A 72,089-nucleotide genomic window follows, 5' to 3' on the forward strand; every position below is an offset into this window, starting at 1 on the left:
ATGGGGTATTTTGTTAAAGCGTCAAAATTCTATGTTAGTACCTATTACGGTCCGTATGCTCACACCACCTGCGTATTATGTAAAAATAAAGGACACATTAAATTTGATTGTCCATTTAAAAGGAAAGTTGTGAAGCTCAAACAGGTTTGGCAAGTCAAACAAAAATGAGTAGCGAACAAACCCCAAACACTCCCCTTTAGACTTTAGGATTGTGAATTTAGTGAAGTCAGCCACATAAACAAAAAGGGGATGTGATAACTAATAGGCTTGGGAATAGTATATGCTTAATATGTAAATCTTAGTATGTGTATCTACTGCACTATTATTATACTAAGAATTCTACGAGAAAGTTAAGTCAATATGATTCTCTAAGCAAGATATCCAATCTAACTACCTAATGTTTTCATATTGTAACAATGGATAAAATGTTAAGATATTGAATAGCACGCAAATCTTGATGTACTCAAAAGTGAAGGTTGAGAGATTAACAGCTAAAATATTGGGAACTTTATATCTTAGCAATGAGTAACATAAATTATAACATTGAAGAATAAATCCACTTTCAAAATTGGATTAAAGCATTGATGTTCAACGAATAATTCTTAGTGCTTAACACATGCTTAAATATTAAAATCCTAAGTTAAGTAGATCATGCCCAATGCATAAGATTGAGCCTTCGGAATAAAACATAGATAAAAAATAATCTAATCCTAAACTCATTCTTAGAGCTTCAAATGGTTAAGTCAGTCATCTTCCTAGCCACGAGCACTGATAAATCATAAACTCTACATCTTTCAAGTGCTTATTAAAAGATATCATGTTATAATCAAATTAGTTGAATTCTCTAAGGGAATCAAATTGTTTATCATGGCATTTTTAATAAATATTCCCTTTGTGTTTAAAATGTAAAAATCCCTAAGTTTGATATGTGATTAAGCAACATCCTCCACAAGAAATCTTTACCATACCATGATCATATCCGGTAAAGATTCATCCATTATAGGGTCGTACCCTTGCTTAATATTGAAGACATACTTATAAGGTACCGTCCATAATTGGATAATCAGAAATACCTAAAGAGCAGTATTCCAAAATTAATATTATTCAAAATTGCTCTTTGGTCCATGTAGTTGGATATATTCACTCTCACGAAAATATTTTGAATATTGTCCACACACAATGAATAGTCTTATGAACTTAATGATAATTAAATTGTTAAGAGTATTTGCAAAATCTCACTTCACAAGCTCTCAAACTTCAAGTCAAATCTATTAGAAGAGTTTGAATGTGTCAAATGGCTAAGCTATATGCTATAGGTTTCAATCTATATGATAATGCAAATGACTATGATACCTATGCATTGAAATCCATAAGAAAAGAGGCAATATAGGCTTATGACCCTAAAGTAAAATTGTTTATGACTCTTTGGTTTTCTAAGCTAAAGCAGGTAAAGTCATGTATAAACCATTCAAAACCTTAGAACACTTGGCTATACTGGTGAAGAATGACTACAAGGAAAAGACATAAGAATGTGATAAGGGCATAATTGAAGGGGAGCAAATTAGCTTGAAATACTATGGCTCTGAAACCTAAGCATAATCACATTAAGTATTATACTTTGTGTTTACCTCTGGTATCAAATCATGAAAGGTGTGTGTAAATTCTTGTGTGCATATTTGATACAACATGTTAACCAAAATGTTTTTTTATACTAAACTAAATTGGTTGCATGCTTGAAAATACTTAGGGGAGCTGAGCTCTATTCCTAGAGAAAAAGCGTAAAGAACTCATGTGCATCATAGTATCACTCTAGTTGGTCTAAAAGATTTCACAACGATTGCTTATATGACTTTGAGCTAGTAGTGACATAAATCTATGATAAGTATAAGCATTTCATTTCATCTACGCAAGTATTAAAATTCATAGGGGGAGCATCTCGAAATGATTTCCTATCTCATTATGCTTGCCAATATGTATTGTGCTTAGATGTGTAGCGAACTTTCTGTTGCATGCACTCAATTTTGATGATTCTATTGAATATGCAAAATGAGAAATATATTACTTTGCTGAAAATTGCTTAAGTTAACCTCATGACCTAGTTTTGAAATGTATTGATATAATGAAGATCTGTATGATTAGTCTTTATGGTTACAATTCTTTTCAGAATGTACTTAAAGCAAATATCTATAGCAAAATTTGTTTTGAAGATTCGAAAAGGTGAGAGATATGTACCAGAGTAAATTTCTAATGAGAACTAAAGCGGGAGAGATTTTTTTAAATTGCATAATCCATAATGTGTTTGAGCTTAAGGAAGTAAAACATGGGATAACTTTTTTGAGGTAAAATAAGTGTGGTTGCCTAGAATTATATTAGATGACATAATTCAGGGGGAGCAACGTCACTTAAGATGTAATCACTTGGTATCAAATCAATCAACTTTTGGTATCGCATTAATCAACATTTTGTTCACATTTGATATAACATTAGTTCACATTTGATATCCCACCAATCAATAATTAGTATCCTCACATAATCGCTATAACTTATGCAAGGGGGATGGTTGATGTAGAAAGGGGAGAAGTAAAAGTTTTCCAAATCTGAAGGTTGAACAAGATTAAAACTTTAAAATTTCAAAGGGGAGAAGAACATAAGGGTATGTCCATTCATGTCTTATTATTATACACCTTTTTGTTGATGTCAAAAGGGGGAGAAAAATCGGGAGCAAAAATAATAACACACAAAAATCAGAAGCAAAGAAGAATGAGCAAAAAGTGTTATTGATGTTATGCAAAGGGTGAGATATACAAAGGGGGAGAAACTATTATTGATGTCATAGTTGAAACATCATGAGCATATTCATTATGAGCATATTTCATATTTCATTTGGATTCAGGCTAAACACTTTGTGTATGAACATAAGCATATTGTCATTCATTGAATATTTGATGCATTAATTGAGGGGGAGCCTTGTTAGGCGTAACCCATTATATATTTTTTCTCGTGCATTTGTCATCATCAAAAGGGGAAGATTGTTTATTCTAAGAGTCTAATCCGGTTTTGATAATGATAAATCACTTGGTATTTAATCTGTGCATTGAGTTTGTGAACATGACCTATATTAAGCATGCACAGAAAGATAACGAGTCATGGAAGCCATCAAGTAAAGCATACATATCTTGGTAAGATCTATGGAACTTAAAAAGTACGAGAATCAATATGCAAGCGGCAAAGTTTAAAAAACATCTTGGGAATGGGTACTTAGACCCCATGTATTTATATTTTCGTATGATTTAATTTGAGGTTCAACATAACTTAGAATGATTTTAGGATTCATGCATTTCATGTACATCATTAGGGGACTTTCATGGACTTACAAATATTCTTAAAACCTTGGAAAGTACCTTTATAAAAGAGCTAAGAAAGAAAGTAAAATAGATTTTTAAATTAAAAAAAAAAATTGAGAAAAAAGGGGATTTCAGTAGCCTGAACTCACCCTCAGTAGCCTGAAGAATTTCTTCAGGAGCTTGAAGATTAAGTTCGGTAGCCTAAAGAATTAATGGGAAAACACAGCAAGAAGGCCGAGGTACTTTGGTTGCCTGACCTTGGAACTTCAGTCGCTTGAAGTCACTTTAGGAGCCTGAACTTCAACATTAGTAGCCTAAAGTTGCGGGAAAATTTAAAAATCAGATTTTTATTAAACGAACTCGCGAGCTATTTCTTTGATCCAACGGTTGAGATCAATCCTAAAGGTAAGACACTATAAATACTAAATATCTAAACCCTAGAACCAAACTAAGACAAAAAAAAAAGAGAAGAATACATCTTATTGAAAGAATATTGAGAAACTTGCTCTTATTGCTATACAATTGCCGACACTTCAACTTCTACTCATCGAGCTTGGGCAAATCAATTTAGAATCTCAAAGGGATCTCTCTTATACATCTTGATTGTCAACTTGGTATTGAGGTTTGATAATTCAAGTTATTATTTTTAAGAACTTCACATCTCATTACTTGTTATTGAACATCATTAAAAGTTTGATCTTGAGTGTGCACATACATATAAAACTTGTTTTTGAAAAGATCATTACTTAAGAAAGTTGTTTAGCTTTTGGTTGATTGTTTTTTGATTCAAGAGTATGTATATATATATATATATATATTGTTTATAGAGCTTATTATTGAAAAATCTATTTTTGATTAAGTATTAAGAAGTTGATCTTGAGTGTGCATATATATATATATATATATATATTAAATCACTTTGATAAGATTACCACTTGAAAAGAGCTTTAGCTATTGATTAAATATTTTAGTTTCAAGTGATTTTTTCCATTCAAAGACTCGATACTTTTAATAGTACAAATCCACTTGATTAGATATCTTTGGAGTTCTTAAATATGTATATTGTTGAATGATATTTTTTGAAATAGATCACATTGATTTTTGACCTTTGGAATGCATATATATATATATATATATATATATATATATATATATATATTTGCATATTGCAAATGTCGTGTTGTGATTGAATATTTGAAAGAAAGCTTTGTGATTTTGATTGATTTAATATTCAAGACAAAGTTTTTATTAATAAGTTCGCATCAAATATATTTGTGCATTTTTACAAAGTGACCTAAGAACTCTAAAATTCTCCAAAACATTTTAAATATATCATTACTTGAGAGTTTTGGTTAAAGAGGGAAATTGTGTATTAAAGCATTTCATTCATAAAACGATGTTATCGTTTCATTCATACTAAGCTTCAAGTTTTGTCATATGATTATGTACTAGAACTTTGAATTGTATTCATCAGCTTTTATTAGAAGCAACATTGAGTGTTTGCATATTTGAGCCTAAATTGTAAACACAGTTCGGGTTGTGAACCGAGTGTGAGGAGAAAGTTGTACCTCCTGTAAGTAGTAGACTAGGAGGGAGTTGTACCTCTTGTAAGCAGCGAAATAGGATGGAGTTGTACCTCTTGTAAGCAGCGGATTGTAGGGGAACCTCCGTCCCAATTTAAGGAGTAGGGATTTTAGTGAAATTCTTGAGTGGGTTGCCCAAGGCGAGGATGTAGGCCGGGTTGGCTGAACCTCGTAAAACTGTGGTTGTATTCTCTCTTCCCTTATCCTTTTCATTTTCCACATCGTATTTCAATTTCCTGCTTACTTGTGTATATTGAATAACTTTACACGCATTTAATTGGGTAAAAGGGAATCATTGATTTAGTAATTCAAATCAACATCAAATTCCAGCCATTAATTAGTTAAACATAGAAATATGGATTGATTAGTAAATAAGTTTCAAAGAATTTTTTAAAATACCCAATTCGCTCTTGGGATTACACCTTAATTAACATCCCACTATTATGCTTTGTGTCTATATGGAACCTCTGCGAGCTCACGAGCTTCTTTGGGCTTCCTTAACGCTTTAACCTTCACACAATAGTGTTTGGAATGGAAGGAACAACTTAAAAAAGAGAGAGAGAGAGAGAGAGAGAGAGAGAGAGAGAGAGAGAGAGATCTTTGAACTGAATAGGCTTCTATTAATGGTTCTTAATATTCCCTCCCTGAACACAAGGGTCGGAGTTCCCTTATATAGGCTAGCAACTGCTAAAGGATAAGCACAACTTGCTTTCTCAAAAGCAGATGTCTGACATAAAGCAAAAGCTGTAAAGGATAAAAGAAGGGACAACATATGCTTTGCTGACTCACTTACTTTAAAAGAGAAAATAAAGAGGGGACAACACATGCTTTGCTGACTCACCTTTAAAATAAAAACAAACCACCGACAACTTTAATAAAGTAACTTTTGACTAAATAACAAAAGATATGACCCGACGAATTGTCCTTTTCGACCAAGCTTGGGATATGACAGGATTCTGGACAGCTGTCTGGATATGACCCTTCTGAGTAGTCCGCTCAGTATGGCCTGGATATGATGACACCTGGACTATCATTTGAACCATTCGATCTCATCTTCCTTTGGAGATCTTTCAAAACACTTATGATTTCTTCATCGTGCTACTTTCTCGCTAACTCTACAAGTACGATATAAAGATCACTCTTCATGGCCTGGGTTGAAGGAAGATGATACTCCCAATTTTTAATTTGATTAATTATCTTTTTTGCGCCAATTTCAAATTCTACTAAATTTGCTTCTTCGAACTTCTGGACATATTTTCCTTCAATTGCAATCAAAATTTCATGATCTGAGAAAAATATACAGTCTAAAGCTATCATAGCTTCGAGAAGATAAATTCCCCATAAATTCTGAACCAAATCATAAAATTTCCTATGCTTCTGGAAATCCTCCTTGTCAGGTTCTTTTCCATGAAAATCTGAAACTGTTCCGTCTTTCCAATCTTCTGGAAAAAGATTCCGAAACAAGACTTTTCCTGATTTCAACTCAATTGGTTCAATGTAGCTTGTCCACCATAACCGTCTCGGATTAGTGAAGTTTAGCACATGTATAGGGCCAATGAACTTTTCTTGGGAAAACCATTTATCGTTAGAACAGATAGTTCATATGTCAAGCACTTCATGGGAATTAAGTTAAAACGATACATTCAAGTAAGATTGGTTAGATGGAGAAACGAATTGCAATATTATTATTTTAATATAGAATATATTAAGGGAAATAATAATATTATTACTGATATTCTAACCAGATATTTGAACTCTTATAAATCTAATGGCAAGCAGTAACAGTAGTAGTAGCAATCATTCCAAATGTCCAATTTGTCAAGAAAGGCATAAGATGGCAGATTGCACAGTTGCTAGATTTGTTGACAAACAAAGGCAGATAACTTTCAACTCCATAAAAGGATAAGGAAGTAGTAAAAAAAAAGGAAAAAGTGTTTCTCAAAAGAGAGAACGACCAATTCCAGTTCTGGAACAGAACCAAATGAAGAAGGGAAGGTCGTTTAGAAAGGATGATAGGCCTAGTGACAAAAGTCACATTCAATGTTTTGTCTGCAATCGGTATGGACATTACAACACATAGTGTGTCTAGAACCCTAGATCCAGGAAGGTAAAAGGAGAAGGCAAGCAGAAAAATGACTTAGCTGCAATCAACAGAAATGTTTCAGATTCCAGGAAGGATGGAGAAACAATCGAAGTTGATTTTGTTATTAAAGATTTTCTGGGAAGGAATCCAGAAATCACAAAGGAAAAGAGAGATTTTCTAGAAGGGCTAATCAATAATCCAGCAATTCCAGCAAATACATCTTTTTCTGTTAATTTAAGAGAAGTGGTAGAAATATTGGAAGAATTTGAATCCATTATTTCTGAAAACTTCAGGATTGTTAACAGAGAGAGTACATCCGAACTCATTCATCAGCAGATTAAACTTAAAGTTGAAATGGATATTCAGTTGAAAAAATACAATTTTACTACTAGAACGATAGTAAGTATTTCAGAGTATCCAAAATTGAAGCAGTTTTAGATGAGGAGTGGTTTGTGTATCACAAAATTACACATGCCTAGGAATATAAACCCTGAACTTCTAATTGTAGTACAAAAGATCTTGAGAACAAGAGAAATCCAGTTTTTCAGATTCAGTAAGGCGGGACAAGCTTTTGATTTCTTGTCAGCAATGGTAAAACATGTGCTAAACTTCACTAATCCAGGACGGTTATGGCGGACAAGTTACATTGAACCAAATGAGTTGAACTCAGGAAAAGTCTTGTTCTTGAATCTTAAGCATGCCCATTGCACGTACATGTGTAACACATGCTTTAGAATAATATAAGTACCTATCTTTTTTAAATTATTACTATTATTTATTTATTTATTTATATATATATACACACACACACATACACGCACACACGTCAATTGCACGTACTAAACAGTGGTGTTATACACACATACACGCACACACGTCGATTGCACGTTCTAAACAGTGGTCTTTAATATATCTGCCTAGAATATTTTTAAAAGGCATTGCTTATCCGAAGGTGGGCCCGGCACGTGACCGTGATTCCTCCCAAAGCGGTAATGGTAAATCCCACGGTACATCCCTCGCCACCTCACTGGAAAGCCGGACCTCAATTACAATGTTTATCCTCCACTCCCTACCACTACCAACCCAACCCAACACGCACCAAATAAAATAAAAGGATTAAATGACCACTGACAACCCCATCACGTGCCGACCGAAGATGTGCGAATCATTGATCACGTGATTAACACGTGACCGTGGCACCGCGCACGATACCTGCAATGCACTTGCACGATGCAGGCGCATGGTGCATGATGTACATGCATATGCATGTTATGATGCATGTATGGGCGGACAGATGGATGGATGCGTGGATGCGGGGATGTGTTTGACCGCTGCCAGAGGAAGGGGGGGATGTGGTGCGGCTACTTTTCAAAGAGGAGAAAATGGGTTGGTTACGCAACCAGTGATGAGTGGACCGAGTGGGTCGCTTCCATTTCCCGCCAAAGACGTCGACGTGGGCCCATCCACCCACTCCTCTTTTCCCGCCAAGGCACCGGATTTCTGGATCGGTCCCCAAGGAGCCCTCGACACGTGTCATTCATCGGCATAGTTGGTGGCATATTAATGAGTCTGGGCCCACTCGACTGAATCTGTCTCCTGCTCGTGTAATTGCGCGGAAGATGCCAGCGCCTCCCTCGCCTTTTTTCTTTTTTCTTTTTTCTTTTTCAGGCGTTTGTTGTTTATTATTTGTGCTTATTTAATATTTCTGTTTTTTCAAAGAAATTACACGCAGCGATGACGTGTAGTTGTAATACCCTAACGGTTGACAGCTCAGCATCACCTGCGATGTGATGTGTTCGTTTTGTGGGGGAACAGATTCCCATAAAAACCAGCGTGAAGAGGATGCCACTTGTTATATCATAAATTTAAACTAGTTGCCGCAATGCGCCTATGCGGATGTTAAGGGATAAGATAATTTTCTTGAAAATGTTATATATTTAAATTTCTCGTTTTTATATTTAATTTTTTTTAAAATAAATATTTTGAAAATATTATATATCAAATCTGTAGAAGAGATGATAGAAACTTACCTCCTAAAAGCAATATATTTTTAACCTCCCAAAAAGATATTGAAATTGACATTTTCAAGAAAGGTGAGATGTTTATCCTCAAGATGAGATAATATATTCAACTTTCAGAAGAAATGGTAAATTATTATCCATTTTCATTTGTACAACACTCATTCGTCGATGAGAGCACTGTTTGAGACTTTTGAGCTCTTGGTATTTTCTCATCGTTCATCGCCGAGTGGTCTTCATGTGTTCATCAATAAGGCCATAGGATTCATCGACGAGCTGCCTATTATCCAGCCCAATTCAACCTAGGTTAATGCATATGAATATGTCAAGAAAAACATGCATCCTAAGGTCTATCTATATGTCATTTTGAGCTTCCAACTATATTATATGAGATATGTAAATACAATCAGATCTAAATATCCATTACAATTGAAACCTCGAAACTTCTTCATCATTTAGCTCTTTTAGCTCCATGGAGTGTGCCAAGTTGTATATGCTTTAATCCTTATAACTTCCATGACTTCCTCACCTTCCGTGCATGCTAAGTAATGATCTTGTTTACAATCTCAATGCACAGGTAAGATACCATGTGATTTGTCATTATCAAAATAGGATTAGACTCATACAATCAACATTCTGGATTCATCCCCTTGTGACTGGCTTTAGTCAGGTTGATATCTTCATTCCTTTTTTAAGGGAAAATTGACAAAGAACTCTGGATTCTTCCATAATGGCTTTGAGCATTTTTCCAAAAACTCACTATGACTGTTAGGACAGTTTTTTTTTTTTTTGAATTAATTGAGCCTTAATCTCCTCTAAGGGCTGAGTGGTTTGGAAGAGATTAGGAGTCCTGGTCCATTGTAACAAATATGATCTGAATTTTAAACCTTGTGCTGTCCACTGGACCTTGCTTAAGTGCTGAATGATATCAAATCCAATGAGAAGATCTTTATTTGGAAGGTTTGATCCAAAGAATATTGCCTTGATTAAGAATTCTAGATGAAGCTTAATATAAATACGACACATTTTAACTTGGCCAAGTGTTCTCCATTTGTTGCCTTGAATCCTTAGTTACAAGGCTTCCATTTGTCTTTCGGGAGAATACCCGGCTTAAGAAAGTTGCATGTTGTTCCTGTGTCGAAGAATGCGATGACTTTAATCAGCTTTGAGTATTTATCAGCTAATACCCAAACTGGAGCAGAGGGTGAAACATAGCTTCCCTTCTTAAATTGCGCCGATAATGATTCTTGGATGGAACAGAGATTGTGAACTAATTCCTCTGTTGAAGCTATCGGATAACACTTATTGTTAATGGGTTGGATATGGGAACATTCAAGTGGATCAGCCTAATAGCTCTCGAACTCTCCTTCTTCCTTTGAAGAGTCTAAAAGATATATTTATGTACATTGTTGGAAAGCAAGGATAGAAACCTCATTCTGTTGATCATCCATGGAGAATATAGATTCGATATTGTCATTTGAATCCCAACTTGAGACCGTGTGCAATATCTGGATTAGTTTAATTCTCCTTCGTTTTTGGGGACATCTTTTTGCATAGTACCCCTTTTGATTGCAGATGTAGCAATGAAGATCTTTTTAATTCTTTCTTATGCTTTCTCTTTTTCAAATATTTCCAATGCCTTTCCATGTGCTTTGACCTTCTATATTTTCTGCGAGGAGAAATGTCTTCTCGTTCTCCTGCTGGGTAGGATCATTGCTTGTTTGCTTTGCACTTGATGAGGAGATCCTTCCTTTTGCATTCCTTGGTGATTTTTATTCCTACTTTCTGGACTCTTCTGTACATGTCGTACTTTCTGCAAAGCGCATCCAAATTCATAAGGGCACTCTGATAGAGTTTACCAAGGGAGGTGCTTTCAAATCTTTTTCCACTCATTTGCAACTCACAAAAGACTTCTTATCCCAGTAGATCAAGCAAACTATTAAGATAAGCTTGCTTGAGGTTAATGTCATTTGGTCCATAGAGAGTGTAATACCTTTCAAAGATAAGATTATAATGCTTCTCCAGATCTTTTATTCTAAGTGATCAACATTTGATCTTCATGTACTCTTCTTTGGCCTGGGTGATATGGTCTTCACAGGAACCACAAAATTCTTCAATGATTGTGGAGATGAAGACATCAAGGTTTGGAACCTATGATATCTACAATTGTCTATGCTCTCCAAGGTTGATCCACTGTATTCTTAATCTTCCAATGAATTTGGAAACAACCCTTCCAATGACCTCTTTAAGGGTAATTCCCTCCTTTATTAGTTCTTGCGGTGCACCATGCATGGAGCTCAAGGATCTTAGTCCTTCATTGGCTTGGAGGTATTCCTTCCAATGAAATGGTTCGCCCATTTCCATTGTTGCTTGAACTATGCGTGGGAATGGCTGATGCAATATTCTTTAAGAGGTTGATGTTGTCGTATACTCCTTCATCATCCATAGGTCTATCGTATTCAGTTCTGTGGGTGGATGGCTAGGTCATCATTGTAGGCTTGGAAGTTGGATCTCATCGTCAGAAGAATCATCATCTGTCATGATGGCAAATGAAGATTTTGGTGCTTCTTCTAGATGTAATGGATTAGCCATCTTAGTAAGGAGTTTGGAGATAGGATTATCCTTTTTTAAGAAACCCAATTTGTGGTTCTCGATCTGGATCAGTTGATTCTCTAAATATCTCCTTGTCTTTATTCTTCTAAGTAGTGGAGATGACTGTTGATTCAACCCTCTGGGTTTGGGTATACTGCCTCTTCTTGAGATGGAGAAAAGAATCACTGCCTCTAAAATATGCTCGCATTGATACTAGGTGAAAAGTTGGCTAAGCAGAGCTGAACGCCAAAGTAGTTGGAGGGAAAAAAAGGGTCAATCTTTGCCTGTCTATATTATTGTTGCTGGCTTTGCTTGAGAGAATTAAGCTAGGCTTTGAGGTGCTGCATTTCTGTTTCTTTCTTTTTAAAAGCTGGAGAGAATGCTGACATATGCTTTTTTTTTTTGCATAAGATCTTCATGCAATCTTTGAATATGGTTTTGGCATTTTTCGATGAGGATTGATGTGATATCGAATTTTTTTTTGACATTATTGGCCAGCTATCTCTGGTTATCTATAACTTGTTGGATTGTTCTATTATGGGCTATGGCAGTTTTTGACTGCCAATCAAGAGTTGCTTCAGCTGGGGATACCTGCTTGGTGGATCTGTTTGGGTTGACAACAACTGGATCTTTGATCTTCCAGGAGTGGTTCGTACGGGATCGCACATCTTCGTACTCTAATGGTGGGAAGTCCCCATCATAGCTCGGAAGTTTGATCATGTTGATCTGGGGCAGCTTATCATTTTTTCCTTATCTCCTTTCCACCAATTTCAATAAAGATAAAGCTTATTGACAATAAAAACACTCATAAAGATAAAGCTAAAGATAAGGTTGAACATAATTGCTTCAGTAGTCCTTCGGTGGTCCATTCTTACCCAGTAATCCTCTTCTTCTCCAGTTGGGTAGACCGCCATTATTTCTATGTCTTCAATTGTCCCATTACTTTCTGTTTGTTTCGCATAATAAAGTGTCAATTTGATAATCAAGTAGGTACTATAGAAATGGGAAAACAACACTGAGTAATGAAAGCTTTTGACTCTTCCATTATCTTAAAAATGCACTGGGTTGAATAAATCTCGTGGTAATCTATTTGGGTTAACCTGATTTATGTGGCATAGATGTTTCCTTATGTCAATCCTTTTTTGTGCTGATAAGTGCGGATTCCCAAAGGGATTCTCTTTGAAGTTCCATATCCTTTCATAGTCTTGGACTTGAATCTCACCTTCGAGGTGTGAATGCCGACATATGCTCAATCATTTGCATAAGCTCCTCATGCAATCTTTGGATATAGTTTTGGCATTTGTCGATGAGGATTGATTTGATATCGAACTTGTTTTTGACATTGTTGGTCAACTCTCTCTAGTTATCCATAATCTCCTGGAGCATTTTCTTCTGAGCTATGGCATTTTCTGACTGCCAATTGAGAGTTGCTTCAACTGGGCATAACTGCTTGGTGGATCTATCTAGGTTGACAACAATTGGATTAAACACAACCAAATACTACTTATAATTTTCAACACTTTCCTAGCTTAATATTTATTAAATTTAACACTTTTTTTTTCCTGAAAAAATGCTTCTGCATTAGTGGTTTCTTACGATCTTTAAGTAGTTAAAATACTATACTACTATAAAGGGGATTCCTTTATTTGATGTCATATTTTAAAATCCAAAATTAACCTTATATAAAATATATTTTTATTTGTTAAAAAAATGAACACTTGGGGCAAAATCAGATGAGAGACAGAATCAAAAGAGAAAAGAGAAGGAAGAAGGAGAAAAGAGGAGGAGTAAGAAGAACAAAACCTGTGTGTGTGTGTGTGTGTGTGTGTGTGTGTGTGTGTGTGAGAGAGAGAGAGAGAGAGAGAGAGAGAGAGAGAGAGAAGATCAAACATGGCAGCTCTAGCAACTAGAGAGCCACTGGAACAAGCTGGGGGTGATGCCAAAATAGCATCGTTTTGCGCCCCCTCGGGTGTTTTATTTATTTATTTTTTTAAAAAACAAAGCCTAAAATGGTATTGTTTTTCTTACAACAGGTGTGTGTGTGTGTGTGTGCACGTGTGTGCCAAATTTTTTTTGATTTTTTTTTGACAAATTCAAAAATGGCGCCATTTTTAGGGGTACTCCAATCTCTGTTTTAGTCATTTGGTCAAAATGGCCATCGATAGTAGGCAAGCATATCAACACATATGTTATATCCCATGGTTTGAGATGTTATCAACTACATAATTCCTATGAAGGCTACATATTTGTATAATGTGATGTCTCATGTTCTAGCATATTTTAAGAAGTATAGTGGTATATATATGAGAAGAAGAATGCAACTTTTCTCCTTTTTAATGAGTAGAATTTTTTCCTTGTGGGACTTACATATCTTTGCATGAACTATGAAAAGCAAGGATTCACTTACCATGTTGTATTAATATGCAGTTTATTCTATATGTGTTTAGTGTGTTTGCCCTATATAGTGTTCATTTCTATTTATGTATATCTTAATTTATGCCATATATTTAACATAATGTTATCAAATTCCATAAGGAAATAAAATTATCAAGCAACTCATGACCCAATTATTATCAGAACTCAATCATAAAACATGAAGTACCAAAATCTAGTTAGAATGAAGCGTCTCCATTTGATAAAAGGATTGCGGCTTTAAAAAAATTGTAGCGGATATAGTCCATCTCATAAAAGGAAAAACATCATTAGTTAATGAAGCTCAACCATCAATTGCACCACCAATTTCTCAAGAACCAGTGTTCATTACCATAACTAGATAGGGAGCCAGTATTGAACCAACTAAATCCTCTAAATCAAAGGGATGAGGAAGGACAATTAGTTGAGGATAAGGATAACATGGCATACATTGAATAACAACTAAGGTTAATCTAATGAGTACAAGATGGGGGGAGTAGGGGACTTATAGATCTTTGTCTTTTTACAAATGTGGTTCTACTAAAAATATTTCAAGATTTTGATAAGTACAATGGTAAGGATTGTACCAAAATCCATATAAAAATATATGCAAGGAAGATGGCACCACATAGGAAGAATTAAAAGTTTCTTATGCATATGCTTCACGAAATCAAAAGTAGCCTAAGTTCGGGTTACATCTAAGAAGACTTTTGTTAATAAATAAAAGAAATAAACTAAAGTAAGCATTTTATTTTTAAAACAATGCATAAAATCAAACCACGACCTAAATTGTTTGTACTTGCACCACTTAACCCATCATCATCCCACAGACCAACATGCCAAGTTCATAAAACAAAAATACAATCTAGAAAAATCCTAATCTTAGACTACAAGAGAGAATGCCTTTGGTTGATTCATACCGTAAATTAGTATCTCAAAGAAAGATTGATCCCATACCTTTGAAACTGAGGCAAATTAAGGTTCCATAATCCTAATGTCTCGTGTGAATATCATATGAATGCTTCATGTCATGCCACCAATGCTTTCCTAGTTCTCATGACAGAGTTCAATACCTAATTGATGCAAACATTCTTAAATTCCAACCTATCAAAGATATTTCAAATCCAAATATCAAAACTAACCCTTTGCCAGATCATGGAAATACCTCAATTAAGGATCTTGAAGTTTGTGAAGTTGATAGCATAAATTGTTGGCCTAATAAGGCTTACAATTCTTATTTTGATGATAGCAAATCAATGATATGTTTAATATGTTTCAAGTAAAAGTTTTTCAGGAAAGTGACAAAGCTTACGTGCATAAGGAAGCTTATGGATTACAAAGAATTCTTGAAGAACACAAAGTAAAGTTTATGGATTACAAAGAGCATGAGGAATAAAGTTATACTATGAAAAGCTCAAAGAAAAGATTGAAACAATAAAGATGATGGAAGAACAAGATTGAAGATCAAAGAATTATATTCTTAAGGATGTTCTAGATGTAAGTACTTCAAAGTTATTTTCAAGTATAAATTGGTTTGAAGCTCCTAGAAATTCAAAAATATATTTATATATATATACTCTAAAGAATATTTTTATAATCAATGAAAAGAAAATTTTTTGAAAAAGGAAAAATTTTCAAATATTGAAGAGCCAGGCGACTGCCATATTAAGAAAGAGTTTTTTTAAAACTCAGCTAGACAGGCGACTGCCTAAACCTGTCAGGCGCCTGCGTGAACAAGCTAGGCGATTGCCCTAGTTCAAGCAGGTGACTGCCAGCATTCTGTGTTGAGAGATTGCTCTGTAATAGGCGACTGCCAAGTCGTGGTAGGCGACTGCCACTCGAACGTTGGCATTAAATCTCTCAACGGGAAGATCTTTTAAATGACGTTTTTGGACATATTTATTTCAAAATACTTGGAAATGATTTTTAGGAATCTTTGGGAGTAATGAATGGCTTCTAAAACATCTATAAATAGTCTAAATCTTCAAAGGTTTCAAATTGAAGCAATATTCAAAGGTTTTTGAAATTAAGCAATCTTTAAATGTTTTCAGATCCAGCAATCTTCAAAATTTTTTAGATCAAGCAACCTTCAAAGGTTTTTTAGATCAAGTGATATTCAAGCATTCAAAATTCTCAAAGGATCTAAAATTCTCTTGTGTTCAAACTACTGATTTGCTATTGATTTATACTTTGAAGCAAAACTTTCAAAAATCAGAATCTTTAATTTTCTTTGAAAATTATTTGGTAATTCATACAAAGTATTGAGTTTCAAATTTTTTATATTTGAATTGCCTTGAAGTATCATTGTGCTGATTATTGTACTAATCTACTCTATTGTGAGAGTTTTTCTTTTGTACACAAAATCTCTTTATCTTGATTCTTAGACGATTCAAAGTTGTTGAATCGTTAGACCAAACGAGGGATTGTTGTTTGGAGAGGCAGGCTCTAGCCTAACAAGAGGAGTGGTTGTAAACAGGTGTTGTTCCACCCGGTAACAGAACTGATATAGTGGTACCCTTTGGTATTTTACCAAGGGTGAGGACGTAGGCTGTGTTGAAGCTGAACCTCGTAAAAATTCTTGTCTCTTTCTCTCTGCTTTGCTTTATATTCTTTACTCGTTATCACTGTATGGTTTAAAAGTATAGGTTGCAAGTTTTTAAGTGAGAAAGAAACAAAAATACTTGAAATTTAAAACGTATGTTTTGATTAACCGTTTGTGGAAACTCAAAAGGGAGTACGTTGGTTAATCTGCAGAAATTTTAATCAAGAGAGTTGCATTCTAAAAGCTTACAAGGAAATTAACTAAAGCTCTAATATTCTTGGTTGAGTGATTGAATTACTTTGATTTCATTAATTGACTTGTGAATTTAAATTTAAATATTTTTAAGTGTGATTATCATTTATATATTCTGGGTGTTAAAATCAAAAGCTTAAAAATCGTTAAAATTCAAAAGAATCCAATTCACCCGCCCTCTTGGGAAGCTATTCCTTATTTCAATTGGTATCAGAGCCTAGTTATAGAAATTCTTAACAAGAAACTATAAAAAAGATCTAATGGCAAACATTGGAGTAGCACCCTTTGGCGAAGGACAATCCTCAACCCATCCACCAATCTTTTGTGGACACAATTATACTTTTTGGAAAAAGAGAATGGAAATATATCTCCAACACATGGATTGGAAAGCTTGCGAAGTTGTTATGGATGGAAATCTCATCCCCACTAAGTTAGTTGATGGAAAACATATTCCAAAAGAAAAGAAAGACATGACCGACTTAGATTATAAAATGCTCCAAATAAATGCAAGTGCTATAAATGCGTTATATTTTGCATTATATGCTAATGAGTTTAATCGAGTCATGGCCTACAAAATAGTTAAGGAGATTTGGGATAAACTAGAAGTAACTTATGAAGGAACCGTTGATGTTAGAGACAATAGGATAGACATGCTAACAAGTGAATACGAAGCATTCAAAATGAATTCTGATGAAACGATATCAAGCATGTACACCAGATTTACCCACATAATAAACTCTTTAAGTGCCTTAGGAAAAACCTATACTACATATGAAATGATCAGAAAATTCTAAGAGACCTACCCTCTATTTGGGAACCAAAGGCTACAGCCATCACGGAAGGTAGAAACCTTAAGACTACTTCTCTGGATGAACTTATAGGTTCACTTCTTACATATGAAATGACATTGAAAGAAGGGAATCCTGAACCAAAGCATAAAATATCCATAGCTCTAAAAGCATCTAGCCATAGCACTAGTGAAGAAGAAAACGAAACAAGTGACTTAGATCAAGATGAATTGACATTCATTACTAAGAGACTAGGAAAATTCTATAGAAGAAATAAAAGGTTTCCCAGAAAGTTTAATAAAAAGAAAACTGAAAAATGAGATACAAGTAGAAAAGAAAATAAAGGTAAGAATGAACTACCAATCTGTTATCATTGCAAAAAGTCAGGGCATATTAAACCGGAGTGTCCATTATTCAAGAAAGACAAGAAGAAAAAGAAGGAAGCAATGAAAGCTACTTGGGACGATTCAAGCTCCAGCGAAACTGAAACCGAATCAAGTAAACAAGAGATGGCAAATATATGCTTCATGGCAAACGATGGAGAGGTAAATTCTTAGTACTCTTCAACAGAATCTCAAAATGTGTCTTGTGATGAGTCATGTGATAGTTTGCCTTCTTATAAGGAATTACAAACTGAATTATTTTCACTACATAAAAGATTTATAAAAGTGTCTAAAAGAAATATAACTTTGAAAGATCAGAATCAAGAACTAGTAAAGCAACTAGAATCATTCAAAGGTATTGAAGAAGAAAGAAATACTTATATTAAGAAGCTGGAAGAAGAAATAAAACAAGAATTAGATAAAACTCATAAAAATGATTTGAATAAGAAAGATTTAGAAATAAATGAACTCAAAAAGATAGTTGAGGATAAAGAAAAGATTGTCTATAATTTTACTAAAGGTAAAGAAAACTTTGAAAAGATGATTGGACAACAAAGGCTTCATAGAAACAAAGAAGGAATAGGCTACAATGGTAAAACAAATAAAAGGAATAAAAAGCTATACATGGGGTATTTTGTTAAGGAAGCTAAGTTTTATGCTAGCACTTCATCAAATAACAAACATGAACAGACCACTTGCTATATGTGCAAGACAAAAGGTCATATGTGATGTTCAATTGCGCCCATTAAAGAAAAAATATGTTAAAGTCTAAGGAGAATGGAAAACAAATAGTGGAACCAACAATAAAACAATGAAAGTCAAAAGAATTTGGGTTCCAAAAACTAACACATAATGTCCCTCATTATAGGTTTGCCTTAAGACAACAACAACAACGAACAAATGGTACTTGGACAGCGGATGCTCAAGGCATATGACTGGTGACAAGATCAAGTTCTCTACCTTAAAACAAAAGGATGGGTAATACGTCACCTTCAACGAAAATGCCAAAGGCAAAATTATTGGTATCAAAAATATTGGTAAAGAATCTTCACTCATTATAGATAAATGTGCTATTAGTGGAAGGACTAAACATAATCTTTTAAGTATTAGTCAATTAAGTGATAAACGGTTCGAAGTAATTTTCATGAAAGAAAAATGTGTTATCCAAAATCCCAAAAATAAAGAAACTTTGTTTATGGCTCATAGAATAAATAATGTTTATTGTATAAATCTTGAGAAAATAGCCAATCAAAACATAACTTGTTTAACAGCTATGAATGAAGTAAGTTGGTTATGGCATAGGAAACTAGGACATGCTAGCATGGACCTACTATTTAAATTATCTAAGAAAAATCTTGTAAAAGGATTACCAAATATTAAGTACATAAAAGACAAGATGTGTGATGCATGTCAAAAGGGAAAACAAGTAAAAACAAGTTTTAAAAAGAAAAAATTCATATCCACCAAAAGACCCCTAAAACTCCTACACTTAGACTTATTTGGTCCAACTAGAACCTTAAGCTTAGGTGGAAAACAATATGCTTTTGTAATAGTAGATGATTTTTCAAGATTTACTTGGGTAATCTTTTTAGCAAACAAAGATGAAACTTGTAACCAATTAATAATCTCATGCAAGAAATTACAAAATGAGAAAGGCTATAATGTAACAAGCTTTAGAAGTGACAAAGGAAGAAAGTTTAAAAATAAGGAAGTTGATAAATTTTGTAATGAACATGGAATAACTCACAATTTTTCAGCACCTAGAACTCCACAACAAAATGAAGTTGTTGAAAGGAAAAATAGAACTTTGCAAGAAATGACAAGAATAATGCTAAATGAAAATAGTCTACCTAAATATATTTGGGCAGAAGCTGTAAATACAGCATGTTATATTGTAAATAGGGTATCAATAAGATCAAAAATAAATAAAACACCATATGAACTTTGGAAAGGTAGAAAACCAAATATATCCTACTTTCATGTATTCGGTTGTAAATGCTTTATATTAAATACTAAAGATGATCTAGGAAAATTTGATGCAAAATCGGATGAAGGTATTTTCTTAGGTTATTCTACAAATAGTAAAGCCTATAGGATTTAAAATAAAAGAACTTCCATAATTATGGAATCAATTCATATAACTTTTGATGAATCATATCATTATAACATCAAAGATATGAATGATGAAAAAGAAGTCACTTCACAAAAGGAAAAAGTTCTTGAAATAAAAGAAGAAAAGAATAATGATGCTCTAAATGAAAACTTTTTAGAGAATTTGAAACTTCCTAAAGAGTGGAAATATGACAAAAATCACCCAAAAGAACAAATTCTTGGTGAAACATCAAAAGGAATAACCACTAGAGCCTCACTAAAAAATATTTGCAATTATTATGCTTTTTTATCCCAAAATGAACCAAAAAATATTGAAGATGCTTTAAATGATGATTCTTGGATTATAGCTACGCAAGAGGAATTAAATCAATTCGAAAGAAGTCAAATATGGGAACTAATACCAAAACCTAAAGATAAATCAATTATAGGAACTAAATGGGTATTTAGAAATAAGAAGGATGAAAATGGAGTTGTTGTAAGAAACAAAGTTAGGCTAGTGGAACAAGGGTATAATCAAGAAGAAGGAATTGATTATGACGAAACTTTTGCACCTGTGGCAAGGATGGAAGCTAGGATGCTTTTAGCCTATGCAGCCCATAAGGATTTTAAGTTATATCAAATGGATGTGAAGAGTGAATTTTTAAATGGATATATAAATGAAGAAGTATATGTCAAACAACCTCTAGGGCTTGAAAATTATAAAAATCCAAACCATGTATTCAAATTGACAAAAGCCCTTTATGGTTTGAAACAAGCTCCAAGAGCTTGGTATGAGAGGTTAAGTAAATTTTTACTTAAAAATGAATTTACAAGAGGAAAGGTTGATAGTACCTTATTCATTAAAATTAAAAACAAAGATATGCTATTAGTTCAAATATATATGGATGATATTATATTTGGAGCTACAAACAAAGATCTATGTAAAGAATTTGCCACATGTATGCAAAAAGAGTTTGAGATGAGTATGCTGGGAGAATTAAATTACTTTCTTAGATTACAAATCAAACAAGCAAAAAATGGAACTTTCATAAATCAAACTAAATACATTAAAGATATGTTAAAAAAAGTTTGATATGGAAGAAAGTAAACCTATAGGAACTCTTATGACTACTTCAACTAGTCTTGACAAAGATGAAAAAGGGAAACAAGTTGATACTAAACACTATCGAGGAATGATAGAAGTTTACTTTATTTAACAGAAAGTAGGCCAGATATTATGTTTAGTGTATGTATGTGTGCAAGGTTTCAGTTAGTTCCTAAGGAATCACACCAAACAACAGTCAAAAGAATCCTTATCTATTAGGCACACTTGAACTAGGATTATGGTATCCAAAGGAATCTGAATTTGAAATGATTAGTTATTCAGATGCAGACTTTGCTAGATGTAAAATAGATAGAAAAAGCACAAGTGGAACGTGTCATTTTCTAGGACACTCTTTAGTTTCATGGTCTTCAAAGAAATAAAACTCTGTAGCATTATCCACAGCAGAAGCAGAATATATTGCTGCAGGAAGTTGTTGTGCTCAAACATTGTATATGAAACAACAACTAAAAGATTTTCAAATACAATATCAAACTATTCCTATCAAATGTGACAACACAAGTGCTATTAATATTTCAAAAAATCTAGTATCTCACTCAAGAACAAAACACATTGACATAAGACACCATTTCTTGAGAGACCATGTGCAAAATGAAGATATAATGCTAGAATTTGTAAATACACATGATCAATTAGTAGATATTTTCACAAAATCTTTGTCGGAAGAAAGATTCATATTTATAAGAAGAGAATTGGACATGCTTCATAGTCGTGAAGTAATTTAAACATTGTTCTGTTTGGCAGGTGACTGCCACCAAGGTGCATGGCGACTGCCAGGCTACTGTCTTTTAAAATTCCACATAGACAGGTGCCTGCCACATTCAAGTAGGCGATTGCCTTGTGACGGGTAGGGTTTAAAACCCTATATTAAGTCATTTTAAAACCCACCAGGCGCCTACTCATTCATCTTTCTCTCTAAAATCTTTCATCTCTATCATTTTCCATACACATATCCCATTCAAATCATCTTGAAACCAAGTGTAGACACCCCATTTTTACCCAGGCCCAATATTATTATTATTATTATTACTATTATTATTAATATAATTATTATTTTTAAATATTATTATTACTTTATTAGCATTATTATTTTTACTATTATTAGTATTATTAGTATCATTATTATTATTATTATTATTATTATTATTTTATTATTATTTTTAAAATATTATTATTATCACTTTATTATCTTGCTATTGATATTATTATTATATTAATATTAATATTATTTTATTTTTTATTATCTTTGTTATTTTTTAAATTTCATTTATTATTTTATTACCATTTTACTAATATCACATTTATTATTATTATTATTATTATTATTATTATTATTATTATTATTATTATTATTATTATTTATTTTCAAATATTATTGTTATTATTATTCTACCACTATTATCATTATTATAATTATAATTATAATTATTATTATATTTAATTTATTATTATTATTATTGCCCCATTATTTTTATTATCTATGATTATTATTATTTTTCATTGTTATTACCACTATTATTATTATTATTATTATTGTCATTATTATTATCATTATTACTGAATATATTGTTACCATAAAAGTATGAAGAAAATAAAAATAAAAAAGGAAAAGAAAAGAAGAATTTTTTAAGGTTGAAAATTTTATAAAAAGGGGGCGCTGCACATGCACAACAGCGTGCACAGACCTATACAAAAAAAGGGCCTCTCTTTCTCTCCATCAACAGTCGCCCCCTCTGATCTCTCCCTCTCCTCTTCTCGTCTACCCAGCAACCTAGGCAACCTCCGGCCAACTCCATCTTCTCCAGTCCCAGCCGACGAACTAGCCTCCCTCTGCTTTCTCTTGCCGCAGCATAGCCACCGTGAACCACCCTAGCCAACAACCCTTGCCACATAGCCTCTCCCTCACTCTCAGTTTCAACCTCACCCTCACTCGCAGTCCCTTATCCGAACGGCCCTCCAGTCCGTCGCTGCTTCATACTGAACCCAAACCTCCGGTGAGCCTCCCGCGTCGCACCAACAACAAACCAGTAGACCCGAGCACCAGCTTCGGCACCTGTTCCACCTTCCCAGACAGCCCACAGCAGTCTCCATGCACCAGTCCTCACGGCCCCCCTGCTCAACCTGCAGCAGACCACCACGAGCGCCAGCTCCTACTCGCAGCAACCCGAGGCTTCTCCAGCCTTCAAACAGCAACCCGAAGACTCCTCTGCTCTTGTTGCTCCTTACTCGTCGCCGGCGCAATCCCGCCACACGCAGCACTGCTGCTGCCTTCCCGAACACAGCCCCTCTGTAATCTCCCCTGTACACACTCACACACGCGCACCCACATACACACACACTCACAGGCACACACATACACATGCCATTGTTTGTTTTGTTTTTTTTATTATTTAATTTAGTTTATCTCATGGAACTGTGAAGATTTTCTTTTTTATGACCCTCTTATTTTGTTTTGTTTTGTCTTTTTATATATTATTAATTATTAATTCATTTGTTTTCTTTTTTTGTAGGATTTTTTTTGGGGGCTTATATCAATGTTCAAAGTTTGGATTTTGTTCTCTTGATTTTATGGTATATATGTATATATATGGTGTTGTTTTCGTTATGATTTTTTTTTTCTTTTTATTGTCAAGGTAAAATTTCATTTGTAATATTTTCTGTTGTCATATTTTATTTTATTTTTTTTAATGCACAATATTCAAGTTGTATGCGTAATATATATTCTTAGGTTTCGGGTTGTTATCTTGTTGTGGTTCTTATGTGTAAGATATTTTTTATTTTATTCATGCTTTTATTGTATGTTAACTTTATATTATATTATTAGTATTTTAGAATTTTGGTCATGTTATATATCATGTTAGGATTTTTAGTAGATTAGTTGTAGTACATGTGGTATTTTAGAACTATAGTTGTATGTGTATTTAGTATTCTAGAAAGTTAGTCATATTAGGTATTTAACAACTTAAGATTTATAATTAACATCATACATATAATTTAGTATTTTAGGTAACTTTTAATATAGCATCTTGTGTAATACTATATATTTATTATTATGATATTTTTAGTATATTAATATATAATGTATTATTTATTATCGTAAGTTTAATATTTTAGGTAATATAATATATTTGGTGTTTTGGTATCACGCTATTTTGGTATATATAGTTTTATAGTAATTTGTTACGTATTATAGTATTTGTGGATATTTATTATTATTATCGTGATCGTGTGTATTATGGTATGTTTGAGATTTTTTCTGTTTATAACGTACATGTAGTATTTTAATATTATGGTATTGTCATCATCTTAGTCTATATTATATATTTTATATTCTACTATCATTAGTATGTTGGACATTTTAACTCGTGTTATATATTTAGTCTTATAGTATGGTAGTATGTTTAGAATCTTAGCAAATACCATATATTTATATCTAGTATTTTGTATTGTGCTAGTTTTAGTATTTTAGCTTGTATTATATATGTTGATTAGTATGTATTGTGGTGTCCTAATATTCTAGTTTATTACTATTTTTTATCTTTATTATTATGTTTAACTTATTATATCTATTATCCAAAACCTCCCAAACTAGTATTTTCATACTTAGGAAAACCCATAAAATTTCTAAAATTTGGGAGCGTATTTTATAAAGTATTTTTGATTTTTAGTCCCTATGATTTTAATGCTAGGGTATGAGCTTTCGGGCTTCATGTACCTTAAGTTCTGAGGGAATATATATGTATATATTACATGTATTTATTTATTTATTTTTCATGTCTATTTATAAATTCATAAAAGGAGTAATTTAAAGACTTTTTAAATTAACTTAGGAATAATTCTAAATTAATTAGGTACCGTTCGTAAGAACGGGCGCGTAGGGGGTGCTCGTACCTTCCCCTCGCGTAACCGAATTCCCGACCCCAGCTCTGGTAACATAGACACATTCTACCCCTAACGGGGTAGTAATCATGTGTTCTAACCACACTAAAGGTTAGTGGCGACTCCGACACTTTCTTATTTTCCTTGAAAATTAAAATTAATTTTTATTTCGCAGCCCGGGGCACACGCGCTCCTGAGACGTCGCGACACCAAGTTTCTAATCCTTCCTACTCACCAAATAACGAACCTTACTTAGGGTTTCCTTGTTTTTTTTTTCTTCTCCATACAAATATTCCTCAATCCAAATCCGTTGGTGTCAAGGGATCCTCATCTTTAACAAGGATCAATAACGATGAGGTGGAGAAATGGTTAGTGACTCCACATGCTAAGCACCTTTACCGAAATTAGATTGCTTCAGCTGAACCTATTTTAGGTAAGGTTCTTGACGTAACGTTCTTCAATTCAAACTTTCCTGAAATCATAGAACTCTTTAAGAACATTGGATGAGATAAGTTTATTACCTACCAAGCTAAAGGATATTATCCCAATGTTATTCGAATTTTTTATGCAAACATGGAACAATGCGATAATGGGATCAAAACCAATCTGCTTGGGCAAAATATCCATCTAACTTCCATATCCTTGGGAAAGATTCTTCGAATCAAGCCAAAAGACTTTGAGGTTCATGTTGTTGAAAAGCAATGGATTATGACTTAAGATTTTACTCCACAAGATTTTTTGCCCCTAATCATGACTAAAACTCCTGTTAATTTTGGCCATCCTCCACTTTATAAGTAGCTTAATCTGAAAGCCCTAATTCTACACAAGCTCATTACAAACAACATCTTACCATGATCTGGTTCTCATGATCACATTTCATTTCTAGATTGTTTTGTAATGTGGTGTATTCTCAAAGGAAAGAAGATGGATCTTCCAAGTTTAATTATCTAGTGGATTATCATGAAAGTCGATGCTCCTTGTATTGTTCTACCATATGCTGGGATGTTGAATATGGTTTTTTCTCATTTTAATGTTTTAACACCATCATTCAACTTCACTAGCAAGAATTATTACGATATCTTTTCTGATACCGTTCTTAAACGGATGGGTTATAAGAATTCTCCTCAAGGGTGGTTTCATAAAGGACATAGAAATGTCTCATCTGCTCCACCACCTCCTTCATCTTCCATCACAACACCTTCAATTCAACTTGATTCAGAAACTCCTTCATGGTTTGTTCTATTTTTAAATCATTATATGACGTTCAGTGATAGTATGAAATTTGACCTTGGTACTCTGTAAGAGAAGGTTACCTCCATAGAAACTCATTGTTCACATATTGATAAGTGAGTTGATAAAATTGAGCAACAATTGGCCAGTTCTTCTAAAGGAAAATCACCTATGAATATCAGCTCTGCTACATCTAGTGAGGATGAATCTAGTGACCAAGAGGAAGGAGATAATGAATCTGATGAACAAGAGGAAGGAGATAATGAATCTGATGAACAAGAGGAAGGAGATGATGAAAGTGAATCTATGGAATCCTTTGATTGATATGTTTTCATCTATAAGATATTTATCACTTTTATGTGCTTTTATGTATTTAAGCTTTATCGGATAGGCTGTTCTTGATGTTCTAAAACTAGTACTTCGTCTTGCAGCATTTCTCTATTTTTGTATTTCTTTCTCTTTTTTGATTGATGTCCAAAGGGGGAGAAATGTTTAAAGAGAAGTGAGTGCAAAAATATGATATATCATGATTTGTAACACTTTAAATGGATGGATGGATCTTTTATGAAGATTATCTTTATACTTGTATGTATGGTTTATTCATGGATTCATGGATTATCTTTTGGACTTATATACATGAATTACATCATGCTTATTGATAGGGGGAGCCATGAGTATTAAAATCTTATTATTTTTGCTCTCGATTGGTCATCATAAAAAGTGGGGAGACTGTTGGAATAATAAGTCTTACAATTCTTATTTTGATGATAACAAATCAATGATATGTTTAATATGTTTCAAGTAAAAGTTTTTCAAGAAAGTGACAAAGCTCACGTGCATAAAGAAACTTATGGATTACAAAGAATTCTTAAAGAACACAAAGTAAAGTTTATAGATTACAAAGAGCATGAGGAATAAAGTTATACTGGTGAAAAGCTCAAAGAAAAGATTGAAACAACAAAGATGATGGAAGAATAAGATTGAAGATCAAAGAATTATATTCTTAAGGATGTTCTAGATGTAAGTACTTCAAAGTTATTTTCAAGTATAAATTGGTTTGAAGCTCCTAGAAATTCAAAAATATATTTTATATATATATACTCTAAAGAATATTTTTATAATCAATGAAAAGAAAAGTTTTTGAAAAAGGAAAAATTTTCAAATATTGAAGGGCCAGGCGACTGCCATATTAAGAAAGAGTTTTTTTAAAAGTCAGTAGCTAGACAGGCGATTGCCTAAACCTGTTAGGCGCCTGCGTGAACAAGCTAGGTGACTGCCCTGGTTCTGGCAGGCGATTGCTAGCATTCTGTGTTGAGAGATTGCTCTGTGACAAGCTATTGCCACTTAAACATTGGCATTAAATCTCTCAACGGGAAGATCTTTTAAACGATGTTTTTGGACATATTTATTTCAAAATACTTGGAAATGATTTTTAGGAATCTTTCGGAGTAATGAATGGCTTCTAAAACATCTATAAATAGTATAAATCTTCAAAGGTTTCAAATTGAGGCAATATTCAAAGGTTTTTGAAATTAAGCAATCTTCAAAGGTTTTCTGATCCAGCAATCTTCAAAAGTTTTTAGATCAAGCAACCTTCAAAGGTTTTTTAGATCAAGTGATCTTCAAGCATTCAAAATTCTCAAAGAATCTATAATTCTCTTGTGTTCAAACTACTGATTTGCTATTGCTTTATACTTTGAAGCAAAGCTTTCAAAAATCAGAATCTTTAATTTTCTTTGAAAATTATTTGGTAATTCATACTAAGTATTGAGTTTCAAATTTTTTATATTTGAATTACCTTGAAGTATCATTGTGCTGATTATTGTACTAATCTACTCTATTGTGAGAGTTTTTCTTTTGTACACAAAATCTCTTTATCTTGATTCTTAGACGAATAAAAATTGTTGAATCGTTGGACCAAACGAGGGATTGTTGTTTGGAGAGGAAGGCTCTAGCCTAACAGAAGGAGTGGTTGTAAACAGGGGTTGTTCCACCCGGTAACGGAATTGATATAGTGGTACCCTTTGGTATTTTGCCAAGGGCGAGGACGTAGGCTGTGTTAAAGCCAAACCTCGTAAAAATTCTTGTCTCTTTCTCTCTGCTTTGCTTTATATTCTTTACTCGTTATCATTGTATGGTTTAAAAGTGCAGGTTGTAGGTTTTTAAGTGAAAAAGAAACAAAGATACTTGAAATTTAGAAAGTACGTTTTGATTAACCGTTTGTGGAAACTCAAAAGGGAGTACGTTGGTTAATCTGCGGAAATCTTGATCAAGAGAGTTGCATTCTAAAAGCTTACAGGGAAATTAACTAAAGCTCTAATATTCTTAGTTGAGTGATTGAATTACTTTGATTTCATTAATTGACTTGTGAATTTAAATTTCAGTATTTTTAAGTGTGATTATCATTTATATAGTCTGGGTGTTAAAAATCAAAAGCTTAAAAATCGTTAAAATTCAAAAGAATCCAATTCACCCCCCCTCTTGGGAAGCTATTCCTTATTTCATAAATCAACCCACATCATCCATCACCACAAACACCAATATATAATTAAGACCATACAGCACTACAATCAAATATTGAGCCCATAACCATCAAACCACCTATATCATTTCTATATTCTTCCAATCAAGTTGTGCCTGGAAAATATAAATCAAAAGTAATGAACTCAAATGATGAAGCTAATGTAACTAATTTATCCAATGTTGGTTGAATGACAAGGAGTGGACATTACTACTTTCCAGAAGAGTTGGAAAGAAAAAGGAAAAGTAAAAGAAAGGTTGGTGAGGAGACAAAGAAAAAGCCTGATAGAGAGAAAAAAAGAGGTGGTGAAGTTCTTACAACAACTCAAGATAAGTGACTACAATAGTGTGGAACAACTGAATAAGACTTCATCTACTATTTCTATACTCAATTTTCTTATAGCTTCCAAAAATTATAGGAATGCATTATTAATAGTTTTGAATGAAGTTCATGTGCCATAAAATGCACCAATTTAACAATTTAAGGACTTAATCAATTCTATATTGACAATCAATAGTATATCAAACACCAATGATGAAATTTCATATAAGGGAAAAGGCCGTGTGTGTAACGACCCAAAAATTCATGTCATTTTTTTAGACTGTATAAAAATATAACACTGATACTTTTGATAATATCTATTATAACGTCTCAGTCCAAAAGTGGACACCAAAGAATTCCTGCTCTTAAGATAACACTCCTATGTGGCGGAGAATATAAAATTATATAACCATAATTACAATACCAGAATTCAATATTTTCCCCAAAGCATTTATACATACACATCTTCCCAAAAATCCTTCACCTGAACTCCTAGAAACAATTAACAAATACATCCCCAAAAACACTTACCCTTCAGATAGGGCAGTACAAAAGTCCCTTCTATCTCCGAGCCTGATATGCTCGTCTAGCTGGATTACCTGAAATATGTTAAATTATTGGGATGAGACAACTCTTAATAAGATGAAATATTCTATTACCAGTGTGTGGCAACTGAGTTTACATGAAAAATATGCTGATAAATAACTGAAACTGAGATAGCATGTAAAATAATATACAATATAATTCACACTTATGTGGCTTAAAATACAATCGTTTCTGAACTTTCTATTTGATCATACTTTTAGTAATTATAAATATATCTGTTGTTCTTCTGTAACTCTATATATATACATAACTGTGAAAACTTCCCTAGATGACTGCATGTTATGATTTAACCCCTCATGATAGGGTTGTGCAGTCCACAGGCAGAACTAAACACTGGCTGGCCTACTAGTGCTAGTCTAACTGTATTTTTGTATACGTTTGTAGCACGAAAGACTTGCTCCACCTGGTTCAAACACCAGGGAGGCCTCTACCCTACCTATGGCACAATCGGCTTCTAATACCATACTCTATCTAAGATGTATGGTTGCATTATATATATTGAATGACTACTGTACCGTGCTCTGTAAACTGCTCTGTTCCATTAGGGTATGCTACTATATAATACTTTTTCTATATAATATCTATTTGTTTTACCATGATTCTGTATCAACTGTATTAACCATGAAGCTAAAATAATTGCATATCTATATCATCTATAATTCTATATGTCATGGTTCTATGCTCTGTATATCATGGTTCTGTAAAACTCTGTATAATCATGGTTCTGTAAAACAATGTATATTCATAATTTTGTAAAATACTGTACATTCATATTCTGTAATTTGAATTTCATGGTACTGTGCAAATTGTATATCATAATTCTGTATAAACGTGTAAACTATAATTCTGTAAAACATTGTATAGCTTTAGCTCTGTAAATAAAATTGTATAATCTATATATCATAATTCTATAAAATACCTTTCTGTGTATATACATATATACTGAAAATCATGATACTCTGAAAATTGTATATATTCTGTACTGAACTGACATTAACTCAAACCACATAATTAAATAAATAAAAGTCATGTGCTATAATTTGTAAAATTGTAAATTCTTACTATGAAAATCCCTATACATAATGTCGTGACCTCCCAGACCCACCAGAAAACCACTCTGGAAAATGGGTGCGGCTACAAACTGGGAAAAATATATATGAATTTTGGAAAAAGTACTTTTCGTGAAAAAATAATGTGTGACGGAGTCGCTACTAACCTTTTGGAGTGCGATTAGAACACTTGATTGCTACCCTATTAGGGGTAGAGTTAGTCAACGTTACTAGTAGGGGTGAGCAAACGGTCGGTTCGGCCAAATTCGGTTAATTAACCGAATTAACCGAAATTTTTGATTAATGATTTTTGATAACCGAACCGACCGAACAAAGGAAGCTCACCGAACCGAACCCGACCGAATTACCTTTTCTGGTAATTCGGTTAACCGAATTTAACCGAAATAATTTGAAATTAATTATTAAAAACAGAATATAATTATAACTTTTTTACTAATTCGAGCTTAATTAAGCATCTCATCTATTAATTTTATTAATAAAAAAGATATTTGAGTATTAAACTATAAGAGTAGAATCACTAGAATCATTAATTATCAATTCGGTTAATTCGGTTAACCGAATTGATAATTCATATTAACCGAACCGATAACCGATTAACCGAAAATTGGTAAAATCGTAACCGAACCGAACCGATCGAAATTGGTCAGTTAATTCGGGTTTCCCCGAATTATGCTCACCCCTAGTTACCAGAGTCGGGCTCAGGAGTACGGTTACGCGAGGGAAAGGTATTAACACCCCCTACGCGTCCGTTCTTACGAATGGTACCAAATTAATTGAAAATTATCCAAAAAAAAAAAAAAATCTAATAAGCCTTTGAAAATTACTCCCTTTCAAAGATCAAAGAAAATGCAAAAAATAAAATACTATATAAGTATTCCCTCAGAACTAGGGCAATCCAATACTCTGAAGAGTCCATGCCCTTTGTTGCAATCATTGGGATGGAAAATCAAGAAAATAGTTTGCGAAAATACACTCCTGGGGTTTTAAAAATCTTTATAGAAGTTTCTAAGTGAAAAGTAATATTCCGCGAGGCTTTTGAAATTTGTTCGGAATGAAAACGATTTTCTGGGCCTAAAAATATTTTTTGTGATTTTTTCTAAGTGTGAAAACATTTTTTTTTTGGGTGATTTTTGGTGATTTTTTCAATATTTTTCTTGAACCTCAAAATAATACAAATAAAATTAAGACAAAAACCGTGGAAGTCAAAGTTGGAAAATATTTTTTGGATTTTCTAAAAATTTTGAGATTTTTTGTGAACTTTTCAAACATTGAAATAATACTAAATAAAATGAAGAAGAAAACTGGTGCCAACCAATTCGGGAGGGGTGGACCAATCAAACATTGACCGATCCGAGGGAAAACTAGTTTAAGGTCTTCGTACAAATGGGTTCAGAGTATGTCTATGGACATGAGCATGAATGTTGGGCACATGTATGTGTGTGCATGTGAATGAGATGTGGGCATGTGCATAAGTTGTGCACATGGATGTGAATGTGGGTGCGTGTATGGATAAGCACATGCATGGATGTGTGTGCATGCACGAATGGGTGGGTGTGTGAATGTATGTGCATGCATGAATGCCTACGTGCATGTGGGTGGTGTGAGTATAGTGTACGTACATGCACGAATGCATGACCATGAGTATATGTAGACATAGGTGCATGTATGAACGTATGCATGCATATGCATGAGTATGTGAATGTGTTGTGTACGGATGAATGTATGTATACATGTAACATGAGTATGAATGTGTGAGTTTTGCATTAATGTATGCATGCATGTATCATGAGCATGTGTGTGAGTTTGTATGAATGGGCACATGTGCATGTAACTAGAGTATGTGTGTTTAAAAGTGAATGCATGCATGCATGTACGTGCATGCCTAAGTGAATGTGTGCATATGAAGGTGTTGAGTGCATGCATGTACATGCGTGTGAGTATGAGAGTGTTACGTATATAAATGTATGTATGTGAATGTCTAACTATGTGAGTGTGTGGATGTGTACATGTATGCATGTGTGTATATGAGTGTGAGAGTATAAGTATGGAATTATTTTCAAAGATGACTTATAATATTTTTGAGAATTTTTTCTTACTTTTCTAGATTTTTGGCTAATTTTTCTGAATTTTTAATATTTTTTATAAATATTACTTAAAATATATATATTTAAAATTAAAAGAAAATGTGGAGAACCAGTGTGACCCAGTTCAGGGAGACGGACTGGTCAAACTTTGACCAATCTAAAGAGAACTGGTTTAAGGCCTGGTCAGGGCCAAGTGGACACGTGGCAGCATTCGAACAGGGGATGCATGTGGGTGGAGGATTGGTTGTGTGACTCCATCTCGGTCGTTCGGGGAGAAAGGCGATCCAGCGACTGACAGCGAGTAGTCATGATCATTAATGCATGGGGATAGAAATGGCCACCTGTCGCGTGGCGTGCAGGGGTGCAACTTCCTCGGGAGATGATTACTGCTAGCATTAAACGCTAGGGGAAGGGCTTGCCATGTGTCACCATACGCGCGAGAGCGTGCAGGGATATAGAGGAGATCAACGATTGCGAGGAACGCGCAATGTTTCAATTAATGCCAGGTGTCACTGAGCGAGCATTGCGGCCAATCTTAACCATTGATGAAGGTTAGTGATCTAATAACGAGGATTAAGCACATTAGAGGGGCTGATGCTGGTGGAATCGTAGTCGTCCACGTTGACCTTCATCGAATGGTGAGTCAGGGGTGCCGATGTTAATGAAATTGTGGCTGTCCGTGGTTTTTGTGAGGTGTGAAGATCCAATGGTCCTGCCACCAGCATTGATGGCGAGGGGACATACTTTGCCATGTGTCATTAGGCGTGCAAAGGGTCTATTTTGCTCACATTGAACGTCCCGACACCCGCCATCTCACTTGTGATGATGGCCAGAGATCCGACGGCCTATAGAGGGGTCTCATAGGTTTCAATCGGATGAATTGAAACCGGCCACATGTTTCAATCTTGTGAACCTGAGGCATCTCATATTTAAACCACAATTTTTTGTTTGTTTCATTTTTCACTCTTCCTCGAAAGCTTCCTCTCTCTTTTTCTCTATTCCTTCTCTCCAGCTTCACTATTCTACCAGTATGAGCCCAAAGGCCCTCTCGAGATGCTTCCAAATGGCAGCAGGCTCCTCACTGACCGAGCGCATCACCTCTCCGCTGCAGCTTCAACCGAAGTTTCCAATGGCGGTCTCCCTCTTTTGATCCTTTTTGAGTTTATTTTACGGTTCTCTGCGCACCTCTCCCTCTTCCATATTCCACAAGCCTTGGCCTCAGAAAGCCCTTGAACAAGATGACACTTCCGGCGAAGATAACCCATAGAGCTGCGCTCCACATTGTGGAGAGACTGAGGAAATGAGCATGCTTTGGGTCGACAAATGGCTTCGATGACCAATGACCTCCTGATTGCAGCAACCGTTCTCTGGCAACTGAGGATTCAATACTCCATCGACATTCGACCTCTCATCGCCAGAAAATTGATTCGAGTCTAAAGCTTTAACAACGTTAGATCCTCGAACACCCAAATCCTAAGATGATACATGCCTTAGATTAGAACCTCCAAACTCCAGCAAGTCGGAATCCAAATCCCCGTTAAAACCCTTATCATTTAAACCGGGGTTAAGAAGGAAGTCCTCAATGTTAGAAGGCGGGCATATATCGTCGAAGGAGAAGTTAGAGTCAAAATCGCCGGTGTCGTCGAGGCCGAGATTGGCAAGGAAGTTTTCCGAGAGACCAGGGTCCTCGGAAAAGAGGTCAAAGTCGTAGGGAGGGAGAGGTAGAGACCAAATTCGTATGACAAGTTGGGATACGGAGGGTGAAGGAGATGGGGAATCGCAAATGGTGTCAAGCTTCGGATGATTGAAGATGTTGAGGATGGTGGCCACGGCTATAAAGAGGGTAGCCAAAAGTATGTTGACTGCCGAAGACACCGAGAATAGAGACAGCAAATGAAAATTTCAAAGAATCAGATGAGTTTATTTTTTTATTGTTTTTATTTTTATGTTTTATTATTATTATTATTATTATTATTATTATTTATTGATTTTTTTTTTTGAGTTTATGGTTGTTGATACTTGCTATGCACTGATCGGTTTTAGGTGTCTGGTTGTGAGCTTATGGGTATTACAGAGGTTGGAGACGATTCCACTTGTCTCCAATTCAGTGAGTTAGAGTTGAGACTAACTCACTTGAGTCAACTGGGAGCCTGGGTTGAGTCAAGTTATCATGAGTGAGCCTATGCGGGCTTGAGTGGGGTTGGCTACACGGGCTTTGGGTATTTTCAAAAGTGAGGTGAAACTCTAAGATGGGCTCTGGTTATTTACAAAAACAAAGGGTCTTGTGTGAAATTTTTCAATGGGCTTCATGGGTTTTACAAAAATGGGCCGAGTGCTTTAAAAATGTTAATGGGCTTCAGGAGGGTGAGTTTTCAAATAGGCTTAGCCCAGTTACATATTTAAAACAAAACGGCTCGGGGGTCTTTTTTAAAATGAAATGGGCTTCAGTTTGTTTTGGGTTTGATGGGATTTTGGCATCATGTAAAAATGGGCTTAAAGGGCTCGGTTTTAAAAAATGTATAATGGGCTTGTTTTGAAAATTGGACATGGGTTGGGTTTGATTAGGCTTTTGGTTTAGGCTAGTTGACTCAAACGAGCTTGGTTTAATAGCCTGAGTATAGGCTTGTTTAAAACTAGGCTCAGAGTTGGGTTAAGTTAAACTAGTTGGGCTTTGGGTCAATATTTTAAAATTGGGTTTAGCTTAGAACAAATGGGGAAAGAGGGCTTGATTCTTGAGTGTGGTTTGGAGCGGGCTCGAATCCGAATGTAGGTCTGGGATTGGATACCAGTTCCAGGTTCGAACATTAATCTGGAACTTGAGGGTGTAAAATTCCTGCATTCTCAATTGCCACTCATATATCATAATCACATGCTTAGAATGAAAACCTTGTTTACCTCAACCTTCCAACTCCTCTAGTCTTCTTCCTCTTCCTCTGGTTGTCTATTCGGGGTGTCTGGTTGAGGCTCTGAGTGCGTGAGGAGCTCTTCTTTGATGGATTGTGCTTTTTTCTTTCCAACTGCTTTCAGGATTTTCTCCCTACATTCCTTTTCTCTTGATCTCATAATTTCTACAAAACCTCTAGCTCTAAATTCCCCCCCCCCCCCAAAATTCTCAAATTCCCAAAGTTTCTCTATTGCTCTCTCTGTTTTTCTTTTCTCTTACAGAGTATTTCTATGCTCTCCAATCCTTGGATTTTTTTTTCACTTCTCTCAATTTCACCAGGGTTTCTTGTCTATCTCTGGGGGTGTCCTTTTCCTTCCTCCCTCCAAAAGAATTCTTGAGCTGGCAAAGGAATGATTCCTTCTAACCAATTTCACCTTTCTATGCAAATGTGATTCAATATTTACCTTTTTATTTTATTTCTTTTTTGGATTTTCTACTAACAGACAAATTTGGTGGTTCTTCTGTGCTCAAGTGATGAGGGGGAGAATGTTCTCAGTGGCAGCATATGAAAGGAGGGCATGGCATCTTCCTTTTTTGTTTTCTTTTTGAATTTTTTGTATTTATCATTTTTGCATGTACCCCGAGTTGCTACTCCTGCAACCACTATTTGTACTTCCTTTACTTGGTGCCCTTTATTTTGGTATATATGTCTTGTATGCACTTCATTTTGTAGCCTACTCTGCATGTGTGCCTAGTACTGCAATTGTACAAGTGCCCCCCTCCCCTTTCAATAAAATGTGACCTCACCTTTCTAATATTCCAATTGCAATTCCATGTCACATTTAGACAATTTTGTCCCTAAAAAACCTAATAATTAAAAAAAACTTTAAGACCAAAGCATCCAGCTCTTAAAGGACCCACTCAATGAAAAATTTTCAAATCCCTATATCTAAAACTCAAATTTTAAATCAAACATGGCTTAATTTTGAAATTCATCATGGAAACTAGACTTTAAAGACACCATCCAATCCAATGAGGGGGTTATTTGTAAGACCTCTAATTTTGCAACTAGCATGATTTCCAACTCAAAAATGAAAGAAATAAAAGACTCAACTTGAGGACCTTGACTAAAAGTGAAAATTTAAAATTCATTCGGATTAGCGGGACTTATTTTGAAAAGATGCAATTGACTTTTAAAACCGAAAGGGTTTATTTTAAGAATGCATACTTTTGGTTTATTTTGCGACCCTTGAATAAGGAAAGAGATTAATCTTGCAACTCAAGAGATTTCTGTAAAATCTCAGTACAGAGAGGACTCAAAAACTTTCCTAGAATACTGGGACTCGGCCTGAAATAGTAGGACTATTTTGAAATGATCTTGATTTCGAGAATGAGACTCTAATTTTGAAAAGGACTTAAGATTGAAACAACCAGAGCTCTAATCAATTTTAAAGTCAATTTTACTACACCAGTTCTTTTCAAAAAGGCTTGGTAAAAATTAGGGTCTCTACAGTTGCTCCTCTTTATAGGCACTGCTACTTAAGAATAACAGTGGAGACTTCTCCTCTGTTATTTTTAGAGTAACATGGCTACAAAGATAAAAGTCACCAATTTTTACTAGGTCAGAGCACATTGATCATCATGGGGGGTTTTTTTTATTTATTTTTTAATTCATTATTATTATTATTATTATTATTATTATTATTATTATTATTATTATTATTAAGACAAGGCTATTTCGCTGGGGATGATTAATCATGTGAATTTTATGATGTGCTACATTTGAAAATATGACGATTTTTATTGGGATAACCCAAATACCATAGTAAATGATTCGTACCAGGATTAACCTGAGTACTATAGCAGATGACAAATCGTACCAGGATGAACGTTAGTACTATAGCAAAAGACAACTCGTACTGGGATAAAATCGAGTACTATAGCAAATGACAATTCGTACCAAGACGAACCTGAGTAGTAGCAAATGATGACTCGCAACAGGATGAGCCCGAATACTATAGCAAAAGACAACTCATACTGGGATGATCCCAAGTACTATAGCAAATGAAAAACTTGTACAGGGACGAACCCGAATACCATAGCAAATGACAACTCGTACAAGGATGAACCCGAGTACTATAGAAAATGACAACTCGTACTAGGGCAAACCTGAGTACTATAGCAAATGACAAACTTGTACTCGGACGAACCCGAATACTATAGCACATGACAACTTGTACCAGAATGAACCTGAGTACTATATCAAATGAGAACTCGTACCAGGATGAACCCGAGTACTATAGAAAGTGGCAACTCGTGCCAAGACGAACCTGAGCACTATAGCAAACGAAAAACTCGTACCGGGACAAACCCGAATACTATAGCAAATGGCAACTTGTACCAGGATGAACCTGAGTACTATAGAAAATGACAAAATCGTACCGGGATGAACCCGAATACTATAACAAATGACAAACTCGTACTGAGAAGAACCTGAATACTATAGCAAATGAAAAACTTGCATTGGGATGAGCCCAAGTGCTATAGCAAATGACAACTTGTGCCGAGATGAGCCCGAGTACTATAGAAAGTGAGGAAAATTCAAGAAAAAGATCATTTGAATGTTGAAGAAATATTTTTGGGATTTGAAGTCTCAAAGTGGTGTTTCAAAGCACGTCATTTTGTGCTTGGGGTCAATTGCCCCAATTTCAAGTATTCTCAAGACAAGGATGACTTAAACGAGGATGCAAAAGATTTGTTTTAAAGAGCCTATTCAATAGGATAAATATGAATGCATGGTGTTCTATTACTATATGTATGCATGTTGCCAATGGTGATCTAGAATGTGAGGATGTATGCATGTTGAACGATACCATGTGTATGTAGTGTATATTTACTTTATGCAATGCATGAAATGTATGTTGAAGCATGAACTTTATCATTCCAATGCGCCGATAATTGACAGTTTCAACTCTTACTTTGGCCACTTTAAATTCCAATCCAGTATAAGGGTCCCTGAATTGGTTTGTCAAAGATTTGGCCCGTCATTTACCCCAGTTACATTCTTTCAACTTCCACCTCGATGTGAAGATACCGGGACTCACTATAGTAAGGCTCAACTAAAAATTTGCCCCAGTTGCCACTAATCGTGGCCAAGCTTTCATCCTTTGACTCCTATTATGACGCAAAGGCACCGGAACTGACTATGATGAAGCTCCTCATGGAATATGCCCCAGTTACATGCATCCGTAATGGCTCCTGGACTTCTCCTCAAATCCTGCTTGAGCAAATCTCTGAATTGGTTCCTAGTAAATCAGCGAGCTTTGCGGGATACTTCTTTGGCTGTTTGATCATCTTTTGGAGCTTTTGAACGATGAAAGGGATTTTTGTGGATGAGAAATCATGCATTTTGGACATCAATTTGCAAATTCAAAAGGGCATATGCAAAAGATAGATGTTTTACTATGTTTACGCCTGAGAGGAAAATTTTATACTAGTATTCAAAAGCCATGTGATATTGATGCTGGTCTTTCAACCTGGATGACTAGCTTTGTCCCTTTGTTGATTGCCCTAGTCTTTTTGAAGGAAATATTCCCCTTTTGTCTTTTGATGGGGAACCATTGTTACTTCCTTTTTCTGGTTGTTGTCCATAGCTTAATGAAGCCTTTACCTCTATTTTGATCTCGAGATGGACTTTAGGACTCGGGATGAAGCGTAGGCCTCAAGATACGAGTTCTCAAAAAAAAAAAGGAAACTAAGACTCAAAATTCCCATCCCCAAATGATATCTTTTGCCCCAGTTTGTGGTAGGGTACTTGCAAAGTATTGACCAAAATTGTCCTTTTGAACAAGCTGCCTACGTACCTTTTCAGGATCAGGTCATTATGTAGTTCAGACTCAACATTGAGTATGACAAATCATTTGAGACGACAATGTATGTACCAATCTGGTCAAGACTTTTGTTTGGGCTGTAATGTAGGCTTGGGGATAAAGGTTATTGAAGAAAAAGGTATGATAAGACTCAAATTTTGTTGATATTATCAAAGGTAATCATTGGTCAAGGATCACATGTGATGTATGTCCCCTAATTTCGTTATTTCTCTTTTCCTTGCATCTTCTTCTTTTTTCTTTCCCTTTTACGGAGGAGTTTTAACTTTATTTTTATTCGATCTCCATTTGGGACTAAATTTTTCAAAATTGCTCTAGTGTGGGGTGTGACCGTTTGACGGGTTAAATAAAGAATTGAATATTTTGAGCTCAACGGGGTTAGCAAAGGGGTTTTTCGTTTCTCAATCATCTTTCTAAGTAGCAGAAAAATGGCCTGCCATCATTTTAGGTAGTCAATTATTGTCTTATGTAATTTGTTAGACTCCCGAAATCCTAGTTTAATTTTTAGGAAAATGACTTTTTAGAAGGAAGGCTTTGTCATTCAGGCTCAAGTGGTGTAAACAAGCGATAAATCAGTGCTTGGTTCTTTTTTTGGGAATACTAGATGGCCAATAATGGCCATCTGTCATTTGATCAAAATAGGAGTGGTGAGCATCATAAACTTGTGGTACTATTTCATGTTTCCTGACGCATGAATTTATAAGGTGAGGGAAATTGTTTCATCTTTTCATCCTCCCTTTTTAAGTTTTCATTATTTTCCTAGCTCATGAATACTAGTATTTTTGTTTTCCTAATCTTAGCACAAAACACAAGCAAACAAAATCTTGGCACTTGAACTCATAATGAGAATGCATAATTTCATTGAATTGTCAAAGGATTACAAAAGAAAAATAAAGATAACAAAAGCATCACATGAACTAAGTTGAATATCCAAAGGTTCTCCAATCTGGCGGTCGAAAAGCAAATTAATTTTTTCAGGTTGTGGAGGGATATTTGTCATCGGCAAGCTTCTCTACCCCTTCTCGACTCCCAGACCCTTACTTGCTGCTGCCTTCCCCATGGTCAGGTAAAGGATCGCTCTGAATTATAGACCGCTTATCATTAAAATCTAACCACCCTACGTCCCACAGCATCTGCACCATGTTTTTGAATGCCTAGCAGCACTCAATGGAGTGCCCAGGACTATAGGTATGAAAAATGCATCGAACATTTGGGTCGTACCAACGTGGAAAAGGGGGTAAGAAAGGAGTCCCCATAATGGTCGTAACCATGTTTCATTTCTTTAGTTGAGTGAATAAGTCTGAATATGCTAGCGGAATGAGGTCAATCTTCTTGACATTTCTTTGGATGCCCCTTTCTTGTGCTTTGTTAATTGGCTGGGCAAGCATCGGCTCAGGAGAAACCTTTTGAAGCCTCATGCTTGTTTGCGCAATATGATTAACGGTGGGTCTGAAAGAGAAATTCTTCTTAGGCCACCAATTTCCACCTCCTTGATAAAAAAACCCTTGAACCATATGAGCTTCCTCACCCTTTCCCACCTATCCATTTCTTGCCCAGATTAGCCTCATTTCCAACATCCCTTACTAGGCCCGCCTTGATGTCAGCTTCAATTCTCCCTCATGTAGCCACAATATCCATGAAATCATGGGGAGTTGCTCCTCGAAGATGCATGCGGTAGGGGTCTTTTAGTGTGCTCACGAACAAAGATATGGCTTCTCAGTCACTTATCAGGGGATCCGCTTAGATCACCATATCCCTCCACCTATAAGCATACACTCTGAACGTTTCAGTGGCTTTCTTTTCCATTTTTTGCAAAGTCATTCGGTTAGGTGCCATCTCCGTCACGTGGTGGTAGTGAGTGACAAAGGCATTGGCCAAGTCTTTCCAAGTGCGGACCTGGGCCTTATTTTGCTAAATGTACCAACGAATAGCAAACCCGGTCAAATTGCTTTGAAAGCAGTGCATCATTAGCTTTTCATCATTTGAGTACATTGTCATCGCTTGACAGTACATCAGTAAGTGGGCTTAAGGACACCGGGTTCCGTCGTACTTTTCAAAGTTTGACATCTTGAATTTTGGAAGCATAGTGATCTTCGACACCAAGTAGAGGTCTGTCTGATCAATGGGACCGAATGAATTGGACCCTTCGATGGACCTTAACCATTCTTCAAGTATGTCACAGTGATGTTCAGTTGTGATTTTATTTGCCCCCGCATATGTCAACATTATCGGGGGTACTCCGACTTCTGGGACTCCTAGTGTCGGTGCGGTAGGAATGAATGAAATACTGTTTGATGGGGGGTTTTCTGCAGCGACTGAGGTTATGTTGAGGTTTGCCTGTGTATTGGGGTGAATCCCAGAGGATAAGCGGGGTCTGAATCCTCCTCATCATTTTGTGGTCGCATAGTCTTACCCTTACTCATCATTAGGTCCAAAAGCTTATTCATCTTACTATTTAGCTCTTCTTGCCACTGTTCTATTCCCAGGACTCTGCCTTCCAATTGTTCCGCTATGATCTTTGCTTTACTTCTGGTGTTGTAATGGTGAGTAGAGGTAGGCTCAATGTTGGAATTCTAAATTTTAATTTGGCCTGGAAGGAAGTCGGAAAGTGATTACCGGGCCATTGGAGAAGAACATGCATGCATGTAATGCAACCTAAACAATCATTTGACTAGAGTTATGGGAAAAAACTTAATGATCCCATGAATGATCCGTTTTCCCATGGGTAGGGTACTTTAAGAGATAAAATTTTACTTTTAAATGAATTAAGCTTTTCTCGAAACATTGGCCAAGTGATATGAATGCCTGACATGGATGCAGGATGTACAACACAAAACATTTCAAAACATATATACAACAGATATGGATAACGACTTGTGGAGAAGGATGTGGCTATTGTCCCAACCCAAGTACATAGGGTTCTTTGAGGCTCTACCCTAGGCAAGGGATTATGGACAACTATGTGTGGTTAGGCTCTAATCCCTATAGACAAAAGGTCCCTAGATTGAAACTCCATCCTTCCTCACAGAGGTCCAGACGAAGCTCGCACTAAGTAGAGTGGTTTGCGGGTCCCCATAGGCCCTACCACATGGGAACTAGCACTATTACACTCCTATCTAATCCTAAAAGGGAAAGCTTGGGTATAGAGCTGTGAAGGTGTGTGAGTTTAACAATTTCAGCCTACACCCTCTACCCCACTTTCAGCCATTCATTATAATAACATTTAAGCACATGCTTTATTTAGATAGTCATGGAAATAATCAATCTCATGCTTATTCAATCATGGAAGTGATCTCATGCTTATTCGATCATGGAAGTGATCTCATGCTTATTCGATCATGGAAGTATTCACATGCTTGTTCACAGCACTCATAAGTAAAGTCATGCTTATTTAGTTAATCATGGAAGCAAAATATTCCCAAGCAAAGACATGTTTGAAAAAAGTATTCACAATTAATGGCATGCTTATTTAGGTCATCCAACAGTCATGATTAAAGTCAGGTATTCACTTATTTAATCATGCTAACCATAATATTCACAAAGTACCTGCAATCAAACAATCATATAAATAACATGTACAAAAAGGGAGGGAGTAATCAAGAAGGCTTATTAGATTTGAGATCAGGATAATTCTCAATTAATTATTGGCTCGACTCTCAAGCATCTCCAGCAGAGTCGCCAAGCTGTCGTGATGTTCCAGACCTGCCAAAAGACCACTATGACAAATGGGGGCGGCTGTGAACTGGGAAAAATGTATGTAAATTTTGAAAAAAAGTATTTTTCGTGAAAAAATAATGTGTGATGGAGTCACCACTAACCTTTTGGAGTGTGGTTAGAACACTTGATTGCTACCCCATTAGGGGTAGAATTGTTTTGCATTACCAGAGTCGGGCTTAGGAGTACGGTTACGCGAGGGGAAGGTATTAGCACACTGTTAGAATTGGTGTATTCCCAAGAGGGGGGGGGGTGAATTGAAATTTAAAACTTTTTCACCTAGGTTAATTTATCCAACAACAGTATATACACAACCTAGGGTCGGTTTATACAATTTCCAAATGCGTAGATAAGTATAATGTGGAAATTAAGTCATACACATCATTCACCCATAACATACATGTGCGGTAAGTATAAACTACAGAAATATAAACAAACACACGATATGTTATCGGGATTCGGCCAACTGTGCCTACGTCCCCGCCTCTAGCTCGCAAGTTGGAGGATTCCACTAATAGCTCACTTAAGGGTGGAGCGACACCATTTACAACCAAGTCAAATTAACACAAGGCTGATCTCAACCTTAACCAAGTCAATTAGCAGGGCTGACCTCAACCTACACACCTTAACAAGACGACGCACCTAGCTTTCCTAACCGGGTCTAAGCCAATCCGAGACTATTCCAGGGCTAGTCTCCCTCTTCAGGCCCGTTCCTAGATATACAACTAATGTATATATAATCAGATGGTATAGTGATTGTGCTTTCGTGTAAAGTAGATATGTACCCAAATGCGCACAATAACATACACCACAATATGATTCAATATGTAAGCTCAATGTGGTCTAAGATGTCAACTCTCAAATAGATTTACTATCGTTGTAATGAGTGCGTGAGAGTGCAAACCTAGATGATCTTTGTATCATAGGATATTCAATCTAAGTGCTCAAACAAAGATATTATCCAAACTTCATATATTTCAATCAACAAGTTTTCTCAGTACATATATGTATATGAAGCTCTAGCAATGTATAAGTTTGGTTTGCAAAAAGAGTTTGATCTTTATATTCAACTATAGATATAAATCAATGAATATTGCAACAAAGATTTTTCTCACACAAACAAATATCTCTTTAAAGATTTATCAAGACAAAGCACACTAGATATTTGAAAGTATTTTGAAATGGTTTTTGCAATCCACACCAAATATAAAACTTCACAAGGTATTGCAATGAATGTGCAATACTTGGAAGTTTAATATAAGTCTTCTTAGGAGAGACTTATTAACAAAGTCCCCTAAGAATACTTGGGTTAGCTCTCAATCAAAATCATCAAAAACAATTCCTGCACTTGGGAGAGCAACCCTAGAAAACAACAACACTTAAATCACACTTACAAAAATATTTGAGTGGAAGATCTGGTAAGAATAATTGTTGGAGGCTCAAAGATGAGTATTATGGGTTTTATGATTTTCAGAGAATTTCACCCTAATCCAATCTACTAATCTATATGTTAATTTTCTCAAATGAGAGAAAATATGACTGTTGGGGACCTATTGGGTATTATTAGAAAAGTTTAATGATGTTTAAAACATTTTAACCCTGTTTAAAAATTATTCATAGCGGTAAAAAATCAAGGCAACCCCAGAGGTCCGATCGACCAGAAATGTTTCAGTCTACCAGGACTAATATGGTTCTGTCGACCAGGGGGTTTTTGAACTGAGGGCTCGGTCGACCGGAAGTGGGCAATTTTCCAAATTTCCGAGGTTCGGTCGATTGGGCCATTTTGAACTGCCTGGTTCGGTTGACCAAATCGCTGGGATTTCTCCCAAGAACCCTATGGTCGACCAAGTAGTTGGAGAACAAAAGTGCTCGATCGACCAGATGGTTAAAATGCTGACCTCGGGGTTTTCGGTCGACCAGGAGTTTTGAACTATACTGGTTCGGTCAACCAAGTGGTCAAACTTTGACCTCAGGGAGGTTTCGGTCGACCGAGGCCTTTTGAACTACCTAAGGTCGGTTGATCGGGACCTTGGTCAACGGTTGACCCAGGTTCGGTTCGGTTGACCAGGCCAAAATGAACTAAGTTAGCTGGTTGACCGAAAGTGCACCAAGTGTGCATTTCGGTCCCGTCTTGCAACATATAAACCCTATTCAAGTGCCTATCAAACATAGGTGCAAGTGCATGTGTCCTAGGGTCATTTGGGGTCCAAAATTAAGACACCGAAAAGTCCAATGTTGGTCGACCGAAACCTTAAGGTCTTTCTAAGGTCACATTAAGTTTACGGTTTGTTTGAGCTTACGTAATAAATCAAGCAGGTGATGCATGCAATTATTACAAGCCATAAGCCCTAATTATTATTACAGACCCTTTACATCAAAGAAATACAACAATTATATTATAACTAGGGTCTTCAAGGTCTTTATTTTCCTTTGAGGGTCTCCAAGTGCCATCATATGATACCGCCAAGATAAACCTGCACATCAACTCGGCAGACATTAAATACATAAGTATTTGTCATAATCAAAATAGGGATATGGCCTATAAGGTCAACACACACCCTATGCGTCTGTTCTTAAGAAAGGTACCAAATTAATTGAAAATTATCCCAAAATAAATCTAATAACCCTTTGAAAATTACTCCCTTTCAAAAATCAAAGAAAATGCACAAAATAAAATACTATATAAGTATTCCCTCAGAACCGAGGTATTCCAATACTATGAAGAGTCCATGCCCTTTGTTGCAATCATCAGGATGGAAAATCGAGAAAATAGTTTACGAAAATACACTCCTGGGGTTTTAAAAATCTTTATAGAAGTTTCTAAGTGAAAAGTAACATTCTGGGAGGTTTTTGAAATTTGTTCAGGATGAAACGATTTTCTGAGCCTAAAAATATATTTTTGTGATTTTTTCTAAGTGTGAAAACATTTTTGTGGGTTTTCATGATATTTTCAATATTTTTCCTAAACCTCAAAATAACACAAATAAAATTAAGACAAAAACCATGGAAGTCAAAGTTGGAAAATATTTTTGGGATTTTCTAAAAATTTTGAGATTTTTTGTGGATTTTGTGAACTTTTCTAACATTGAAATAATACTAAATAAAAGCATGAAGAAAATCAGTGCCAACCGGTTCGGGAGGGGTGAACCAGTTATACATTGACCGGTCTGAGGAAAAACCAGTTTAAGGTCTTGGTCGAGGCCAATGGGTTCAGAGTATGTCTATGGACACGAGCATGGATGTTGAGTGCATGTATGTGTGTGCATATGCATGAGATGTGGGCATGTGTGTGAGTTGTGCGCATGGATGTGAATATGGGTGCATGCATGGATGAACACATGCATTGATGTGTGTGCATGCACGAATGGGTGGGTGCGTGTGTGAATGTATGTGCATGCATGAATGCGTATGTGTATGTGGGTGGTGTGAGTATAGTGTACGTACATGCACGAATGCACAACCATGAGTATGTGTAGACATAGGTGCATGTATGAATGTATGCATGCATGTGCATGCGTATATGAATGTGTTGTGTACGGATGAATGTATGTATGCATGTAACATAAGTGTGAATGTGTGAGTTTTGCATTAATGTATGCATGCATGTATCGTGAGCATTTGTGTGAGTTTGTTTGAATGGGCACATGTGCATGTAACCAGAGTATGTGTGTTTAAGAGTGAATGCATGCATGCATGTATGTGCATGACTAAGTGAATGTGTGCGTATGAAGGTGTTGAGTGCATGCATGTACATGCATGTGTGTATAAGAGTTTTACATATATGCATGTATGTATGCGAATGTGTAACTATTTGAGTGTGTGGATGTGTGTATGTGTACATGTATGCATGTGTGTGCATGAGTGTGAGGGTATGAGTAGTGAATTATTTTCAAAGATGACTTAAAATATTTTTGAGAATTTTTTCTTATTTTTCTACATTTTTGAGTAATTTTTTTTGAATTTTTATGATTTTTTATGAATATTATTCGAAATATATATATATATTTAAAATTAAAAGAAAATGGGGAGAACCAGTGTGACCCAGTTCAGGGAGACGGATCAGTCAAACTTTGACTAGTCCATAGAGAACCAGTTTAAGGCCCGATTGGGGCCAAGTGGACACATGGCAGCATCCGAGCAGGGGATGCATGCGGGTGGAGGATGGGTTGCGTGGCTCTATCTCGGGCGTTTGGGGAGAAAGGCAATCCAACGGCTGACAACGAGCAGTCACGATCATTAATGCATGGGGAGAGAAATGGCCACGTGTTGTGTGGCGTGTAGGGGTGCGTCTGCCTTGGGAGATGATTACTGCCAGCATTAAACATCAGGGGAAGGGCTTGCCATGCGTCACCATATGCGCTAGAGCGTGCAAGGATACGGAGGAGATCAACGGTTGCGATGAACGCGCAACATTTCAATTAATGTTAGGTGTCATTAAGCAAGCATTGTGGCCAATCTTAACCGTTGATGAAGGTTAGGGATCTAACGGTGAGGATTGAGCACGTTAGAGGGACTGACGCTGGTGGAATCGTGGTCGTCCACGTTGACCTCCGTTGAGGGGTGAGTCAGTGGTTTTTATGAGGTGTGAAGATCCAAATGTCCTACCGCTAGCATTGATGGCAAGGGGACAGACTCCGCCACGTGTCATTGGGCATGAGAAGGGTCCGGTCTACTCACATTGAATGTCCTAACACCCGCCATCTCAACCGTTGATGATGGTCAGAGATCAAATGGACTAAAGGGGGGGGGTCTCATAGGTTTCAATCGGATGGAATGAAACTTGCCACATGCTTCAATCTTGCGAACCCGAGGCATCTTATATTTAAACCAAAATTTTTCGTTTGTTTCATTTTTCACTCTTCCTTGAAAGCTTCCTCTCTCTTTCTCTTTGTTCTTTCACTCCAGCTTCACTGTTCTACCAGTCCAAGCTTGAAAGTTGTGTTGGCCTTATAGGTCACGCCCGGTTTTGATTATGACAAATACTCATTGTATCTAATAAGTGTTTGAGGTTTTGTGTAGGAACTAAGATTGTTATGATCAAGATGGGCACAAAGCAAGTTAATCCTGAAGACCAATTTATATTCAGTGTTGTATTATGTATTTCATTTACATAATTGGTCTGTAATAGTAATTAGGGCTCTAGTTTGTAATAAGCTCACACACATCACATACATGATAATACGTAAGCTCAAACAAACCATAAATGAAAAATGACCTTAGAAAGACCTTAGGGTTTTGGTCGACCGACACCGGATCCTTTTGGTGTCTTGATTTTGGACATAAATGACCATAGGACACTCACCTTTGCACTTGCATGCATTAGGCACTTGAATAGGGTGAGTATGTATTGAAACGGGACCGAAATGCACACTTGGTGCACTTTCGGTCGACCGGCCAAGGCAATTCATTCTACTTTAGTCGACCGAAAGAGGCCTGGGTCAACAGTTGACCAAGGCCCTGGTCGATCAAACCAAGTAGTTCAAAAAGACCTGGTCGACTGAAACCTCCCTGGGTTAACAATTTGACCATCTGGTCGATCGAGCCATTTTTGTACTCCAACTACCTCGTCGACTGAGGGTTGTCGAGAAAAATCCTAGCGGTCTGGTCGATTGAACCAGCCAGTTCAAAATGGCCTGGTCGACCGAACCTCGGAGAAATGGGAAATCGCCCACTTTCGGTCGAGCGATCATTCAGTTCAAAAATGCCCTGGTTGACCGAACCATATGAGACCTGGTCGACGAAAACTGTTCTAGTCGACCGGGCCTCTCGGGTTACCCTAATTTTTTTACCGCAATTAATATTTTTAAACATGGTTAAAATGTTTAAAATGTCATTAAACTTTTCTTACAATTCCTAATAGGTCCCTAACAGTCATATTTCTACCCATGTCTATATATATGTGATCATTTGTGAAAATTAGTAGAGGAATGAGCTACCTTGATTAGGGAGAATTCTATGATTATCCAAATACATATACTACTCATTTTTTAGCCTCATTCACTCATGTTTACCTTCTATTAGTGCCTACATCATTCGTAAGTGGATTGAGTGTTTGTTTCCATAGGTTTGCTCTCCTTGCCTTGATTGATTGACTTGTTTTTCTTGAGAGCTAAACCCAAGTATTCTTAGGGGACTTTGTTAATAAGTCTCTCCTAAGAAGACTTTTATTTGATCTTCCGAGGTTGTATATTCATTGCAATATCTTGAGAAGATCGTATAGTATTTTGGATTGCAAAAACTTCCCAAACATTTTCCAATATCTATTGTGCTTTTATCTTGAAAAATATTTGAAGAGATATTTGTTTGTGTGATAGTGATCTTTGTCGCAATGTTCACTCACTCATATATATTATTTGTTGAACACAAAGATTACACATCTTTTGCAAGCCAAGCATATACTTCATTTGATCCTTACATGCTTGAGACATCCTGCTGATTGAAATACTTGAGACTTGACATCTTTGTGTGAACTTATTGACTGAATATCTTGTGATACAAAGATTGCTTATTTGACACTCTCACGTACGCATTACACTGATAGAAAATACCTTTGAGAGTTGAACTGTTTAGACCACACTGAGCTTACATATTGAATCATATTGTGATATATGTTATTGCGTGTATTTGGGTACATGTTTGCTTTACACGAAAGCACAATCACTGTATCATTTGATTGTAATACACATCTATTGTATTTCTAGGCACCAGCCTGAAGAGGGAGACTAGCCCTGGAATAGTCCCGAATTGGCTTAGACCTAGTTAGGAAAGTTAGGTGCGCCATCCTGTTAAGGCGTGTAGGTTGAGGTCAACCCCGCTAATTTACCTAGTTAAGGTTGAGGTCAGCCCTGTGCTAATTGACTTGGTTGTAATCGGTGTTGCTCCACCCTTAAGTGAGCTATTAGTGGAATCCTCGGGCTTGCGAGGTAGAGGCGAGGACATAGGCACAGTTGGCCGAACCCCGATAACAAATCGTGTGTTTGTTTATATTTTTGCACTTTATATTTGCTGCACGTGTATGTTATTATGTGGATGATGTGCTTGATTTAAATTTCCCTATATTATATTATTAGCGTATTTGGAACTACATAGAAAGACCCTAGGTTGTAATATTTTGCCAACATCTAGTTCAACCTAGGAGAAAACTTTAAAATTCTAATTCATCCCCCCTCTTGGAAATACACCAATTCTAACAGGCAGCCTCCAGATGCTTTCGAATGGCTGCGGCCTCCTCACCGGCCGAACGCATCACCTCTCCGCTACAGCTCCACCCGGAGTTTCCCATGGCGTTCTCCCTCTCTTGATCCTTTTTTAGTTTGTTTTACGGTTCTCTGCACACCTCTCCCTCTTCCATATTCCACAAGCCCCAGGCTCGGACAGCCCTTGAACACAATGACACTGCTGGAAAAGATAACCTAGAGAGCTACGCTCCATATCGTGGAGAGACTAAGGAAATAAGCACGCTTCGGACTGACGAATGGCTTTGGCAACCAATGACCTCCTGATTGCAGCAACCAGACTCTGGAGACTGAGGATTCAATACTCCACCAACATTCGAACTCTCATCGCCAGAAAACTGATTCGAGTCTGAAGCTCTAACAATGTCAGATCCTCGAACACCCATATCCTAAGATGATACATGCCTTAGATTAGGATTAACATGAGTACTATAGCAGATGACAATTCGTACCAGGACGAACCTTAGTACTATAGCAAAAGACAACTCGTACTAGGATGAACCTGAGTACTACAGCAAATGATAATTCATACCAGGACGAACTTGAGTACTAGCAAATGATGAGTCGCATCGGGATAAACCTGAGTACTATAGCAAAAGACAACTCGCATTGGGATGATCCCAAGTACTATAGAAAATGACAAACTTGTATCGGGACAAACTCGAATGCTATAGATAATGACAACTCGTACTATGATGAACCCGAGTTCTATAGCAAATGACAACTCGTACCAGGGTGAACTTGAGTACTATAGCAAATGGCAAACTTGTACAGGGATGAACCCGAATACTATGGCACATGATAACTCGTACTAGGATGAACCTGAGTACTAAAGCAAATGAGAACTCATACCAGGATGACCCTGAGTACTATAGCAAATGGAAACTTGTATTAGGACGAACCTGAATACTATAGCAAAGGACAAACTCGTATCGGGAAGAACCCGAATACTATTGCAAATGGCAACTCGTACCAGGACAAACCTAAGTATTATAGCAAATGGAAAACTCATACTGGGACGAACCTGAATACCGTAGCGAATGACAAACTCGTATCGGGACGAACCCGAATACTATAGCAAATGACAAACTTACACTAGGATGAGCCCAAGTGCTGTAGGAAATGACAACTCGTACCAGGACGAGCTTGAGTAATATAGAAAATGAGGAAAATTCTAGAAAAGATCATTTAAATGTTGAAGAAATATTTTTGGGATTCGAAGACTTGTGCCCCTGTCTCAAAGTGGTGTTTCAAAGAATGACATTCTGTGCCTAGGGTCAATTGCCCTAGTTTCAAGACATGTCATTCTGTACCTAGGGTCAATTGCCCCAGTTTCAAGTATTATCAAGACAAGGATGACTCAAACAAAGATGAAAAAGATTTGTTTTAAAGAGCCTATTCATTCTGTGCATGGGGTCAATTGCCCCAGTTTCAAGACATGTCATTCTGTGCTTGGGGTCAATTGCCCCAGTTTCAAGTATTATCAAGACAACGATGACTCAAACGAGGACGAAAAATATTTGTTTTAAAGAGCCTATTCAATAGGATAAATATGAATGCATGATATTCTATTACTATATGTATGCATGTTGCCAACGGTGATCTAGAATGCGAGGACGTATGCATGTTGAACGATACCATGTGTATGCAGTGTATACTTACTTTATGCAATGCATAAAATGCATGTTGAAGCATGAACTTTATTCTTCCAATGTGCTGATAATCAACAGTCTCAACTCTTACTTTGGCCACTTTAAATTCCAATCCATTATGAGGGTCCCTGAATTGGTTCGAAGATTCGACATGTCATTTGCCCCAGTTACATTCTTTCAACTTCCACTTCGATGTGAAGATACTGGGACTGACTATAGTAAGGCTCAACTCAAAATTTTCCCCAGTTGCCACCAATCGTGTCCAAGCTTATTTGCCCCAGTTACATGCATCTGTAACTACCCCTGGCCTTCTCTTCAAATCCGACTTGAGAAAATCTCTGAATTGGCTCCTAGTATATCAGCAAGCTTTGCAGGATACTTCTTTGGTTGTATAATCATCTTTTTGGGATTTTGGTGGATGAGAAATCATGCATTTTGGACATCAATTTGTAAAGTCAAAAGGGCATATGCACAAGATAGATGTTTTACTGTGTTTGTGCCTCAGAGGAAAATTTTATACCAGTATTTGAAAGCCATGTGATATTGATGCTGGTCTTTTAGCCTTGATGACTGGCTTTATCCCTTTGTTGATTGCCCTAGTTTTGTTGGAGGAAATATTCCCCTTTTGTTTTTTGATGGGGAACCATTGTCACTTCCCTCTTCCGATCGTTGTCCATAGCTTAATGAAGCCTTTACCTCTATTTTGATCTCAAGATAGACTTTAGGACTCGGGAAGAAATGTAGGCCTAAGGATATGTGTTCTTAGAAAAATAAGGAAACTAAGGCTCAAAATTCCCTTCTTCAAATAATATCTTTTGCCCTAGTTTGTGGCGGGCTACTTGCAAAGTATTGACCGAACTTGTTCTTTTGAACAAGATGCCTATATACCCTTTAGGGATCAGGTCATTTCGTAGTTAAGACTCAACATTTAGTCTGACAAATCATTTGACACAACAATGTATGTACCAATCTGGTCAGGACTTTTGTTTAGGTTGTAATGTAGGCTTGGGGATAAAGGTTATTGAAGAAAAAGGTATGATAAGACTCAATTCTTTTTTTATATTACCAAAGGTAATCATTGGTCAAGGATCACATGTGATGTATGTCCCCTAATTTCTTTCTTTCTCTTTTCCTTGCATCTTATTCTTTTTGCTTTCCCTTTTAAGGAGGAGTTTTAACTTTATTTTCATTCAATCTCCATTTGGGACTAAACTTTTCAAAATTGCCCCAGTGTGGGGTGTGACCCTTTGATAGGTTAAATCAAGAATTGAATATTTGGAGCTCAACAGGGTTGGCAAAGGGGTTTTTCATTTTTTAATCTTCTTTCTAGGTAGCAGAAAAATGGCCTGCCATCATTTTGGGTAGTCAATTATTGTCTCATGTAATTTGTCAGACTCATGAAATCGTGGTTTAATTTTTAGGAGAATGACTTTTTACATGGAAAGTTTTGTCATTCAGGCTCAAGTGGTGCAAACAAGTAATAAATCAGTGTTTGGTTCTTTTTGTGGGAATACTGGTCGGCCAATAATGGTCATCTGTCATTTGATCAAAATAGGAGTGGTGAGCATCATAAACTTGTGGAATTATTTCATGTTTCTTGACACATGAATCCATGAGGTGAGGGAAATTGTTTCATTTTTTCATCCTACCTTTTTGAGTTTTCATCATTTTCATGACTCATGAATACTAGTATTTTTGTTTTCCTAATCTTAGCGTGAAACACAAGCAAACAAAATCTTAGTACTTGAACTCATAATGAGAATGCATAATTTCATTAAATTGTCAAAGGATTACAAAAGAAAAAAAAAGAAAGATAACAAACGCATCACATGAACTAAGTTGAATAGCCAAAGTTTCTCCAATCTGGTGGTCGAAAAGCAAATTAATTTGTTTAGGTTGTGGAGGGATCTCTATCATCGGCAAGCTTCTCTAACCATTCTCGACTCCTAGACCCTTACTTGCTGCCGCCTTCCCTGTGGTCAGGAAAGGGATCGCTCTGAATTCTAGACTATTTATCATTAAAATCTAACCACCTTGCATCCTTCAGCGTTTGCACCTTGTTTTTGAATGCCCAGCAGCGGTCAATGGAGTGCCTAGGAGTATTGGCATGATAAATGGATCAGACATTTGGGTTGTAGCAACACGGAAAAGGGGGTAAGACAGTGGTCCCCGAAATGGTTGTAACCATGTTTCGTTCCTTCAATTGAGCGAATAAGTCTGAATATGCCATCAGAATGGGGCCTATCTTCCTGAAATTTCTTAAGATGCCCCTTTCCCATGCTTGGTTAATTGCCTGGGCAGCCATTGGCTTGGGAGGAGCCTTTTAAAGCCTCATACCTTTTTGCGCAATCTGATTAACGGTGGGTATGAAAGCAAAATTTTTCTAAGGCCACTGATTTCAACCTTCCTGATAATAATGCCCCTGAACCATATGAGCTTCCTCATCCTTCTTCCTAGCTATCCAACTAGCATCTTTTCCAACATCTTTGACTAGGCTTGCCTTGATGTCTACTTCAATTCTCCCTCCTATAGTCACAATATCCATGAAATCATAGGGAGTTGCTCCCAGAAGATGTGGGTGGTAGGGGTCTTTTAGCGTGCTTAAGAACAAAGAAATGGCTTCTCGGTTACTTACTAAGAGATCCACCTAGATCCCTCCACCTATAAGCATACTCTTTGAACATTTTAATGGCTTTCTTCTCCATTTCTTACAAATTTATTTGGTCAGGTGTCATCTCCGTCACGTGGCAGTAATGAGTGACAAAAACATTGGCCAAGTCCTTCCAAGTGCAGATCCGGGCCTTATCTTGCTGAATGTACCAACAGATAGTAGACTCGATCAAACTGCTTTGAATGTAGTGCATCATTAGCTTTTCTTCATCTGAGTACACTGCTATCGCTTGGCAGTACATCATTAAGTGGGCTGGAGGACATCGGGTTTCGTTATACTTTTCAAAGTCCGACATCTTGAATTTTGGCGGCGGAGTGATCTTCAGCACCAAGCAAAGGTCTGTTTGATCAATGGGACCGAATGAATTGGACCCTTCAATGTCCCTTAACCATTCTTCAAGTACGTCACATCGACGCTCAGTTGTGATTCCATTTGCCCCCGCATCTATTGAGGTTTTCTGCGGCGATCAAAGGTTGTGTCGAGGTTCACCCATGTACCGAGGTGAATCCTGAAGGATAAGCGGGGTCTGAATCCTCCTCATCATTTTGTGGTTACATAATTTTACCCTTACTCATCATTAAGTCCAAAAGCTTATTCATTTTACTATTCAGCTCTTCTTGCCACTGTTCTATTCCCAGGACTCTGCCTTCCAATTGCTCTTCCATGATCTTTTCTTTACTTTTAGTGTTGTAGGGGTGAGTAGAGGTGGACTCATTGTTGGAATTCAGGATTTTAATTTGGCCTGACAAGAAGTCGGAAAGTGATTACCAGCCCATTGGAAAAGAACATGCATGCATGCTGTAGACACCCCATTTTTACCCAGGCCCAATATATGTGTTAATATTATTATTATTATTGTTATTTTATTATTATTATTATTATTATTATTATTATTATTATTTTATTTATTCTTATTATTATTATTATTATTAATTTTCACTAATCTTATTATTATTATTTATTATTATTATTATTATTATTTTTATTATTATTTTCTTTATTATTATTATTATTTTTCATAAGTATTATTAATATTACTTTTATTTTTATTTTTTACGTCTATTTTATTATTATTATTATTTATTATTTCATTATTATTTTTAATTTTTATTATCATTATTATTAGTATTTTTATTACTATTATTACTATTATTTTATTTATTCTTATTATTATTATTATTATTATTATTACTTATTTTTACTTCTATTTTATTATTATTATTATTTATTATTTTCATTATTATTTTTAATTTTTATTATCATTATTATTAGTATTTTTTATTACTATTATTACTATTATTTTATTTATTCTTATTATTATTATTATTATTATTATTTTTCATTATTATTATTATTATTACTTTTATTTTTATTTCTATTTATATTGTTTATTATTATTATTATTTATTATTTATCTTTGTTATTACTATTATTATTATTATTTTATTATTATCATTATTTTTACCTTATTATTATTATTATTATTATTATTACCATATTAATAATTATTTTCATATATATTATTTCCAAAGAAAAAAAAATATACCATAAACTAAAAAGGAAAGGGGAGATTTAGGGTTTCTAATTTTTGCTCATAAAAAGCCTTTTCTTCACTTCAAACAGGCGGCCCAAGCGCGCACACACACAGCCGGGGTGGCGCTGTGCACAGCTCTGCAACTCCTCTACAGCCTCCTCCATATCTTTCTCCACGACCACTCAACCCCACAGTGAGGTGCAACCATCCGCAAAGACTCTCTGCAACTCTCCTGCCGCCGCTGTCCAGCCATCCCCCGGGTCCTCCGCAACTCCGACCCGCCACTACAGCCGAGAACTCCCTCAGCAAATCCCCCATCATCTGCAACCTCTCCAGTCTCCGGCAACACCATCACAGCCCAGCTCCGGCAGCACCATCCTCTAACCCGAGCTCTGCTCCATCACACCGGCAGCAGGCCAGCAAACCCCGGCCACCCTTCCTCACCGCCGTAGCACCACCCATCCGCCGCCGACACCATAGTCGCCGGAGCACTCTGCAAGCCTGCTGCCAGCCGGCTGTTCTCTCAACTGCTCTCCTCTGCTCTACCACTCTGCAACGCCCACGAGCAGCCTCCCTCAACACCACATCCTCATCGTCTCCCGGCTGTACCCCCCCCTCTGTAAGTCCCTACACACGTACACATAACACACACACACACTGAACACCCACACACACACACATACACGGAACCCCTACCCAGATTCCTGCACACAGCAGGCACTGCACATATAAGTTATTTAATATTATTATAGTAAGCTTTTTTTTTTTTATGTTGTAATATTATTTATGTGTTTTAATGTTGTAATACTTTTAGTACTAGGTCTGTATTTATTTATGTTTTATTGTTAATATTTGAAATGCAATTATTGTCTTGAATATTTATTTATGGTTTTTGTCGTGTTAATATTATAATATTTTAAGTGCAATGTATTTAGTTGGTTTGTATATTTATTCATGATTTCTTTGTTGATTTTGTAACATTGAATATGTAATAGTCATTCTATTTGCTTGTATTATATTTAGGGTTTTTATCATTATTGTTAATTTCAATATGTAATATGTTAGTGTTTTAGGGTTTATTTTGTTGTCATTATAATATTCAATGTGTAATATATTTATCTTATTGGCTTATATGCTTATTTTCGGTTCTTTGTTTTTATTGTAATATTTAATGGGTAATATGTGCACCTTATTTGCTTGTATAATTATTTCGGGTTTTTATTTATTTATTGATATTGTGACATTTAATGGGTAATATATTTATCTTATTTGATTGTGTAATTATTTAGGGTTTTTTTATTATTATTATTGTATTATTTAATGTGTAATGTGATTATTTCATTTACTTGCATAATTATTTAGGGTATTCTTGATCATTATTTTATTATTGCTCCCATCTTTATCATTTTATATTATTGCTTAAGCTTATTAATTCCCATATTTATCCTTGCATATCTACATATTGATTTTAGAATTGATTGTTTCCATAATTTCATTACTTTGTTGTTATACTCATAATTGTGTAATTACATACTAATTTTAGAATTGATTTGTTTCCATATTGTATAGTTTACATTTTAATTGTAGGATTGATTTGTTTCTTTAATTATTTCCATATTGTATATATTTATATATATTGTTGTATTGTTATATTATTGTCGTATTGTTATATTGTTATTGTTGTAGCGAATATTCCTATAGTGTACCTTGTTATATTGTTATATGGTGTATATGAGTGTAATGTTATATTAAGTATGTTGTTATAGTTAGTATTCTTAGATCACACGTTCATATTAAGAATATTGGCATATTTCAGTACTATATTAAGTTTAGTATCTTATTCTATATTATTATTATTATTATGTTTTGTATTATTATTAGTGTATATTTTTTTTAGTGTTCTAATATATATGGTATTGTTTTAGTATCTTTAGTATCTTCATATATATAGGATATGGTGTTTTATTGCTAATTATATGTATTGTGGTAGTTTAATATCTTAGTTTATTATCCTATTATCATGTATTGAAACCTCCCAAAGAATTTGGTAAATATTTTGAATTATTTATGAAAAATCTATAAATTTTGAAAATAAATCTGGGAGCTATTTTTGTAAATTATTTTCGATTTTCTTTATCCCTATGATTTTATTGCGAGGGTATGAGCCTTCGGGCATCACGTACCCTAAGCTCTGAGAGAATATCTATATATATATATATATATATATATATATATATATATATATATTATATTTATTTATTTATTATTTTATTTATTTATTTATTTATTTTTTACATGTACTTATAAATTCATAAAAAAAGGAGTAATTTAAAGAATTATTAGACTAATTTAGGGATAATTTTAAATTAATTAGGTACCGTTCGTAAGAACGGGCGCGTAGGGGGTGCTCGTACCTTCCCCTCGCGTAACCGAACTCCCGAGCCTAACTCTGGTAATGTAGACCGATTCTACCCCTAACGGGGTAGTAATCATGTGTTCTAACCGCACTAAAGGTTAGTGGCGACTCCTACACCATATTTTTCTATGAAAATATTAAAATTGATTTCTAATTTCGCCGCCTGGGGCACACGCGCTCTCGGGACGTCGCGACACATGCATGTAATGCAACCTAAACAATCATTCGGTCAGAGTTCCGAGAAAAACCTTGGGAATTCACCAATTCACCCCCCTTTTGGGAATACACCTATTTGAACAATTGGTATCAAATTCTCGTTGCATAGAATTAAACGTTTTTTTGCAAAAGATCGCAATGGCTCAAGTTGGTGTATCCTTATTCGATGAGGGACACTCACCTACTAGCCCTCCATTGTTTCGTGGTGTAAACTAAACCCACTAGAAAATTAGAATGAGCGTTTTTATAAAATCTATGAATTGGAGGGCTTGGAAAGTGATTGTTAGAGGAACTTGTATGCAAACGAATGAAAATGATATTACTTTAGTGCATGCAAATTCAATTGCCATGGACATGGTATATTGCGCTTTAGATTCTAACATTTTTATTGAGATTATGGCATGTAAGAGTGCGAAAGAGATCTAAGTTGAGCTGAAAAAGAGATATGGAGAGTCCAGGGAAAAGGTGATTTCCACTTAGAAGCTCCAAAGATCAGATAATCAGGTAGTGGCAGATCATGAGCTTACTGCAATAACCAACGAGGAGGAATGTGTTTCACCTTCTGGTTCAACTAATATTGCATGTAATGATTCATCTGTTGATTCTTGAAACACATTATTTGTGAATCATCTAATGAATGTTGTTATAATCCTACTAATGACACATGCAATGATTCATATAATGATTGTGTTAATATTTGTGGTAAATCATGTGTTAAATTTGATGATGAAAGCATGGCCTGTAATAAAAACTAGAAAATGCCTTAATGAAAATGCATAAATTTCTAGTTAGGTTATCTAAGAAGGAAATACTTTTGAAAAATGAAACTAAAAGGATGGAAAAGCAATTAGACAAATTAAAAGAGCATGTCCTTGAAAAAAAAATGATTGAAAAGATATTGAGAATTTCTTGCTTAGAGAAAGAACAGATGATTATTCTAGAGTTATAATCAAAGCTAAAAATGAAAAGAATAATCATAACGAACCCTTCATAGTTAAAAAAAAAAATCTTTTCAAAAAGGGTTTAGGTTGTTCGCGTAAAACCCATAGTCTGGCCTCATCGAGCAAGAATAGGACAAATAAGCATTGCCCTTTACGAAAATCCAAAATTTTCTTATGTCAAAAAATGAAATGGCACATTCAGTTTACTTGTCCATCTAGAAGTGCCAGAGGCTTAGATAAGGAGACGACATGGGTAATTATAAAAGCAAACCATGTAGGACTTGAGGAAGAGTGGGACCAAATAAGAATTAAATATTCATCTTAATTCCTCCTTAGTTCCTACGTTTAGAGGGTAGTGATGACCAAAAGGCTAGGAAGTGGTTTTTGATTAAAAAGTCAAATCTTAGTATGTGCATTCATTATACCCTACCATTATATACTAAGATCATTAAAAAATTAAGCCAATATGAAATCTCAAATAAAATATCCAATCTAAACTTAACACGAATATATATATCATAATGATTGGATAAAATATGAAAACATTGGCTATAACATACTTTAATGAAATCCACTTCCAAATGGACAAGGCATTCTTGCTTGGTAAATAATTCTAAATGCTTAACTCATGCTTAAAGATAAACCATCTTAAGTTAAGCAACTGTTGTTTATTGCATAGAGATGAGCTTTAGGGTTCCATCCTATTCTATATATCTTTAACCCTAATCTTATTAATCAAAATCTGGTTATCACTCTAGGTATAAGAACCAATGATAATAAATTTCATATCTATCTTGTGCTAATAAAAAGTCGTCCTCCTTGTAATCAAAATTAGTGGCATCCATTAGGGGATTGTTCCCTTTGAGTTCAAAATACAAATCCTCTAATCTTGATTCACCTATCTGCTCCATAGGAAATCTTTACCACACCAAGATCACATTCGGTAAAGAGTCACCTATTCCTTGGTTCGTATCCTCATTTTAAATTGTGATTATATTTAAAGGATACTGTCTATTCTCCGAAGAGAATTGTTCAAGAAAATTCATGTGCATATAAATGCTCTTTGCCTAAGCGGTTGGACATATTCAATTCCACGCAAATATCTTGAATCATGTCCACTCCTAATGAATACTTTTTGAACTTAACAGAAATTTAATTGTTAAGAGTATTTATCCAAACTCGCTTCACAAGCTCTCAAAACTTTAAGTCAAATTCTTTAGAGCTTTATTTCCTTTTGAATTTGATTGACTGGTTAAAATGATTGTTATAGGTTTTAATATATATGGAAACACAACCAAGAAACCTATGCACGAACAGTAAGACTCCAAAGCCATTATGATCTTGAGCCTCTCATGAATTGAGATTCATAAGAAAAGAGGCTAAATATATAGGCTTAGTTCATCTAAAAAAAATATTCATTGTGAATTTTTGGTCCAATAATCCTATGTTCCAAATGCCAAATTTAAATCATTGAAAATCTTATAACTCTTGGCTAAAGAAATTGAAAATGCAAAAGGCATGAGTGGATAAGTGCATGACTCAGGGAGAGCATCATCTTCATAATTCTTTAAATTAAATGCTCTCATTGTCTCTTAACATTCATGTCCATATACCTTAATGAATAACAATACTACACTGAACTCAAAACTATCCTCTGTTTTCTACTATTTAAATTCATTGATGGATAGATTATATTTTATGAATTGTTGATTGCTACCTGATTGCATACGTAGTTTAGAATGCCTCCTGCATGGTGGATGCAGTGATGTGAACTGCATGCTGGTAGTTGATTTTAGGCTGTAGCATGATTCATACGTATATTTTGTTGAAAAAAACTAGCTATCAGGTATAGGTTTTATGGGAAAATGTTTAACATACAAACGTCATGCTGCCGAAATTTGCCAGGATTTTTCCAAAATAAAACCAAGCACAATGATGATTATGGTAAAATAAAAGGTAAAATATTTTTGAAAGGATGAATGAAAATCAATTGAATAATTAAATTTCATCCTTATATAATCATCAAATGTTTAGAGGAGCTCAGCTCCATCCTTATAGAAAGAGCTTAAAGAACTCATATGCATCAAATCACTTTTTGAATAATGAGGCTCTTTAGAGAATCCCAAACATCATATCCATCTCTTAAAGCTTCATAACTTGATTTGGATTGTTCTTGGTAATGAACTACATAGCATGCCTTAATATACATTCTCTGATGCATCTATGGTCTATAGGGAAAACTATACTAATAAGGTGATAAATATAGTTGAAAAATATTCGGTATAGTTGGTTTAGGAAATGCAAAAATGATTGCTTATACTCTTGACATACTTAGTGAAATTAATCTTGATGAGTATAAGTGGTTTATTTCATCTTAAACACGGATTCAAATCGAAAGGGGGAGCATCCAAAATCAAATTTATGTCATATTATGCTCACCAATATGTTTAGCTTGGATCTTAGATAAACTTATTATGGCATGTGCTAAAATGTATTGATTTTATTAAAAATATTAAATTGAAATATGTTGTCTAGCCATACTCACTTGTTCTATCATATGATTTTGCACTTAAAATTGTCTATCTTTACGTTTCATATGGTTGCAATTTTTCTGGTCATAGGTTGTTTTGTGCTTAAATGTTCACATGAAAAATTTTGCTTGCCTAAGCATGATTTTAAAGTTTCTTTTTCAGCAAGCACACCCCCAATATCTTTTGAAAACATCAAAGGGGAATTATTTTGTTTGTTTTGGTTGTTTAATTTTTTATGGCAAGAAACATTTTCCTAAACTAAAATTCTTTATATTTTGCCTTATTATATATATATATATATATATATATATATTTGTTTATTTATTCATTACATGACTGGTTCATAATCATATATAAAATGCATGTTAACCTGTTAGACCCAATTTATGCTCCAACCTACATTTGCCATCATATGCCGTGCATTTTTCACTTCAATCTTTTTATGGGTCTTATGATGCGTTTTTGAACTGGAAAAAGTTTGTGGATACTTCTTGTCTAACTATATTTATCATGTGTTTTTAATCTTTGGTGACCAATTATATTGTTTTGTGTAGTCAATTGCCATATTTTTTCAAAAGCAGTTATGTTTTTTGTATGCCCAAATTCTTTTTAAATAGGGGGAGTTTTCTTAAGTTAAGAACTTCTAAAATGCCCAAATCTTATATTAAAAGGAGGGAGAATTTTACTGCGCCTAAATGCTAAAAAGGAGGAAAGTTTTTAGAAAATGGGGAGTTCTCTTAGCTAAGGAGTTCGTTATACTCAAAATTTTTACACTTAGCCTTACCCTTTTGTTGATGCCAAAAGGGGGAGAATTGTTTATAAGCAAAATGTGCAAAATGCTTGACCTAAAGGGAAATTTTTTTTTAAGGTCAATATTTTAAAATGGGATGAATATCTGAGTTGCATGCATGTCTATGCCTATGCCTTACTGCTAAAACTGAATGAATATAATTTGAAATGTCTTCTTTCGTTAATATGCTTGTGCATTCTTGTTTACATTTTAATTTATGCATATTCTTAGGGGGAGCCTTTTCAGGAGAAACCCATTTTACTCTTCGATGTTTGTCATCATCAAAAGGGGAGAGATTGTTGACTTTTTGAGTCTGATATCTATTTTAATGTTGACAAAGTAACAGTATCTTAAGTGTGTACTTAGTATGTGAACGAGTTTAAAATTTAGCATACATAAGATTAAAGGGACTTGGAAGCCATGAAGCGCAAAAAGCTCGTATCACACACTTGGCACATTCCATGGATCAGAAGAACAAGAAAGAAGACATATATGTTATCTTACAAAAGCATTTAGTTTTATATTTTGGTCTGTAATAATTAATGCATTGCATACATGATCGATTGAATAAGCTCAATGACCATAGATTGACCTTAGGACCCCATGCACAGAATGAAAAATCCCTAAAAGATCAAATATCACACTTATAATTATAGAGACAAAACTTATGAGGCCAAACAAGACTTAAAAGCACAAAATTAGTGTCCACCGAACCAATTAGAAGTCAACATGTTGACTTTGCTCGGTTGACCATTTTGAATTGAACGTATCATCTTAGGTCGACCAAACCATAAAGTGTCTGACTCCCCAACAACTTGGTCGACCAAATATGTAGTTCAAGTTAGCCTGGGTCGACCGAACCTAGATAAGTAGCCGGCCGACCTTTGTCTTAGTCAACCGAACCCACGAAGGGTTCAGAATCACCCTGCTATTGTCGACCAAATCTATAGTTCAAATTTACCCTGGTCGATCGAACTTATAAATTTGGTCGACCGAACCTCTCGAGTTGGCACATTTTTACCATGGTAATTAGGGTTAATTTCTCACTTAACAAATTCTAAATCCCTAATATGTCCCCAACGGCTATATTTTTCCCAAGGTCTATATATACCCCCTCATTACTTATATTTTAACAAGAGATTAGATTAGAAAATCCTCTCAAATAATTTTTTATTTTAATTCCATACTCCCTTATTCTTTTTGTATTGGAAATCTTTTCAAGAGAGAACTTATTTTGGGCATTGATTCTTTCATATCAAAATCTCTATATCCTTCTTCCCACACTCATTTGAAAAAAATTCTTTTGAAAGATAGCAAAACTTTTGTGGGCATTCATTCTTCATCAAGGCATAATACTCTCTCTTGTTTTACTTGTTGAAAATCAATTTTGAGGGTATAGCTAGAAGTTTCCCCATATATTTCCCTTGATAAATATTTTTGGGGAGAACTAATTATAGCTTATGGATCTTAGCATACTTATTGCAAGATTCCAAAGCTTATCTTGTGTTTATTGATAATATTTTTGGATAAACTAATTTGAAATATCTCTAGTGCTTCATATTTGAAATATATATTTGAGATATCATATAAGGTATTTGGATCTTTGAAAAACTTGCTTTGAGATTTTGACAAAATATTTGTTAGCAAGCTAAACCCTAATATCTATTGTGTCTGATATTTGAAAATTCTTATTGAGATATTTGCTTAGGATTGTAGAGAATCTTTGAGTATTCGTATTGTGATTATACCATCTTGAATCAAAGATCTCACTCACTCACACATATACATGGTGATACACATACTATTGTGAGTTGATATATTTTATTTACAATATCTCACTTTAGCTTTATATTCATATCATACGTGAGTGTGTATTGTGCTTTATTGTTGTACATCATCTGCTTGTATTAGAAGCATTACAATTGTATACAAATTATTTGATTATCTATTGTATTCCCAATGGATGGTCAAAAGAGGGAGACTAGCCCTGTCAATAGTCCCAGATTGCTCAAACTTGGTTAGGTGAGCATCGGACTAGTTCAAACCCGGTTAAGAGAACTAGATGCGCCATCTTAGTAAGGTGTTGTATTCGGTGCCGCTCCACCCGTTAAGCGGGTCAAAGTGGAAATCCTCTTGCTTGTGAGCTTTAGGCAGAGATGTAGGCATTGTTGGCTGAACCCCGATATCACATCGTATGTCGATTTCTCTTTCCGTTAACTCTTTAATTTCCACACATGTATGATTAATTATATATTGTGTTTATTGCCTTTCATACATGCATTAATTTTTTGGGAAATACAGAGATTGAAATATCTATTTTTTACATTCGCTCAATTTAATATTATTGGGTAATTGACATTCGTTTAGACAGACCTTAGGTTGTGAAAATACTAAACTATGATTTGGACCAAACCTATGAGAAATTTTTAATACCCAATTCACCCCCCCCCCCCTCTTGGGAATAGACCAATTCCAATGCCCCATATAAACATGTGGGTAGACAATATATGGACACAAGTTATTTTCATTAATGGATGGCTTTTCTAGGTATAATTAGATTAAGATGGCAAAAGAAGAAAAAGCTAAAAGCAAATTCATTACTCAATAGGGTACATTTTTCCAAAAAGTAATGTCTTTTGGATTAAAGAATGTTGGTCCAACTAACTCGAGAGTCATGGTTACACAATTCCATGACGTGACACATAAAGAAATTGAAGTATATGTAGATGGCATGATTTGCAAAGTGACAAATAGATGAATAACATCCCCAAATTTTGAAAAATGCGTTTGAAAGAATAAAAATAGTAGCAGCTAAGGTTGAATCCAACTAACTGCATGTTTGGGACAACATTTGGTAAATTTTTATAATTTATTGTAAGTCAAAAAGGGATCCTTTTCTCTTTTCATGGAAGAAGTTAGGAGAGGAATGTGTTTCAATAATGATGGGAGGAATGGGTGCTTGACCCAGATGATTCATCTTAGGCTCTATAATCAATGATGTGTGTAGTTGAAGGAAGTAAGACGAGGTCATAAACTACTAATGCCAAAATTTGAAGTCTAAACTTGGGATCTGGACTATCAAGGTGCTCGTTAAAGAGTTTTTCTAGATCTCTCCAATGCCACCTCTCAGCCTCTCCTTTCTTCTATTTTTACCGAATAGCTCCTTAGCTTTGCCCCCCATGGCATTAATTAAAGCTCGAGTTGGGTTAGTATTAGTATTGAAAGTAAAACCCAATCATGAACTAACTTTGACATCTATAACAACTTCCCATAAATCTCAACGAGTGAAACCATGTTGGTTAGTCCAAAGGAAGCATCTATATACAAGATCCTAGTGTTGGATCATAAAATCAAGGATTTTCCAATCAACATCAACCCAAAGCACATATATAATAAGGCCATAAGTAGTTATAAACTTCCTTTGATCATCTTTGGATAAGTAGTTTCCCTAACTCAAAATCCAGGTTATGTTTTGTTTCTTCACCCAAGGTTTCATTCTATCAAGTAAAGTGCTCCGAAAATTTGATGGAATGGCATCTCTCTCAATTGCATGTTGCGTGTCTAAATGGTATGCCTCCTCTATAACTCTAACTGATCTCACTTGCATGTTGTATACCTATGCAATTCAATTCTAACATAAGTAACGATAAATGCATGTCATGAAATGCTAACATCCCCTAATGATCATGTATATGGATCCATATGTCTTAACAATTTGTTTTCCTCCAAACATTGGGTAAGGATTTATCTTGGGGTACAAGATAAAGTTTTCTAATGCATAATTACGTTCTGCACATCACAAAACTTCTAAAGGCTCTTGGATTGTCTTTAAAAAGAACAAACCGAGTAAATGAATTATATTGAGACCTATACGGGGGACTAAGCCCACACGAAGGTTGACTACTTCTTCCTTCTCCTACAAACAAGAGGATTAGGAGTCCAAATATAGGACTCATGTAGTGTAGTGTAGATGTGTGAATTGGAGTACTTATGAAATGCAAATATCCATGGACATGGTAAAGCATACAAGACATGGCATATCATCACTTTCTAACAACATACATAATATAACCATACATAAACAAATTTAAACACGTGCAATCACATAAGAGGCAACTCGACTCTCAAAGGTCCACAGTAGAGTCACCAAAGCTATCGATGTTGAGCTTGGATGGCATGTTTTGATGGTCAACATGTTTGGTGACTACTTAAAAACCAAATAAGTAAAGAAAACCAAGTCATTGGTTCTCTAACTTACCAATTTATTTTATAATTTGGAACTACAATTTTATTTTATTTTGAAAAGGAAAATCAAAGAAAAAATCTTTTTTGTAAAGTGTTTAGGACTGAGAGCACCATTGTGAATAGGAAAGATAACCCTTTAAACTTCTTTTAAAAATAAAACTCAAAGACCTAGCACCTTATAACACTCCTTCTAAGAATGGTTACCATACTTACCTTGTGTGTGTGCGTGTCACATTTAAAATATTTTTTTCAAAGAAAAGCTCAAAAAATAAGAAAAACGTCCAGTTGCAGCAATAGTTAGTAGATCGTATGCAGAGGTTGGTTGACTACCTACTATGACTTTCCTTTTCTTTATTTGTTTTGTAGAAAATTTTCCGACTTTAAACCTCTTTTTTTAAATGCTTTTGTAGAGTTTATGTGAAGGACTTAAAACCATGGAAACTCTACTATTTTATGTCATTTCAAAACAACAAATATTCATGCACAAAGAAAGAAAAGAAAGGAAAAGAAAAAGGAAAAGAAAGAAAAGGGATGTTATGTTTTTGGTTTTGCCATGGTGAAGTTTACATGTGCATATTTCTTACATATTCTCTGGAGAGGAATCAAGCTATCTATAGTTCACCAAAGCATTTTCAAAATAAATTTTAGAATAAAATTTTGATGGAATCCTTGAAATCACTTGGAATCACTTGAAAATGCTTGAAAACCTTTGTAGTTTTGATTGAAAAATCTTTGTGGCGTTTTAAAAACTTTGACTTTCAAATGAATCTTCTACATAACAGAGATTCAAAACCAAGTTTAAGTTTGAAAACACAACATTTTTCCACCCTTAAGTCATTTCATAGATGATTACTTTGAAAAATGAAATTTTATTTACTTAAACTTAAAAAAGTGTGGATTTTTTGTGAGCAACCCACAAACCCATCTTGAAAACTTGATTTTTAGAAACTTGGATATTCTAGAGAATGTCCAAAAGTGACATCATGGGCTTTCATGTAAAACATATCATATGGCATCATACATGCTTTCATGTAAAAATCAAAACAATGTTTTGAAAAAAACAAAAGAGAAGGCAATAAAATTGACGCTATGATGATATAAAAAAAGTATGCAAGTAGGGATACTCTCCTTCTAATACATACATCCTAGAAACCAAAGATAAGAAGAGAGTATTAATTTAAACTCTTCCGAAATTCAAAGTGAAATGAACTTTATTCCCAACCCAAAGGCACACAAACCTCTTTGTATTTGTCTCTAAAAATCTCTCCCTTACCCCCACTTGAACGTGTCTCAAATGATATTCTAAATGGTCTATTTATAGACTACCCAAGAGTTGGAGGGAAACAACACCTTGAATTTGTATTTCCAAGATTCAAATTTAAACTAACAACCATCAAACAATAACTACCAACTACCTTAGTCGTTGCCTGATACGTGGTGACTTCTAGGACCATTGGCATGTTAGATCCAATCAATTAAATGAAGACAACTTAAAATTTAAAAATTCACTAGGTCGATTGACAGCCTACAAACTCCAGTCACCGCTATCAGGTGGTGCCAAAATCAAAGAAGAGAAAAGGGGTTAGTCAGTTGTTAATAAGTGTCCAGTCGGCCAACCTACAATATAACTTTCCTCCTTGAATTTGAGCACAATTTTTTTTGGTGCAACAATCGGCACTCTGATACCAATTGTTGTTCCCGAACAATGGAAGACCTCAGAAAAACTCACAAAACAATCTGAAACAAGTAATGCAAGCACTCAACGATGAACTATATGGAACTAGCAATCACTCAACAATGAGAATTAACGAAAACAATAAATCAAAGACACAAGAATTTACATGGTTCGGTAATTTGCCTACATCCATGGGAACGGCGACTATTTTTCACTATCACAATGAAGCTTACATCAAGCTTTTTTGAAGCTTGCATCAAGCTTATCAAACTAGGGTTACAAGTATTGATTAAATAGTAATCCTATGCGTACAAAAGACTTCTAGTAAATCTAAAACACTTCTGTAGCAATCTCCTAGAGGAAAATCCTCTAAAAACTCCCAATCTACCAATCTTCGATTCGAAAATTCATGACGTCCGTGAGCGTAACCATCAACGGTTTAGGCTAAAATGTTGAAGATTTGAAGATGAGAAGAATACCCAGTAGCATTTTCTGAAATCGTCGACGGTTACACCCAAACCGTCAATGGTTTGCCCTTAAACATGCCATCCTACAAACCTCTCTCTTGTTCCTCGCTCCACGATGCTTTCCCTGGTGCATATGTTCGACTAAAAATATGAGCAACTTTCCCAACAATATCCACCTTGGAGAATATTCACCACTTGGAGGAAATCCGAAAACATAACCCCACTGCTCCACTCGAGACTATAGATTGAGACCGCCTCCCATCTAATAGTTGGAGATGTAAACTAAGTCCAAGCAAGATTTGAACTTGTCCGTGATAACAAGAACTCCACCTAACTGAACACCCAACTCCTTGAACGATCCCTTAAACCACAATGCTACCTTGGCAGCTTCAGCCATTGCTAAGAACTCTGATCCAGTTGTAACTATGGCAACATGAGACTATACCCTGGACTTCCAACAATTCGGCCTTCCATCGACATACCCTATTGTAGGCCTTCTATCATCTAAGTCCCCTATATAGTCTCCATCCACGAACCCCATAACTGACAAATCACTCTGTTGGCCGCCGAAGTACCCTACTGTACCGGTGTAGGAAACCTTTGACACTTCCCAAATATCACCATCCGTCCTTTAGTACTGATCGGCAAACTATTTAGTTTGATTTGTCAATCGTGTATCGCTAACCGTTTTAACATTAACTATGCTAAACCTCTCCAACACCTAATCCAAAAAACCACACTAAGATAACCACAATCTCCCTATAATTTTGTCCACACATCCACGCTGAGATAATCATAATCTCTCTATATCTTTATCCTCATGAATGTCCAACCTAAGAATCCTTTCGGTAGCACCCAAAACCTTCATGTCAACTTCCTTTCTCAATAGAGTCCTTGACTGATTTACCTCAGTCAGAAACCTCCCAATAATATGCATGTCACCCACATAAAATAATAGAATAACTGCTCACTTATATCCCATCTCCCTCTCCCCCTTTGGGAGTTCCACCAACCTGCACATCTGATTCTTATATAGTAACTTCATCTCCTCCACCATAGCACCTATCCACCTACCCTTCTCTTGCTTATGCAGTGCTACTTGAAAGGTAGTAGGATCCTTCCTAGCAGTAATGGATGCATAAGATATTAGATTATAAGATTTATACTTAGGCAGTGGCTTGATAGTGCCTTTGAGCCCATTGTAATCCTACTGATCTCCTAAGCTTAAACTCACTACATTATGACCAATGTCATCTCTGCCCTAAGTCTGTAACTCCACCTAAATCACAATATCTTTTCTACTTCAGTTTATACTGTGATACTGTGAGTCTACTGAGTTAGAACTCTCCGCACTTCTGCTCTGAGCCTCCAACTCCACCTACACAACATGCTCATTGCTATTGCAATTTTCTGGCACCTGTTTCTCTTCATTTACCCAAGTATGATGTCTTATGAATTTAACACCTAAAATAATGTCTCCACCAATCGCCACCTTGTTTGCCATTGGATCACCCAGCTTGAACCCATCTTTTGTATATACCAGAAAGATGTCTCGTCCATACATCACACCAAGCCTAGATCCCACCTTACTAGAAACATGCATGGCTGGACCTCCAAACACTCTCACACTGGAGTGGTATACTATATAACTTGTCCAAGCCTCTCCTGCAACTCTCCCATCTAGTGATACCTTTGGCAATCGATTAAACGAGAAACCCGCCATACTTGCTGACTTTACCAAGAAGTTCCTTGCAAGCTTTGCGTACATCATGCCTTACTCACAAAACTCTTTAAACACTAGCGTACTCTGCTCCAATATCTAACCCGAGGAACTCTCTCTCGGCCTGGTACTCCACCTCAGCCACAAGTTACACCTGGCAAACATCTCCAACTTGTGCCACATGAGATACCCCTAAACCTTTCATGATAACCTCACAAAATACCCATGTCAAACATGTGATGCTACCCTTACCGGTCCCCAAACATCCAAAACAATGTAGTTAAGAATACCCTCCATTTTGTGTGTAGTTATGTTACACAAAAATGGTATTATCCGTGAGTTGAGGTGTGATCCCAAGAGGGGGTGAATTGGGTATTTAAAATTTTTATGTGGAAGCTTAATCAATTTTTAATTATGATTTTCACAAGTGATATAACTACTTCAATAACAATAGTATTCTCAACAAATAAATATATCAATATAGATATCCTTAAATATGAAAGAGTGTATGCTACGATTTTAATACGTGATCAAACTACACAATAATAACAGTATTCTTAGCATATAAATATCAATATAAATAGGCTTA

This window comes from Malania oleifera, chromosome 4, assembly GCF_029873635.1.
Source record: "Malania oleifera isolate guangnan ecotype guangnan chromosome 4, ASM2987363v1, whole genome shotgun sequence".
Lineage (NCBI taxonomy): Eukaryota > Viridiplantae > Streptophyta > Magnoliopsida > Santalales > Ximeniaceae > Malania > Malania oleifera.